General features: G+C 43.9%; 1 protein-coding gene and 1 pseudogene across 3 annotated transcripts; both read left to right on the top strand.

The window, feature by feature from the left end:
- Positions 1-6405: 6405 nt before the first annotated feature.
- LOC107132627 (nuclear transport factor 2-like) lies at positions 6406-6931 on the top strand (annotated as a pseudogene).
- Positions 6932-18480: 11549 nt separating this feature from the next.
- ZNF496 (zinc finger protein 496) lies at positions 18481-64485 on the top strand. Of its 3 annotated transcripts, none has more exons than XM_015472165.3 (9): positions 18481-18570; positions 19951-20067; positions 20416-20842; positions 21254-21437; positions 27596-27672; positions 53180-53291; positions 53792-53899; positions 54983-55096; positions 61033-64485. In XM_015472165.3, the coding sequence occupies exons 3-9, from the start codon at positions 20453-20455 to the stop codon at positions 61788-61790; spliced, it is 1743 nt and encodes a 580-aa protein (XP_015327651.1). In that variant the 5' UTR covers positions 18481-18570; positions 19951-20067; positions 20416-20452; the 3' UTR covers positions 61791-64485. The 3 variants fall into 3 exon arrangements, with proteins under 3 accessions (XP_015327651.1, XP_024850063.1, NP_001192858.1); XM_024994295.2 differs by having other exon boundaries at positions 53159-53291; NM_001205929.1 differs by lacking the exons at positions 18481-18570; positions 19951-20067 and having other exon boundaries at positions 20453-20842; positions 53159-53291; positions 61033-61790.
- Positions 64486-71733: the final 7248 nt, after the last annotated feature.

Genomic DNA, 71733 nt, shown 5'->3' with positions numbered 1-71733 from the left:
TTGAAACCGCCCAGCATGGCCAGGCACCATAGTAACCATTTGCATGAGTTGTTTTATGACAGGAGATCCTGATAAGGAATACTGAACTAATAAGCCACCACAAACTGGAAGAGTTCAGGAAAGGTCTAAAGGAGACACCACGTGTCCATCCACTGCCCAGAATCCCTCTCGCTAGCATCCATCTTGGCTGAGCTATGCGTGTGCCACCAGGAAAGACTCTGAATTAGAATGATTGGCCAAAGACCACCTGGAAACTAATTCCATCACCATAAAACCTGAGACTGCGAGCCATGCAGCAGAGCAGTTCTCCTGGGTTCCCTTCCCCTACTGCAGTCCACCCAGGTGCCATTTCCCAATAAAATCTCTTGCTTTGTCTGCACCTGTGTCTCCTCGGACAATTCATTTCCGAGTGTTAGACAAGAGCCCAGTTTTGGGCCCTGGGAGGGGTCCCCCTTCCTGCAACACAAGGGGATCAAACCAGTAGAGCCTAAAAGAATTCAGTCCTGAATATTCATTGGATGGACTGATGCTGAAGCTGAAACTCCAATACTTTGGCCACCTGATGCGAAGAACTGACTCACTGAAAAGACCCTGATGCTGGGAAAGATTGAAGGTGGGAGGAAGGTGACAACAGAGGATGAGATGGTTGGATGGCATCACTGACTCGATGGACGTGAGTTTGAGTAAACTCCGGGAGTTGGTGATGGACAGGGAGGCCTGGTGTGCTGCAGTCCAAGGGGTCGCAAAGAGTCAGACATGACTGAGCAACTGAACTGAACTGAGGTTGGTCATAGCTTTCCTTCCAAGGAGCAAGCATCTTTTAATTTCATGGCTGCAGTCACCATCTTCAGTGATCTTGGAGCCCAAGAAAATAAAGTCTGTCACTGTTTCCATTGTTTGCCCATCTCTTGCCATGAAATGTAGGGATGCCATCATCTTCATTTTTTGAATGTTGAATTTTAAGTCAAATTTTCCACTCTCTCACTTTCATGAAGAGGCTCTTTAGTTCTTCTTCACTTTCTGCCATAAGGGTGGTGTCATCTGCATATTGATATTGATATTTCTCCCTGCAATCTTGATTCCAACTTGTGCTTCATCCAGTCCCACATTTTGCATGATACACTCTGCATATAAGTTAAATAAGCAGGGTGACAATATACAGCCTTGATGTACTCTTCTCCCAATCCAGAACCAGTCAGTAGTTCCATGTGCGGTTCTAACTGCTGCTAATTTAAAAAAAAAAAAAAAGAGGGAATTCCTTGGTGGTCCTCAGGGACCACAGGAGGGCCACACTGTCACTGCCAAGGGTGAAGCAAACAAAAACAAATGAAAACAACAAAAAAATGAGTCTATGGGGTAATGACTGAAAAACTTTTAGAGTGTACCCAAATCATCTAACGCAGTTCAAACTTTACAGTGTTTCAGAAACTCACCTCAACTTAGGAAAAACGAAGATTTCTTGGGTCCACCTTCCAGCAGTTCTATGACTAAGGAAGCCTTGCTTTCAGAGAAAATTCCAGGTAGTTTTGATGCGGACAGGATTCCACTGCTCTTTGAGAATAAATGATGGTCAGATGGTGCTAAATGCAGGTTGAAAAGACTCCCACTTAGTGCTTGCCATTTGCAAGGTTTTGGAAGGAGCCAGGAATCAGGGTTTTCATTATACACACAATTGGAATTCAACACAGGTATTCCGAAGACTGCCCTTTGAGAACTCATGATAAGGACTTCCCTGGTGGTCCAGTGGTTAAGTATCTGCATTCCAGTGCAGGGGATGCGGGTTTGATCCCTAGTAAGATCCCATGTGCCCCGGGGCAACTAAGCCACAATACCTGACCTCTCCTGCCACAACTAAGACCAAACGCAGCCAAATAAATATTGAAAAAAATAAAGAACTAATGATATAATGATATGGTTACTGTCTCTCACACTTCTAAAATTGCAAGCCAAAGAAATACATTTAACCTTTTATTGAGTACATATTTATGTATGTATATGTAAATATGCATGTATGTTCAAAATGGGTACAAAATTCTGGGAACACACTTACCCTGACATAGCCTAAAATTCTAAAGGTTAATGTAACAAAAAAATTTCATTTTCCTCCCTCTAGGTCCAGTTTCTCTTTTTTGTTCCCCATAAAGGGGAGAGTCCTCCACTTCTCTTTTAAATGTATATTTGGGTCCCTTTCCAAATGCAAATTCTACCTTATCTATAGTTATTTAGGGTAGATTTCAAAGCTTGTGATTTCAAAGGTAGATTGTGTTTACTTTTCAGGACTTCCCAGACTGCAGTGTAGATATTCAAACCAACGGTATTTGGAAGGTGAGGGTGTCTCCTTTTGTTCTCTAAAAGCACCCATAAAATTGTGGAAATGGGAACTGTAATGAAGTTAACTAGTGGTTTCTTGATGATGGATACTCCCCTCAGTCTTCCTTCTTGCAGATATTGAGAAAACAAAAGCCCTATTTCAGAAATACCTGAGTCTATGGACTCATTTCCAAACTAGAGCAATGTGCTCTGATATTTCATCTCCACTAGTCTCTTCTTTTAAAAAAAAAAAAAGTGAGTGTTGCCCCACTACATTGATTAACCCATGTGCAACTCACAGGGTGAAATGCACCAGTCTAAGACCTGTTGGGAAAGGAGGATTTGCTGCAAGGTCCCAGGTTTAAAGGGTTCCCAGGTTGTGCTAGTGATAATCTGCCTGCCGATGTAGAAGACACAAGAGATGCTGGTTCCATCCTTTGTGTCCGGAAGCTCCCCTGGAGAAGAAAATGGCAACCCACTTCAGCATTCTTGCCTCAGAAATCCCATGGATGGAGGAGCCTTGCCAGCTACAGTCCGTGGGGTCGCAAAAAGTCATACCGGACAGAACAATCCAGGTTAAAAGAGCTCCCTGTTCTCATTCTGAATGGCATTCAATAGGTAACTTGCAGATTTTTTTTTTTCTTAAGCCCCCAATAGGAAAGACCCTGATAAAGGGAAAGATCAGAGGCAGGAGAAGGGGACGACAGAGGATGAGATGGTTGGATGGCATCATCGACTCAAAGGGCATGCATGAGTTTGAGCAAGCTTGGGGAGATGGTGGAGGACAGGGAAGCCTGGTGTGCTGCAGTCCATGGAGTCACAAAGACTCAGAACAACAACAGGAAATGTGCTGCTGCTGCTGCTAAGTCGCTTCAGTCATGTCCAACTCTGTGCGACCCCATAGACGGCAGCCCACCAGGCTCCCCCGTCCCTGGGATTCTCCAGGCAAGAACACTGGAGTGGGTTGCCATTTCCTTCTCCAATGCATGAAAGTGAAAAGTGAAAGTGAAGTCGCTCAGTCTTGTCCGACTCTAGCGACCCCAAGGACTGCAGCCTACCAGGCTCCTCCGTCCATGGGATTTTCCAGGCAAAAGTACTGGAGTGGGGTGCCATTGCCTTCTCCAAGGAAATGTGCAAAAGGTGCTATCAGAGAAGTCACTGGAAGTGGCAAGAAAGGGAAGGCAAATTCACAAAACCTGGAGAGTAGTTGTAGTTTGAGAAATGGAAACTCAGAATCGGGCGAGATTTTCCCTGTGGCGATGGTTCTCAAATGTAAGACCAGTTTTTTATTTGCAGATGTGAGGAATCCCCGCAGGCACAGACCAGCAGGGGGCGCAAGAAAGCCCAGGGAGTGCCATGCCTTTTGTTCCTGCTCATTCCTTCTATTTCTGTCATCAAATCCGAACAATAGAGAGGCATGAACCTGCTAGCTTCTCCTTCTTCCTCTTCTTTTTTTCATAAATCTCCCTAAGAAAACTACTTGTATTTAAAATTTCTTTAAACAACCTTTCACCCTAGAAATGGGAGAACTGAAATTCTGGTTAATTCTGATTTCAAACATCTGCCCGGCATTTTTGGAATAGATATTGATCCCCGAGACCTCCCGCAATTTCACCCTTACAATGGTGTTAGGGCCAACACGAGATTTTCTTACAACAGAGTTGGTGTCACAGAACCAAAGTTGGTAACGGGTCATTACCTACTGTGATGGGCAGCTCCTGGGTCTGGTCATTTGCAGGAGTCCAGCGCCAGGGGGTAGGCTATTTGAAATATATTGCCCACCCTCAGAAATTCCTGAGCCAGGGCAAAATGTACTTGGCTAGATGTGCACACATCTGGACCCTCCCCTTCCCAGTCCAAGTGACTGATTAGGAGGCCACAGTTCTAGACTCTCCCTTATGGCCAGCCCATCCCTCCCTCAGTTCGTGGCCTTTGTAAGGCTCAACCACCCCTGCGTCAGAGAAATTGGCTCTGGCAGGGCAGGCCCCCAGAAACTCCTGGAGGCTGGTGTGTGTGTGTGTGTGTTGGTGGGGGGTGGGGGGTGCCCACAGGTTGAAATGGTCTAGGAGAGACATCACTTTGAGGACAAAGGTCCATATAGTCAAAGTTACTATTTTTCAATAGATGGATGTGAGAGTTGGACCATAAAGAAGAAGGCTGAGCATAGAAGAATTGATGCTTTAAAATTGTGGTGTTGGAGAAGACACTAGAGAGTCCCTTGGACAGCAAGATCATACCAGTCAATCCTAAAGGAAATCAACCTTGAATATTCACTGGAAGAACTGATGCTAAAGCTGAAGCTCCAATACTTTGGCCACCTGATTCGAAGAGCCAACTCATTGGTAAAAACCCTGATGCTGGGAAAGATTGAAGGCAGGAAGAGAAGGGGTCGATAGAGGATGAAATGATTGGATGGCATCACTAACTCAATGGACATGAGTTTGAGCAAATTCTGGGAGACAATGAAGGACAGGGAAGCCTGGTATGCTGCAGTCCATGTGTTAGGGGAAGCACACTGACTGAAACTGCCCACCCTGGCCAGGCACCACAGTAACCATTTGCATGAATTATATTTTAAGACAGGAGGTCCCAGTAAGGAACACAGAACTAACAAGCCATCACCAATGGATGAATTTGAAAGAGGTCAAAAGGAGACGCCCCGTGTCCTCAGTTCAGTTCAGTTCAATTGCATCTTTGTGACCCCATGGACTGCAGCATGACAGGCTTCCCTGTCCATCACCAACTCCCAGAGCTTGCTCAAAGTCATGTCCATTGAGTCAGTGATGCCATCCAACCATCTCATCCTCTGTTGTCACCTTCTCCTTCTGCCTTCAATCTTTCCCAGCATCTGGGTCTTTTCCAATGAGTCAGTTCTTCCCATCAGGTGGCCAAAGGATTGGAGTTTCAGCTTAAGCATCAGTCCTTCCAATGAATATTCAGGATTGATTTCCTTTAGGATTCACTGGTTTGACCTCCTTGCAGTCCAGTGGACTTTCAAGAGTCTTCTCCAACACCACAGTTCAAAAGCATCAATTCTTCAGCACTCAGCTTTCTTTATAGTCCAACTTGCACATCCATACATGACTACTGCAAAAACCATAGCTTTGACTAGGTGGACCTTTGCAGCAAAGTAATATCTCTGCTTTTTAATATGCTGTCTAGGTTGGTCATAGCTCTTCTTCCAAGGAGCAGGTGTCTTTCAATTTCATGGCTGTAGTCACCATCTGCAGTGATTTTGGAACCCAAAAAAATAAAGTCTGTCATTGTTTCCCCATCTATTTGCCATGAAGTGATGGGATTGGATGCCATGATCTTCATTTTCTGAATGTTGAGTTTTAAGCCAGCTTTTTCACTCTCCTCTTTTACTTTCATCAAGAGGCTCTTTAGTTCTTCACTTTCTGCCATAAGGTGGTGTCATCTGCATATCTGAGGTTATTGATGTTTCTCCCCATGTCCTACTACCTCCCAGAATCCTCACTGGCATCCATTTTGGTTGAGCAATGCTTGACCCACCAGGAAGGACCCTGAGTCAGAGTGATTCGCCAGAGAAAATCTGGAAACTAATCCCATTACCATATAACCCAAGACTGTGAGCCATGTGGCACAGCAGTTCTCCTGGGTTCTCTTACCCTACTCTTCTTTGCATAGGCACCTCTTCTTAATAAAGTCTTTTGCTTTGTCAGCTTATGTGACAATTCATTTCTTAAACAATACATTTCTGAGTGTCAGACAAGAGCCCACTCTTGGGCCTTGGAAAAGGGGTTCCCTTCCTTCAACACATGGGGTCTCAAAGAGTCAGACATGACTTAGCAATTGAACAACAACAAGGAGGAATTATGAAAGGTGAGAGGGTCCAGTGGAGAACAGAAGAGAAGGCCAAGGGCATGGATTGTCCAGCCTCCAGCAACCAGAAGGCTCTGTTATAACAGACCAGGCAGCAGTCCCTGTAAAGAGTCCCAGAAATCAGAGGTCAGATGAACTTGTTGAGTCCCTGGAAATTCCTTAAATACCCTGTTAACTTTTCCAGGCTTTGTTTTCAACTCAGTTAAGAAGTTTGATGCTGGATAACTTCTGAGGATTTTTCAGGGTATTAACTCTGCACTAGTAGAATAAGTAAATTTTAAAACAAAACAGGAAGACCAAGTTGGGTCTCTGCCACCATTGTGCCAGCTCTTTGGATCTCAGTGAGGCTGGGTGATGCTTCAGAATGGGAGACAAGCCAGTTTGGGAGCAAATTGGCTCCAGCTTCATTCAACATTACTACCAGTTATTTGATAATGATAGAATCCAACTAGGAGCAGTTTATTTCGACGCCTCAGGATTCACATGGGAAGGACAGCAATTCCAAGGGAAAGCTGCCATTGTGAAGAAATTGCCTAGCTTCCATTCCAGAAAACCCAGCACAGCATCATGGCTCAGGACCATCAGCCCATGCCAGATAGTTGCATCATCAGCACAGTTTTGGCCAGCTCAAGGCCAATGAAGACCTCATCATGTGGTTCCACCAGATGTTCCAATTAAAGAGCATCAAGGTTGCTTGGATTTGTACCAATGACATGTTCAGGCTTGCCCTGCACAACTTGGACTGAACCCCTCCCAGCCAGGCATTCATGCTATTTCTTCTTCCTCTTCCACTTACTATTCAACTATTCACATTCCTTCAGATGCTCCTAATATCAACAAATAAGCAGGGCCTTGGTGGGAATGGATGCAGTGTGCTGCTCTACTGAGCTGTTTTGCATGATATTTGGATTCTAGACTAGCTGCATCTGATAGAAGCTTGTGTTGTACCAGCGTATACCTTGGAATGACTTAAGTAATGCAAAAGGTTGTCTTTTTTTCTTTTTTTGAAAATCTACTGACAAATTGCTTTAGTAACCCATAAAAGTGAAGGAGAAAGCCTCATTACCCAGACACTGATTTGTTCAGATGTTTCAATGCCTCATCATGCAATAAAACCATAAATATTTTCCTAACAACAACAACAAAAAGAACAAGCATTATATCAAGTAATTGTGAGGATAAAGGCAGATTTTTTTTTTTTTTTTTTAAAGTGAGGCTAGGGCTTCCCTGGTAGCTCAGAGGTTAAAGCGTCTGCCTGTGATGCGGGAGACCAGAGTTCGATCCCTGGGTTGGGAAGATCCCCTGGAGAAGGAAATGGCAACCCACTCTAGTGCTCTTGCCTGGAAAATCCCATGGATGGAGGAGCCTGGTAGGCTACAGTCCATGGGGCCGCAAAGAGTCGGACACGACAGAGAGACTTCACTTTCACTTTCAAGGATACAAGTAGATGATAACCTTTCATCTAGCCTAAATAATGTAAAGAAAGAAAATAAGAATACAAAGGAACATTTAAACTATCTGTTTCTAGTTTGGGAGGCCTGGATCATTCAGGCCACAGAGGAAGACAGCTGTGTTCGCATTGAGTTGGTTATAGACAGTACATCTGTCTCATTTGTTAAGTCCCAGTAGCCTGCCTCCCTTCTGACACAGCTGGGGAGTCTCCAGGAAGGCTACCAGCATGAGTCAGACCCAGGGCCCACCCTACAATTCAGAATTCTGGGTATTACTATTTGTGATGAGGTTTAGGAGCCAGACCTTTATTCCCAAAGCCCACAACACAGGCTTTAGAATGTTATTTCTCAGCAAGTTACTACAAGATGAGTTTTTAGTTCCCAGACTTTCTACAGTTCTGGGAGAGAATTTTTACCTGACAATGCCTTTCCACAACCTAATGGTGACTGAGACATACAAGACCCCTCATCAGTGATTGGACTCAATTACAGTTACGGGGCAGCTGACTTTCTGGCCTTCAACTCCCATACTCACTAACAACTGTCTGTTTTCTTGTCAAGTCAGTAAGCCAGCAGCCCACCTCTCTCCTGGGTTTTCCCAAAATACTTAACTGAACTCTGGTACACATCACAGTTCCCTTAGCCTAAGGAGAATGCTTCATTAACACTCCACTGTGTTAAAAGACCCATAAGAGCCCATAATAGTATTAAAGAAAAATTATTCATGACACTATTTAAAGCACAATAAGACAGTCTTTATTCAGGGGACTACTGGGATAGGTGTACAGACCACCGAAGTGGGATTCTGTAATGGAAAGAATGATTGGGCTCAACTCCAAAGGCAAAAAGGAAAGGTTGAAATTCATAGCCAAGGAGCAAGGTCAGTGGATAGAATATTACCAAGGGAAAACCTTAGGAGTAAAGGGGCATTCAGGATAAAGCAACCTGACCTAAGGGGATTCTTGTTTAAGGTAGGCCAGGGTAATCAGATATCACCTGAGGGATGGTGGGGAGGATGAGCAACCTGATCAGAGATTTCAAGGGTAATCAGAAATCTTGAGGGTGGGGGCTTCTGGTTAAACTGACTGAGCAGGATTCCTCCTAAAGTTGGACAATGTAAAGCAAGAATGGAGGCCTGAAAGTCAGATCTAGTTGGAAAAATGCTCAGGGAAACCTGGGTAGAGTTTGGCTGAATAGAGCATCTGCCAACACTCCAGCCTTTTTTCTGCATAATAGAATAGAGCAGAAATTATTGGCGTGAATCATGATTTGTATGTCTTTGGGCTGCAGGCAAAAAAAATCATGAGAAGTACTAGCTTACCAGTGAAATCCAAATTCTTTAGCCTCTAACCTCATCTGCAGGTTGGTCACACAATTCCCTCCAAATAACAAGTATTTTGCATAATGGTCATTCACTCACTTATTTCATCTTCGTGTTGTGCCAATGAGGTTTTCCCATCTTCCAGAAGAAGCTCCATTTGCTCACCCTTGAGCCAGGCTGCTCTGAGTTGACACCCAGTAAATGCTAAATTGAATTAACTCAGAGAGGAGAGTGATTAGGACAGCATATGTGCTGGCAATTATCTCTGTGTTCCGAGGAGATGACCTCAACAAAAACAACCAGAATGCAAAAGAGATGAATGGGGGCTCTGTCAGTTTTAACCAGTTAGGTAGGTCGGGGAGGTAAAAAGCAGAGAAAAGCTGATAACTTTCACATTTCAATGCGGGGTCTCAAATTTATCTACAAGAGACTATGAGCAAGGCTGGAAATAATCACAAACAGGCAGAAGTAAGACTGTGACAAGTATTCTAATATTGTAAGCCAAATTAGTGGGTGTGTGAGGGTGGGTGGGTCAAGGCCTGTGTTTGTTTGTTTGTTTTTAATATTTACTTATTTGGCTGCACAAGGTCTTAGTTGTGGCATGCAGGATCTAATTCCCTAACCAGGGCTCAAACCCAGGCCCCTTGCACTGGGAACACGGAGTCTTAGCCACTGGGCCACCAGGGAAGCACCCAGGCCTGTGTTAGTTCCTTAGGGCTGCCGTAACAAATCGTACAGACTGGGTAACCTGAAACAACAGGAATTTCTTCTCTCAAGTTCTGGAGGCCAGAGTGTGAAATCAGGGCGTGGCAGGACCATACTCTAGGGGGAGAATCCTTCCTTGCTTTCTCTTAGCGTCTGGTGATTACCAGCAATCCCTGGCATTCCTGGCCTTGTAGACACACCACTCCCATCTCTGGCTTCATGGTCACATGGCCTTCATCCTGGTATTTATCTTCATATGACCTACGAACCCATCATTGGACTTCAAGGTCACTCTAATTCAGTATGACCTTGTCATAACTTGTTCACAACTACAAAGATCCTATTTCCAAATAAGGCTACTTCCACAGTAATAAGAGATCAGGATTTAAGTATATCATGTTGTGGGATACATTTTGACCCATTACAGGACTCTCACTGCCATCCCTATCTGCACGTGAAATAAACTGAGCTTGAGAGAATGGGGCTGAAGGGAGACTGGAAAAATTAGAAGGGTCAGTAGTGTCAGGAAATTCCTGAAATAGATCATGCTATGTTTAAAAGATTTAGTGAAAGCACTCAGAGTATCTGAGGAATAAGGACTCAGAATTCAGAATTCTCTATGTCTGGAGCAAATATACATAGTGACTACCATCCAGGTGTTCAGTAGCAGAAACTCAAACTGAGATGCACTATAATTACAGGTGTTGAACACTAAGAAGTTTAAAAGTTCATGTACAGCTAACTGAGGAGGAAAGGGGGACTATGACATGTAAGTACCTCCTAAGTATCCCTGACTCTGTGCTGGGGTGCGTGTGCACGTGCTAAGTCACTCAGTCATGTCTGACTCTTTGCAAACCTATAAACTGTAGCCTGCCAGGCTCCTCTGTCCATGGGATTCTCCAGGCAAGAGTACTGGAGTGGGTTACCATGCCCTCCTCCAGGGGATCTTCCCCACCCAAGGATCCAACCCATATCTCCTGCAAATCCTGCACTGCAGGTGGATTCTTTATCATTGAGCCACCGGAGAAGCCCCTGTCACTGGAGTACTTATGCAAAAAATTTTGTTTGATTCATGTGACCCAGGTATTGTATCATCATATATGAGTAGAGAAACTTATCCACTGCCTCCCAACATCTAAGCAACCAGCAGAGCAAGGGAACAGAAATAAGATTTCCCTGTTCCTGAGACTGACTGAGAAAAAATACCTAAGATAAAGGTACTCCATGGTTATATGACTTAAACCACACTTGAATAGGAAGGCTAGATAGAGATGAAGGGGCTAGCATAGGTTCTGTGCTCTGAGAAGGGATCAGGACACACCTTAGAGTGTGGGATCCAGCATGTAGTGAACACTTCTGTCCTACAGGACAGACTCCAAGCTCTTCATGTGGCCCTGAGGGCTCCAGCTTCCTGGGATTCCAGTGTGCATTAAGTGATAAAATGCAGATGGTAAGCCTAACATATGCTGAACATATTGTGCATGACATTTGCCTTCCCTACCCCGATCCCCATACATCTGGGATCCTTGACCAGTTTTCTCTCCCTGAGCTCCAGCTTCCTGAAATTCCAGGATCCTGGGATTCACCTCACTTAAGGAACAGACAGAATGAAAGGGAACATTCAAAGAACTGCAATAGCCAGGGTTGATTCCCTCCAGAAAGAGTCAAAGACTATGCAGGAGCAAAACTGAAAATTAGAGTGGACAGAGAAAACAGGCAGGAGGATTTCCCTCATGATACAGTGGTTCAGAATCCGCTTGCCAGTGCAGAAGACACAAGTTCCATCCCTGCTCTGGGATTTTCCACCTGCCTTAAGAGAACCAAGCCCGAGGGTGAGCTCTAGAGACTGTGAGCCACAACTTCTGAAGCTTGCTTGCCCAGAACCCGTGCTCTGCAAGGCACAAAGCCATTACAATGAGAAGGCTGAGCACAGCAACTAAAGAGTAGCCCTCGCTCGCTGCAACTAGAGAAAGCCTGTGCACAGCAATGAAGACCAAGCACAGCCAAAATAAATAAAAATTTTTTAAAAAAACAGGCAGGAAAGACAGACACAGTAAAGCATCTATGTGTTCACAGGAAACATGGTTTTCCTAAGGTTTTAATAAATAAAATTTTTTTAAAAAAGAACAGGCAGGAAAGACAGACACAAGAAAGTATCTATGTGTTTACAGGAAACATGGCTTTCCTAAGGTTTTGCCACAACTGTGAAATGCCACAGTGCACCCATCTTGGAGTGACTCTTATTTTCTTACCACCCACACCCCAGATCTGCTTGCTACACTCATTTGTGACTATTCCATTATGTCACCCTCACCTCCTGACAACTCATGATCCTTAGTTAATCCCACCTGTCCTGAGTCCACCTCTAAAGAGCATCCAAAGTGCAAATGACCCCTACTTCCCTAACACCCTCCCCCTTCTCCTCCATCCTTGGCACCTTTTTCCAGTGAACAACTGGGTTATTTTAGGTGCTTTCATTGGAGCCCTTGAATAGTTGGTTATGTTCGTCTTTGTGTAGTTCTCAAAGTCTTTTTGACTTTGGCAAAAGGAACAAAACAAAACAAAATATAAAAATAGATGAGCAGCCTTCATGTGACAGCTGGGAGGCCTGTATTGCAAGAAAATTAATCAAGCCAAATTTCTTCACTCAGTGGGTTCTCAGAGCCCTTTTTATCAGCCATAACCTCTGCTGGATATTGGGGTACCAGGTCAGAACCCTACTGTCCTTGCTTCCTAGAAGTCTATGAATAAGTCATAGTAATACTCAGCACTGTTATTCCTAGGACTGCTAGTCCAGCTATAGTTTGTTGAGCATCTACTCTGCCCAGAATCATGCTGACTCCTTTACAACAGAGCTTCCCAAACTGCAAAGAGCTGGACTTCCCTGGTGGAAGTGGAAGTGGAGCTTCCACTGCAAGGGGCATGGGTTCAAACACCGGTCAGGGAACTAAGATCCCACATGCCATTCAACTCACCCAAAAAACAAAACAAAACAAATTGCAAGTAACTAGAAAGTCTAGTCCTAGTATTTGGTTAACGATTCAGACTGTGTTTGGGACCCAAGGGTTCTATTTCTAATGAGCTCTCAGGTAAGCCAGATGTGGCTGTCCAGGAATCAGACAACAAGGTGGCACATTTTATACACCTGTATTTGTCATTCATCTACAAGTACATCCTGTGGAATGATGACCTTCTCCCCAGGGGAAGATGTAATTGCTGCCCTTCTGTTTGTAGATACGGCATTTTTAGGAAAGCTATACATGGTACTTTATGGTGCAAAGTTCACTTTCCATGTTTGGCATAATCTATGGTTTCCTTTGCTACAGTCCATTCACCTTTCTACTCTGCAAGGTGAGTGTGTCATGCCTTCCTCCTGCTCTCACATCTCTACTATCTCTCGTTCCTTCCTGTCAGTCAGGGTTCTCCAGAGAAACAAAACCAATAGGGTGTGTGTGTGTGTGTGTGTGTGTATGAAGAGGGGAGGGGACTGATTGATTTATTTCACAAGACTGGTTCACATAATTGTGGAGGCTTGCAAGCCCAAAATGTGCAGGGTAGGCCAGCAGATCAGAGACCAAGGGAAGAGATGATGTTGCAGTTCAAGATAGAAGGCAGTTTGCAGGCAGAATTCCTTAAGAGTGGGATGGGGGGAGGACAGTGTGTGTAAACCTCAGTCTTTACTCTTGTTTTAATCTTTTGGCGGTGCCGCAGGGCATGTGTGATCTTGGTTCCTCAACCAGGGATCAAACTCATGCCCCCTACATTGTTAAAACTCTGTGCCGTCTTAACCACTGGACCACCAGGGAATTCCCTTGGTCTTTACTCTTAGAGACTAACTGATTGAAGCCCATTTATTTATGGAGGATAATCTGTTTTATGCAAAGTCTACCAATTTAAATGTTAATCTCATTCAAAAAGTATCTTCACAGCAAATTTGAGACTTCTGTGTGATCAAATAACTGGGTACCAAGACCTTGCCAAATTGATGCATAAAATAAACCATCACATCCTGCTTCTTCTTTTGCTGAAGTGTCTGTGTATTCAGAAGTCCACCATGGACTTCCACTCACTTGCTCCCTGTTAGGCTCAGGGTCCAAAGACCACCTTGCCTCCTCTTCTCCCTTCTCTGCTCCTCCTGGCTCCTGCCCAGCCCCTCCTTCCTTTAAGCCACACACTGTAATTCTCCCATCTTTAAGATGGGACCCATTCTCCCTCAGCCACTGCCACTTTTTTCTACCCAACTGTCTCCACTCCCTCACCTCCTTTCTCTCTCCAAACTACCCTATCCCAGCAGCTCTACCTCTGTTCTGCTCAGGGAGCCTCTATACCAAATACTCTGGGTCAATGCTCTTATCAGTGGTTTTTCCTCATTTCATTGGATCTTGCAGCAGCACTTATCCTCATTGACTATCCCTCTTTCTTGAAAACACCTTTGCCTGTATGGGATTCCAAGGCTCAGCACCGCCCAGACTTCTCTCCACCTCATAGTGGCTGCTCCTTCTCCTCCCCCTACCCCCTTCCCCCTTTCCTCTTTTTCCCCTCTGGATCTCTCTCCTCTCTTTCCAGTCTCCAAAGCTAGTGTGGACCATTCAACTCCTCCAAGACAGCTCCTCTACCCATGCTAGTCTATTCTAGGATCTCAACTCCTATTGCGTGCTGTGACAACAGATTTCCACCTCTAGCCTTGGCTTTCTCCCAGAACCATCATAGCTATTTGTCTTGAGCATTTCAGACCTAGCAAGTCCAAAACTCATCTTTGTCTCCCAACCCCTTCCCAGAAACTGTTTTGCAGTTTCCTGGGAAGACTCTCCAGTCACCCAACTGGGGCCAAAACTACACATGTTTCTCACTCCTTTCACACCCAGAAGCACACCATGGAGGAAACCACTACTGCTCACCAGCCTCACCTCCACCAGCTGACTCTGGAATGGCCCATGTCCTGCTTGCATTTCTGTGGCTGCTTCAAAAATAGCCTCTGCCTCCCTCTATCCAGATCCAATCTGCTCTGCACAGTGATAATGATAAAATTAAAACCCCATCAAGCCATGCCCTCACTTGAAAATTTCTAAGTGTAAAATCCATGGTCACTCCATTCCAGTCTCCCCTTTCTCTAACCAGGGGACAAACCTCCTTCTTTATGGCCTTTGCATATGCTGTTCCTCTGCTGCACACTTCTGTTCAATTTGCCCTCCACCTGCTCTCTGCTCAAATGTTATCTTATGAAGGTCCTACCCAACCACCCTAGCAGGCTCCTTCTTACTTTGTTTTATTTTTTCATGCCATCTATCATTTGATTCCTCTTCTAGCTTCTAAAAGCCAGGACTGTCTATCTACTATGATCTCCCCAAGGTTGACAAAATTGGTGGCACACAGCACTTTATAAAAATACATTCAATCAGCAACATAATAGAAACCAAATGAAACATTACTTGTGAGATGGCTCAATGGTCCTTAAGTAGGATTTACATTCAGGGTTTTCTGTTGCTTTACTCGTGGTATCTGTCATAATCCCATTTGATGTCAAAGAAAGTACCTTCCCATGGTCTCCAGTTGCCACCCCACCTCCAGCCCAAGCTGACACACCATGGCCCTCACTAACTGCCTCCCTGTGCTTCTACATGTTTAGGGCCTTTGCTGTCATGGTGGCCTCCACTTGGGACCCTGTTTTCACCCATGCTTGGGCTTGATCAACTCCCTCACCTCAGATGTCACTATCACAATGGAACCTGCCCTGACCTCTTTCTTAATACTGTGACCATCCCCAGCTCATCCCCAGTATCCATTACCTGATATTGCTCAACGTTCTTCTTCCTCTCCAGTGCGAATCAAACATAGCAGATCATGTTATTGATTTTGTCCTGCCCTTCTCACCGATCCCCTCAGCCAATCACAGACACACCCTGAGAACCTGGAATAGAACCTAGCACCATGAATGCCTAGTGAGTACTCAGTACACATTTGTCAAATAACTGAATGGCCCCACACATTCAGTAAGGTAGACAGCATTATCCATTTTTTGGGTGAAGAAACTGAGCACAGAAAGGTTAAGTATAGCCAAGATCATCTGGTTAGGAATTGACAAGGCAGGTTTTAACCTGGGTGCTCTGACTCATAACCACTGTACTGAGCAAAATGCAGTAAATAAACACAAAGCTTCAAAGAGAGAGTTCACAGGGAGGTGTCAGTTCAGGGGAAGAAACCAGACAGGGCAGTGAGGACTGATCTGATGCTGTGAGTTAGGGATTTCTGGGCTATGAATGTACCTGCTTTAGAACTGCAGTGGACAGAACTATGAGCTCAGATTACCAACACTTAACAGGTAGTTCCCTCACCCAAGCGATCACAGGGCTGGAAACTCAGGCATATAGGATCTGGACTTTTAGAGCCGGCTGTACTATTTGCCAAAGCACCTTAGTCTGACCTGCCTTGGCTAATCCTTGGTTCCTCCCCTGCTCTCCTCCAAGCCATGGTACCTGGCTGGTGCTCCTGAGAAAGGGGTACACATGAGTTCTGTTGAATCCAGTTAAATCTGAAGGGGGTAGTTCCCACTGGTATCTGCAGGTTCCAGGGAGATGGCTGACCCTGCCTGCACCTGGCTGTCATTTGGGGGACCAATCACTGTTCACAAAAATGAATTTTACTCCTTTGCTTTATCTCCTGCAAAAGTCACAGAATCCAAGCATATCCCAAACGGCGGCTCCCTGTTAACTCCCTTACTCAGGAATGATTATTTGTTATTTAGAGGAAGAAACAAAAGGCTCCCAAGTCCTTGAAATGAGGAAAGCAATGCCAAGAAATCCAGTTCCAGACCCCCCTTGGTGGTCCAGTGGTTTAGATTCTGTGCTTCCAATTCAGAGGGTGCATGTTCCACCCCTGGTTGGGGAACTAAGACGCCACATGCCATGCAGCACCACCAAAAAATATATAAATAAATAAATAAAGTTTCAGGGTCCATCCACCTCTTTCACATCTGTTCAACCAGCCCACTTCCTTTCTTTAGGGGAACTGGTATTGTTCTGCTTGATCTGACCGGACATTAGTTATCTGCAGTAGTGTATCCTCTCTAGTCTGTCTGCATGCTCAGTCACGGCAAGAATACTGGAGTGGGTTGCCATTTATTTCCTCCTTCAGGGGATCTTCCAGACCCAGGAATCCAATCCGCATATGCAGTGGCTCCTGCATTGGCAGGAGGATTCTTTACCAATTCTTTACCACTGAGCCACCTGGGAAGCCCATCCTCTTCAGCAGATAGAGACATCTCTGCCTTCTTCTATGGGAAAGTTCAACTTCAGTGCTCAGCAGATGAAAAAAGAGAACTGTCGGTGTCAATCAGCTCTGCTCAGGACCCCCAGACATGCTTTCTCCCAAGCTCCAGAACTGGAAGATTAAGGATGGTCCCAGGAAGACCTGTCTTCGAGCTACATGTTCAGCATAGTGTAGTGGCAAGGAGCCCTGTCTAGAAGTCCAGAGGCCCTAATTCTTCCTGGCCTTCGCCACGACTCGACTTCAAGTCAAAGTCCATTAGCCCGTTCCCCTGACCCAGTGTGAACAGCTAGCTACACCCTACACTTAAGGGAGCAATAAGCACCCCGACCACCCACTGGGGGCCAAGACGGACCGAAGTCCCTCTGGGCCCTCCCTGGGTTGTCCTGATGCCCAGAAGGGACGTGTAACGAGTAGCTGTGAAACTCCGCAAACCCTCTGAAAGCCAGGGCTGACACCTTGGGCATCAGATAGAGGACAGAGGCGGGAGGTGAGTCTTCCTTTCCCGAGCCTTCCTTGCCTCTCCAGCGGCCGCGGGTCGAGGGTAGAGGAGGGGTTTAGGCTGGAAGGAGGTTGGGCCTGCAGGCGTGGGGGGGGGGGGGGGGCGGGTGCCACACCGGGATTCTGAAATGTAACGGCCCGCGGTGCGCCGCAGCCTTCTTCCTCCGCTCCCCCTCCCAACTCCAGCATTCAGCCTCGGCTCCCGGATCGGCCCTTCTGGGAGTAAATAAGCCCCTCGTACGAGTCCCAAGGCGGAGAACAGAGAAGAGAGGAGCCCCGAGACCAACCTTCCCACAGGCGGCCGCCCACAGAAGGGCGCACCCGCGCGACCCTCCCGCTGGCCCGGTTCTCTGCCCCGCCACTTCGCCACTCGCCTCCAGGCGCGGTCCCCGTCGCGCCTTCGAGGCCCCTGCCTCCAGCCCCGCCTCGACGCGCGCCCCCGGCGCAAGCCCGCGGGGAGGCCCGGCAGAGGCGGCTTGACGGACCCACAAAGCCCCCGGCCAGGCGCCGAGGCCTGGGCGCGCGCGAAGCGGGGCGTGGCAGGGCGGGGCGCGCCGGCCGGGCCGGGCCGGGGGTGTCGAATGTCACCCCTAGCGCACACCTCGGCCGGGGGGCGGAGGAGAGAACCACTGAGATGCGGAGACCTCCCCGGTCCTAGAGCGGAGCAGGAAGTGTCCCAGGGGAGGGAGCCGGAGGGCTTCGGCCTTTCCTTTCCTCAGCGTCCGGCGGGCTCCGGAGGCGGTCAGGCCTGTACGGCCCGCCAACTGGGACTCGGCGAGGAGGTGAGTGCGGCCCGGGCGGCCCGGGCGGCCCCGGCTTCTGCGGCCAGCGCACGCGACTGCGCGCTCCTCGGTCCCCTGGCTCCCAGCCCCGCGCGCTCCGGCCTCCCTTCCCAGGGCTGAGCTCTGAATCTCTGGGCAGGGGGATGAGACGACACAAATGTTTTTCAGGCGCCTGCATTTGATCCCACTTCTTCCCTCTTAAGCGGAGCCGTGGTTTTCTGGATGAGCAGGAAACAGGATCTTGGCTAGCCAGGGACAGAGTGGCCCTCGCAGAGAACCCGCCTCAGGAAGGACACCCGGGAGACCGGGCTGGAAGGATGAGGAGCTGCCGCTGTAGACTTCCGCCGCAGGAGGGCTTTGAGGTAGACGCTGAGAAGGAGTTCCATGCTGTGAGGTGAGGAGCCGGGAGCTGGCTAGAGTGGAGGTGGGTGCGGGTGTATAGGGAGGGGAAAAGGAGAGAAATCTGGATCAAAGGAAAGCTTGCCCCTTTCCTTGGCATACGGTATGCTCATCCCCTTCCCTTTCAGCTCATCCAGCTCCGTTCCTTCTCGTAGAGCGGCTTATAAGTACGCCCCGCCCCCTGTTGGATCCTCTTGAATTAATCAACGTTAATTCATTCATCACTCATCATTTCTGAGCTTCCTACGTGCCGGTGCCAGGGTGACAGGCTGTCTGGTTAGGGATGATGGGCTAAGCCCAGAGCCAGATGCCCTAGAGTACTAAGGGTGGGTGCAGACCTGAGGAACCTCAAGGCCCTGGAGGTGTGTGATGGCCGAGTTCAGGGAAGGTGGAGTTGAGTAGGACTGAGATTGGGTGTCAGATGCATGAGCAGACACTGGGGGAAATCCGGTGGTGGGGCAAACTGTAATGTGTGCTGGCATGCTGGGGAGCCTCCTAAACCGGGTGTTGAGAGCAAGGGACCACGTCCAATGATCTCAGAGGCCTGATGGTGGGGGAGGGGACCGTATTTGCCATTCGTTTTCCCTGGGTCCCGTACTCTGGTTTAGTGGCTGCTACTCTGATGTTGCCCTGCATATGTTCACTGAGGAGATGCAGGGGCTCTTGAGCCCCTCATATGTGGAGGCTGTGCCATTAGTGCCCCACCTCTGTCCTGCCTGGGGAAGGTCTGTGAGGTGTGTGTGGTTTTCTTCATTGTGGTTTGAAGATGACAAGAGAAGAGAAGGCAAGATGGGTGGAGGCCAGGTCAAAAGTCCAGACATCTTTAAATATATACTGAAGTTTACTATTCAGACTTTAGTGAAATGGGTGGAGGCTCCTTTTAAAACCCCGATGCTTTTAAATACTTACTGTTATTTTTCTGTAGTTAACTCAGGGTGTGCCTCTTTTGACTCTCCCCATTTCTTGTTTGGGGGCTTCCCTGGTGGCTCAGCAGTAAAGAATCTGCCTGTAATTCAGGAGATGCAGGTTAGATCACTGGGTCGGAAAGATCCTCTGGAGGAGGGCATGACAACCCAGTCCAGTATTGTTGCCTGGAGAATCCCCATGGACAGAGGAGCCTGGCAGGCTACAGTCCATCGCATCACAAAGAGTCAGACACAACTGAGCAACTGACATGCACACATGCTTCTTTTGTCTGGGTGTCTTCTGGGCTGTCTGCTTTCTTCCCTGCTTCCTGGTGCATACTCCACTGAGCAAGGCTTACTCGCTCTGTGTTGGTCTAACTCTGATAGCACTCACTACCAGCAGGGTGAATTTCCTGTCCTGGATCAGCTTTGAAGGCTTTTCCTGTGCATGTCTGTCTTTGTCTTTTCAGCTCATTTTGTAAAGGTCTCAAGGGCAAGGACGGTGACTTTGGCTCTGAAGCCTCAAGATAGCGGCCTTCTCAGCTCGTCCATTTCAGGTCCCTTCCAGGAGGACCTGGCCATCGAAGGTACCACAGAGTGTTAATTACCATCTCTCTCCTGCATGCGGCCCCATTGGTCTCCTGGGATGCTTGGAACACCAGTGCCACGTTGAAATGTCACTGCTTTTCTCCTGGACTGCCTGCCTTGTTCATCCAATCCTCAGTTAGGGAAATCATATAATGATGCTTTTGGGAATGGGGTTGTTCCTTCTCTGCCTTTATGTAAGGATCATCCACACTGACAAATGTCACATATCCTGGTGCTTCTCCCAAAGGCTGATCTCTGTGGGCTTTTTCACTTTTCCCATCACCACCCCCAAAAAACTACTACAGGAGACCAGAACATTGAAGCCAGTGATTTCTGTTTGGAAATAGGGTCGTCTTCTGCTGCTGACCCCCATCAAATCCCATCATGCCCACAGCCCTGTGCCCCCGAGTCTTGGCTCCAAAGGAAAGTGAGGAGCCCAGGAAAATGAGGAGCCCACCGGGAGAGAACCCTTCCTCCCAGGGTGAGCTTCCCAATCCCGAGTCCTCCCGCCGCCTCTTCCGACGTTTCTGCTACCAGGAGGCTGCAGGCCCCCGGGAGGCCCTACACCGCCTCTGGGACCTATGCCGGGGCTGGCTGCGACCTGAAAGGCACACCAAGGAGCAAATCCTGGAGCTGCTGGTGCTGGAGCAGTTCTTGGCCATCCTGCCCCGGGAGGTCCAGGGCTGGGTGCGGGCCCAGGAACCTGAGAGTGGTGATCAGGCTGTGTCTGCTGTGGAGGCCCTGGAACGAGAGCCAGGGAGACCCTGGCAATGGGTGAGCAGAGGGGGCTGGGCTAAGCTGGCTGGGAGGATGGGAAGGGAAAGGGAGAGAGTGGGGCTGGGCAGCAGATGTGGAGAGGGTGGCCACGCGCTTTGATGCTTTGGTGGGGTCACGTATTCCCTGGCCAGGGATGAGGAATTCCATCTAGAGCCATGTGCTTTCGTTATGTCCACATTGAAGTTTGATACCCCCAAAAGGCAGAATCCATTACCTAAAGGCTCTAATTTGTGACACGGTTATGTCATCTCTCTTTATAGCCTGAACAAGGTGGGTCTGTGCTTCTAGTGGTTGTGTTAATGAGGCCCAGGGAGGGGGAAGTTTGCCCAGTCCCTGGCACAATTGCTGGTCCTCATCTGGCCAGGGACCTCTCCACCGAGCTCTAAAGAGCCCTCTCTGGGATTGCAGCTCAAGCACTGTGAAGACCCTGTGGTGATTGACGATGGGGACAGCCCTCCAGACCAAGAGCAAGAGCAGCTGCCAGCAGAGCCCCACAGTGACCTTGCAAAGAGCCAGGATGCCCAGCCCATAGCTCTGGCTCAGAGCCCTGGGCTTCCAAGCAGGCTCTCAGGCCAGCTCAGCGGGGACCCAGGTAGGGTGCCCATGGGAGTGGGGGAGGGGCGTTTGTTCCTGGCCCTGTGCGCTTGGAAGTAGCTCTTGACATTTTTGGTTCTCTCCTGCCCCCTGAGTGGCTCTGAACCTTTTTCAGGGTCTGGTCCTTCCCTAGAACAATTGAATGAGAATCTCATGAGAGTGTCCTCTTCGTGGTGCCAGGTCTGCCCAGAGGGACCTCTTCTGTGAGTAGGTGTTTTTTGAGGCTGCATCATCTCACTGCTTTGAGGGCGCATCTCTGAGTTTGTTTTGTTGGTTTGGAGACAGCTGGGCACCATCACTGTCCAAATAGGGCCTGCGTGGGGAGCTGAGTGTAGCCATGTCCTCTTATCTCTCTGAACATCTCTTTTCTCACTTAAGTAGCTTCTGCTCTCAAGATTTTATAATGTTGAAAGAAAATATAAAAATGCCCCCTAGGGAACAGGGTGATATGTGTGTCTCAAAATTGTACTTATCTTAATTGAAAATATTTTATTGTTAACCATTGTGTGAGCCTTCAGCAAGTTGAAATCTTTGCTGATGAAAGGTCTTGCCTCCGTGTTGGTGGCTGCTGACTCATCAAAATGGCAGTTGCTGAAGGTTGGCGTAACTGGCAGTGTCTTAAAATGAGACAGTAATTAACTTTTGCCTCATCGATTGAATCATTCCTTTCAGGAACAATTTTTCTATAGTATATAATGCTGTTTCATAGCATTTTACCCACAGAACTTCTTTCTTTTTAAAATAGAATCAGTCCTCTCACTGTCATTGCTGTATCAATTGAGTTCATGTAATATTCTAAAGCTTTTGTTGCCATTTCACCAGCAGTCTTCACAGCACCTTCACCAGGAGTAGATGTCATCTCAAGAAACTGCTTTCTCTACTCATCCATAAGAAGCAACTCTTCAAGTTTTATCATAAGATTTTCACAAGTCAGTCACATCTTCAAGCTCCACTTCTAATTCTGTTTCTTTGCTGTTTCTACCACATATGTCATCTCTTTCTCCGCTCAAGCCTTGAACCACTCAGAGTCATCCATGAGGATTGGTGTCAACTTCTTTTAAACTCCTGTTGTGTTGATGTTGATATTTTGGTATCTTCCCATGAGTGGTTTTTTTTTTCCTGGCCATGCCGATTTGTGGGATTTTTGTTCCCCGACCAGCTATTGAACCTGAGCCCTGGCAGTGAAAGTGCTGAGTCCTAACCACTGGTGGTGGTGGTTTAGTCGCTAAGTTGTGTCCAACTCTTACGAGCCCATGGACTGTAGCCTGCCAGACTCCTCTGTGCATGGGATTCTCCAAGCAAGAATACTGGGGTGGGTTGCCATTTCCTTCTCCAGGGGATCTTCCTGATCCAGGGATCAAACCTGGGTCTCCTGCATTGCAGACAGATTCTTTACCTACTGAGCTATGTGGGAAGCCCCTAACTACTAGACCACCGGGAATGTTCTCATGAATAGTCTAATGGCATCTAGAACAGTGAACCCCTTCCAGGAGATTTTCAGTTTACTTTGTCCAGATCCATCAGAAGAAGCACTGTGTATGGCAGCTATAGCTTTGTGAAATGTATTTCTTACCTTAAATAATAAGACTTGAAAGTTGAAACTACTCTTTGATCTATGAGCTTCAGAATGGATGTTGTTAGTAGGCATGAAAACAACATTAATCTTGTATATCTCCAACAGACATCTCTTGGGAGACTATTCAAAAAGCAGTACTATTTTGAAAGGAATCTTTATTTCTGAGCAGTAAGTCTCTTCAGTGGGGATTAAAATATTCAGTAAACCATGTTGTAACCAGATGTGCTGTCATCTAGGCTTTGCTCCATTTATAGAGCACAGGCGGAGTGGCTTTAGCATAATTCTTCAGGGTCCTAGGAGTTTTGGAATGGTAAATGAGCATTGGTTTCAACTTACAGTCACCAGCTGTATTAGTGCCTAACAAAAGAGTCAGCCTGTTCTTTAAAGCTTTGAAGCCAGGCATTGCCCTTTCTGTAGCTATGAAAGTCCTATGTGGCATCTTCTTCCAATATAAGGCTGCTTTATCCACACTGAAAGTCTGTTGTGCAGTGTAGGCGCCATCATTAATGATGTTAACTTGATCTTCTGGATAACTTGTTGTTTCACCTTTCACTTTTATATTATGGAGAAGAGCTTTTTTCCTTGAATCTTGTGAACCAGCATTTGCTAGTTTCAAACGTTTTATTTATGGCTTTTTTACCTCTCTCAGCCTTTGTCGAATAAAAAGAAGTACGGCCTTGTTCTGGATTAGGTTTTGGCTTAAGGGAATGTTGAGGCTTGTTTGATCTATCCAGACCACTAAAACTTCCACTGTACCAGCAATAAGGCTATTGTACCTTCTTGTGTGTTCATTGGAGTAGCACTTTTAATTTCTTGCAATAATTTTTTGTTTGCATTCGCAACTTGGCTGTTGGATGCAAGAGGCCTAGCTTTTAGCCTGCCTCAGCTTTTTTTATTTTTAATATTTATTTATTTGGCTGATGGCATGCAGAATCTTTAATTGCTGCATGCAAACTCTTAGTTGCTATTTGTGGGATCTAGTTCCCTGGCCAGGGATTGAACCCAGGCCGCCTGCATTGGGAGTGCAGTCTTAGCCACTGGGCCGCACAAGGGAAGAGTCTCAGTCTGTTTCAGCTTTTGATATGCCTTCCTCACTGTTTTAAATCTTCTAATGTGAGAGGTATGTGGCCCTTCCTTTCATTTGAAAAGTTAGAGGCCCTTGTAGGATTGTTCATTGGCCTTATTTCAGTATTGTTGTGTCTCACAGAATAGAGGTCCAAAAAGAGGGAGAGAAATCAGGGAGCCAGCACCACACACAACATTTATCTGTTAAATTTGCTTATGTGGGCAGAGTTTATGGCACCCCAAAACAATTACAATAGTAACCAAAGTTACTGTATAGTAATAGTAATCAAAGATCACTGATCACAGGTCACTGTGACAGATAGGATAATAATGAAAAAGTTTGAAATATTACGAGAACTCTCAAAATGTGACACAGAAACATGAGGTAAGCAAATGCTGTTGGGAAATTGGCACCAGTAGGATTGCTTTGAGGCAGAGTTGCCAAAAATCTTTACTTTTTAAAACACATAATATCTGCAAAGTGCAATAAAATGAGGTATGTCTGGCTACCCATAAAATACTGACTGGGGGGTGAGTTGCCCATGATTTTTTATTTTTTCTTGGCTGCACTGTGGCGTTCACACTCTTAGTTGTGGCATGCAAACTCCTAGGGTTTTTGTTTTTTAATTTTACTTATTTCTTTTTGTCTGTGCCAGCTCTTCGTTGCTGTGAGGGTTTTTCTCCAGTTGGGGTACATGGGCTTTTCATGCAGAGCCCAGACCCTAAGGTGTGCTTCAGTAGTTGCGGCGCATGAGCTCAGTAGTTGTAGTTCCCAGACTCTAGAGCACAGGCTCAATAGTTGTAGCGTACACACTTAGCTGCTCCAAGACTTGTGGAATCTTCCTAGACCAGGGATTGAACCTCCTGCATTGGCAGGTGGATTCTTTGCCACTGAGCCACCATGAAAGTCCAGGGAGTTTTTTTAAGATTTTTTTTTTTTTTTTGCTGCACCTTGTAGCATGTGGGATCTAGTTCCCTAATCAGGGATTGAATCTGAGCCCCTACATTGGGAGCATGGAGTCTTAAACGCTGGACCACCAGGGAAGTCCCCTGCCCATGATTTTTAGTTGTAATCACCATGGAAAAAATTGGTGCTCTCAGGTGGAAGAGAGTGACCTGTATGGTGTGAGGGTTAGCTCAGGTGGACTTATCACCTTGTACTACAGTTATAGATGGCAGAAGAAAGCATAAGGAGACCAGAAATCCATTCTTGGTGATTCACAGAAATTGTCTTTACTGTAATAAGCTTTGGAGTATAGAAAAGTTACATAGTACGTTTCTTTATGTGTGAAACTATACTAATTTTTGTACAAATCAAATAAACTCCAACCTTTCCTTGGTTAAAAGTCAAGACAGATGTGCTAGTTTTTTGGAGCTGCTGTAATACAGTCCCACAGACTGGGCAGCTGAAACAACAGAAATTTCTGTGTCCTAACATGGTCTTCATTATGTATGTCTGTGTCTTAATCTCCTCTTCTTATGAGAGCATCAGGCATATTGGAAATCCCCCTCCCATTACCTCATTTTAACTTAATTACTGCTTGAAAAATCCTATGTCCAAATATATTCCCGTTCTGAGGTATTGGGGGTTGGGTCTTTAATATGAATTCAGTGGAGATGAAGCAATTCAGCCCACAACCACAGGCATGAGAAACAACCATTTGCCCAGATAAACAATGTTTCCCAGGTGGTACTAGTGGTAAAGAACCCACCTGCCATTGCAGGAGACCCAGGAGATGCAGGTTGAATCCCTGGGTTGGGAAGATCCCCTGGAGGAGAACCACCATGGCAACCCACTCCAATATTCTTGCCTAGAGAATCCCATGGACAGAGGAACTTGGTGGCCTATAGCCCATAAGGTTGCAAAGAGTCAGACACGACTGAAGTGACATAGCATGCATGCCCATGCCAGCAGCCTGGGTTCTACAGGTTCTACAGGTGGCTATGAGAGGGTCTTAAGGAACTGTGTCAGCCTACTCACTTCCTGGTAGAGTTCTGAGATAAGCCAGCTGCTGCGTGTCAAAAGGGTCAGTGCTGCCATTTCCCTGAGCAATAATAAATGGACAAAGAAAGCATGATGAGAGTTAGCTATTAGCAATACCTTAAACGTTCAGGTGATTGATCACTGGGAAGAATTTCCAGTAAAAACCATATAGTTACTAGTCTTGAAGATTTTCCCCAAAATATAGTTTTTATTTAGAGGCTGAAAGCTTTTCAAAGTAATCCTCAAAGTATTGATATGCTCATTTATCATGCTGAAAGGTAGGGTAGGGCTGTGTTTTATCCCTCAGAAGGTGGTAGATATGAGAGCAAAATTAAAACATCCCTTCTTCAAGGGACTTCCTGGGTGGTCCAGTGACTGATACTCACTCTATGCTCACGATGCAGGTGGCTCAAGTTTGATTCCTGGTCAGGGAGCTAGATCCTACATGCTGCAACTAAGAGTTTGCATGCTACAACTAAAGATCCAGCATGCCACAATGAAGATAAAAGATCCAGAGTGCCACAGCTAAGACCTGGCACAGCCAAATAAATTAAAAAAATAATTATTAAAAAAAAATCCCTTCCCCAAATCCATACCCACCAACCCTGAGCTTCTGGCAGCAGAGTGATGAGGCTGCATCCCATAGGGAACTGCTCCCCAAATGTCACTGCTGGCTGAGCTGGCTCCTGTCTTGGGCTCTTGTTCCAAGTAGTCACACCTGCCCCTGTTTGCAGAAAGCTTTGCATCCCAGGTGTGAAAGGTGAGGAGCATTGGCTTCTATTTGGCACTGATTTTGCATTATGAACTGGGGTTAATCTGAATTTTCTCTAAACTGAGAGATGATAGTACATCCTTCCAAGTTAATTCTATGAAAGGAGCACTTTTTGAAACACAGCTCATTTGACATGACTGCACTGCATATACATGAGCCAGGTATATGGCTCACTTCTTGCAGAAGTGCAGGCAGGAGCTTGTCAGGGGAGAGAAATCACATGAGAATATAGCAGAGGCTCTTGATAGCCCAGGATAAGGGAGAGTGAGATGATCCCAATGCTACACTCTACATGTTTTGTGTACATTTTTGTGTGATTAGTGGTTAGGGTATTGTGCCAAGTACTCTTCCAGGAGCATCTAATAGAGATAAGAAAGATAGGCTTCCTTAAGGAGCTTTGCAATTTATAAACTTATAAATGTATAAATTTACATGACACTAGAGTCCCACAAAATCTTTGTTGCCAACAGCTCTTACTGACCTTTTACTCCGTGGAGTTTTAACCTTTATTTCCCTCATATTATGGATGATAGAGCTGAGGTCCCTGGACCTGCAGGGAGTCACATAGCTGGTTGGTGGCAGAGCCAACTGGAACCCAAACATTTCGTTTTAAAGCCCACATTGACATGTCTTAAAGCAAAGCAATAGAAACCCTTATGATTTGCAAATGCTTTTTACGTACATCATCTGGTAATCCTTTTTCTACAGGTAAGAAAAGAGACTCAGATTTTTATGGGATTCTTTTCTGATCTCTTTCAGTCCTGCAAGACACTTCCATTCTTCAGGAAGCGAGTTTGAGGGATGCACAGCAGGTGACTACCTTCCAGCTACCCCCGGTGAGTGATTTCTGGGGCAGTCACTCATGAGCCTTAGTGCTTGGCACATGTGTTTCAGTATCTATCAGGTACTGTGATGATTGTTGAACATACACGACCCAAAGGAGATGAAACTCATATTTCTTATTAAAAATTGATATATCTTTGATTAGTGTGACACACAGGGAGATATTGTAAATTTAATATCTAATGAGCCTTGATATGCATCTTGTGGGAAAAAAGATGTATATTTTGATATTCAGTGTTGTTTTATCACTCTGTTGAAGATAGTTGCTGCCTAATGAACTAGAAATCACCATCATGAAAATCTTTTTTTCTTTTTGGTTTTAAAATATTTATGGTAGTATAGGCATAACAAAATATACTATCTTAACCATTTTTCACATAGTGTTTTTAAGTGTTCAGTAATATTAAACATATTGATATTGTTGTGGAGCCAACCTCTAGTGTTTTTTCATCTGGTGGTGGTGGTGGTTTAGTCTCTAAGTCATGTCTGACTCTTGTGATCCCGTGGACTATAGCCTGCCAGGCTCCTCTGTCCATGGGATTCTCCAGGCAAGAATACTGGAGTGGGTTGCCATTTCCTTCTCCATCTGCCCAAGTTGAAATTCCTCACAAATTAAGTAACTCCCTCCATTCCTCATACCTCCCAGCCCCTTGAAGCCACCATTCTACTTCTATGATTTGACTACTCCAGATATCTCCTATAAGTGGAATCATACAGCATTTTTCTTTTCATGACTGGCTTATTTCATTAAGCATAATGACCTCAAGGTTCATCCTTGAAGTAACATGTGCAGAATCTCCTTCCTTTTTAAGGCTGAATAGTATTCCCTGTTATGTATATAATGCATTTTGTCTGTCTGTTCATTCATTGATGGACACTTAGGTTGCTTCGGCCTTTTGGCTATTGTTAGTAATGCTGTTCTGAGATCATGGTGCACATGAAATTTATATATTTTTAATTTTTTTACATAACTAAAATCACATATAGTTCAATTTACATGAAGTTGAATCTCTTATACTCATAAGAGATCCCTTACACTTTTATACTAAGTATAAGATTGCTTATACTTTTATACTAAGTAATATTTGTTATTGTTCAGTCACTAAGTGATGTCTGACTTTTTCTGACGCCATGGACTGTAGCATGCCAGGCTTTCCTGCCTTCACCATTTCCTGGAGTTTGCTCAAACTCTTGTCCATTGAGTCAATGATGCCATCCAACCATTTCATCCTCTTGTCACTCCCCTTCTCCTCCTGCCCTCAGTCTTTCCCAGCATCAGGGTCTTTTCCATTGTGTCCGCTCTTCGCATCAGGTGACCAGAGTTTTGGAGCCTCAGCTTCAGCATCAGTCCTTCCAATGAATATTCAGAACTTATTTCCTTTAGGATTGACTGGTTTGATCTCCTTGCAGTCTAAGAGACTCTCAAGAGTCTTCTCTCACACCACAGTTTGAAAGCATCGGTTCTTCAGCACTCAGCTTTCTTTATGGTCCAACTCACATCCATCCATACATGACTGCTGGAGAAGCCATAACTTTGACTATACAGAACTTTGTTGCCAAAGTGATGTCTCTGCTATTTAATATGCTGTCTGTGTTTGTCATAGCTTTCCTTTCAAGGATCAAGTGTCTTTTCATTTCATGGCTGCAGTCACCATCCACAGTGATTTTGGAGCCCAGGAAAATAAAGTCTGTCATTGTTTCCATTGTTTCCGTATTTGCCATGAAGTGATGGGATTGGATGCCATGATCTTAGTTTTTTGAATGTTGAGTTTTAAGCCAACTTTTTCACTCTCCTCTTAGAGCCTCTTTAGTTCCTTTGTGCTTTCTGCCATTAGGGTGGTATCATCTGCATATCTGGGTTATTGATATTTCTCTCATATTTCACATGTTAGTAAGGTAGTCCTCAAAATCCTTAAAGCTAAGCTTCAACAGTACGTGAACCAAGAATTTCCAGATGTACAAGCTGGATTTAGAAAAGGCAGAGGAACTAGTGACGAAATTGCCAGCATCCATTGGATCATAGAACAAGCAAGGGAATTCCAGAAAAATGTCTATTTCTGTTTCATTGACTACGCTACAGCCTTTGACTGTGTGGATCATAACAAACTGTGTAAAGTTCTTAAATGGCAACATCTTGTGAAAATATACAGTGTCACAACTAGCGAGTTGACATGGATACATAAAGGATACAGGTCATTTGCTTCATTGGAGAATCCTTCATTTTGCCTTTTATAACCAAACCCACTTCTCTTTTACACCATGCTCTCATCTTTCTCTGACAACTATTAACTTGTTTTACATCTCTGTAATGCTTACTCCTTAGAAGAAAAGTTATGACCAACCTAGATAGCATATTGAAAAGCAGAGACATTACTTTGCCAGCAAAGGTCCGTTTAGTCAAGGCTATAGTTTTTCCAGTGGTCATGTATGGATGCGAGAGTTGGACTGTGAAGAGAGCTGAGCGCCGAAGAATTGATGATTTTGAACTGTGGTGTTGGAGAAGACTCTTGAGAGTCCCTTGGACTGCAAGGAGATCCAACCAGTCCATTCTAAAGGAGATCAGCCCTGGGTGTTCTTTGGAAGGAATGATGCTAAAGCTGAAACTCCAGTACTTTGGCCACCTCATGCAAAGAGTTGACTCATTGGAAAAGACTCTGATGCTGGGAGGGATTGGGGGCAGGAGGAAAAGGGGACGACAGAGGATGAGATGGCTGGATGGCATCACCGACTCGCTGGACATGAGTTTGAGTGAACTCTGGGAGATGGTGATGGACAGGGAGGCCTGGCGTGCTGCGATTCATGGGGCCGCAAAGAGTCGAACGTGACCGAGTGACTGGACTGAACTGAACTGAACTGAATGTTGCCGTTTCAAGAAAATTATATGAATGGATTCATACAGTATGTAACATTTGGGAATTTACAGCATAATTCTGTGGAGCTTCAGCCAGGGTTTTGCATGTATCAGTAGTCTGTTCCTTTTTTAGTACTGAGTAGAATGTCTTGGTACGGCTATACTACAGTTTGTTTAACCAGTCACCCATTGAAGGACATTTTGGTTGTTTCTAGTTGGGGCTGTCTTGCTGATCCTGTTCACAGTGCCAATTGTCTCTCTTTTCACACTGTCCACACTGTTCGCTGAACCCAGGGTAGGCAAGGCACAAGCTAAGAGGCTGGAAGAAGACTTGAGGAGCCATAGGAACTGCAGACATGTTTATTCTTTCCTGGCTGGCATGGCAGCCATAATACAGCCTCTCTCCTGGCTGTTGTGGGAGCCATAGCAGCGGCCACAATGTAATCATAATGTAGCCATAACAGAGCCATAATATAATCTCATATACCATAATCATGATGTTCCTCCAGCATGGCCCCAATGTAGCAGCAGCCAGAGTTTTTCATGGTGAAGCTCATACAGGGATACCCCACAAAGTAGCCAAGGGAGTACCTCATGAGTGCATGTGCAGTGCTATAAAAATGATTTCAACTGTTAATAGTCATTATTTACAAAATGTGGGGTGAGAGAGCCTGAACACAGCCATCTTGGCTAATTTGCTCTCTCCCCACAGAGGCCATTTTGCATAAAGCTGCTGTAAACATTTGTGTACAGGTTTTGTGTGAATGTCAGTCTTTGTTTCTTTGGGATAAATGCTCAGGCATGCAGTTGTTAGGTTTAATGGGAAGTGTATATTTAGTTTTGTAGGGAAACTTTTATTTTCCAGAGTAACTTCCTTTTCAAGAGTAACGGTTCCATTTTGCATTCCTGTGAGCTATGTATGAATAACGACATTGTCTACATCCTCTCACTGTTCATTATTGTCACTTTTTTTTTAGCCATTCTGATAAGTGATATTGTGGTTTAAATTTGCATTTCCCTCAAGGCTAATAAAGTTGGGTATCTTTTCCTATGCTTCTCCACTATCTGAATATCCTCTAATGTGAAATGTTTCTTTATGACTTTTGCCCATGGTTCTAATTGGACCATTTACTTTTTTACTATTGTTTTAAGAACTCAATATATATTTGTCCTTTGTTGGATATGTGTTTTGCAGATTTTTCCTCTTACTCTGAAACTTGTCTTTCCATCCCTTTAACAGAGTTTTTAACAGAGCAAAAGTGTTAAATCTGGATTAAGTCCAGGTTGTTAGTTTTTCCTTTTAAGTATCAGGCTTTTGGTATAAAGTCTAAGAACTCTTGGCTTAGTATTAGATCCCAAAGATTTTCTCCTATTTTTTCCTAAAAGTGAGATAGTTTCACATTTTACATTTGAGTCCTTTTTACCTTTAATCCATGATCTGTGATCCATTTACATTTAAGTCCATGACCTCTAATTTTGTATAAATGTGAGATTGAGGTCAAGGTTCATATTTTTTACCAGTGGATGTCCAGTTGCTCCAATACCATTTGTTGAAAAGGCTGTCTCTCCCCCACTGAATTGCTTTTGTCCCTTTGTCAAAAATCTGTTGAGCATATTTGTGTGAGTCTTTTCCTAGGTTCTCTATTCTGTTCCATTGATTTATTTGTCTCTTTCTCTGCTAGTACTGTACAAGTTTGATTACTGTAGCTATATGCTAAGTCTTAAAGTTGGGTAGATTGATTCTTTTATTTTATTCTTTCTTTTTCAAAATTATTTCAGCTATTTTAATCCCTTTGATTTTAGCTATTTTAATTCTTTTCTCTGTAAATTTTAGAATAATCTTGTCCATGACTACAAAGGATCTTACTGATATTTTGATAGGGATTTTGTTAAACCAACCTATATTTCAGTTTGGGGAACATGGGCATTTTTATCATCTGAGTCTTCCAATCTGTGAATGCAATATTGTTCTTCATTTACTTTTTTAAACATTTATTTCATCACTGTTATATAAATTCTTAGATTATACATTTTCTATGTGTTTTGTTAGATTTAGACCTAGGTACTTCACTTTATCAGCAGTTGTAAATTATAATATATTTAAAATTGTGGTGACAACACATTTATTTATAGGATAAGAAACATACTTGATTCTTGTAAGTTTATTTTGTATTCTGAGACCATGCTAGAATCATTGGTGAGTTTAAGAAGGGTTTTGGTGGGGTTTTGGTTTTTGTTTTTAATTTTAAGCAGTTCTGGATTTTCTGTACAATTATGTCATCTGCAAATTAGGGCAGTTTTATTTCTTTCTTTTCAGTTTTTATTCTTTTATTTCCTTCTCTCGCCCTATTCCACTGGATAGAACTTCCAGCATACTGTTGAATAGCAGAGGCGGGAACAAATCTCCATCCTTGCCCTATTCCCCATCTTGAGGGGAAAGCATTTAGTCTTTCACAGTTAAACATGTTAGCTGTAAAATTTAAATAAATTCTCTTTATCAAGTTGTTCAAGTTTCTTAATTCCTGTTTTTCTGGAGTTTTTATTATGTGTGATTGTTGAATTTGTCAAAACCTTTCCTTTATCAGTTGATATGATTATTTGAATTTTCTTTAGACTGTTAATATTGTGGATTGTATTGATTGACTTTTGAATTTGAACCAGCTTTTCATCCCTGGAATAAATGCTTTCTTGTCATTCATGACTTCTTGATGTGAAATTCTCTTTATATATTGCTGAATTTTATTTGCTATTATGTCATTAAGGATTTTTTATTCTTTATTCATGAGAGATGTCTGTCAGTGGTTTTTGTTTGTTTTCTTTACTGTCTTTGCCTAAATTGGCCAGGGTAATACTAGCTTCTGAAGATTAACTGTAAAGTGTTTCCTCTTCTTGTTTTCTAAAAGAGATGGTGTAGAATTAGTGTTCATTCTTTGAATGTTTGGTAGGATTCTTCAGGGAAACTACATGAACTATAAAGATTTGAGGGTGGAGTGGGGTGTGTGTGGTATTTTAATTATAGATTCAACTTCCTTAATGGTATAGGACTGGTCATGCTATCTATTTCACAATGGATGAGTTGTGGTAATCTGTGTTTTTCTTTTCCTTTTTAAAAAATATTTATCTATTTATTTGGCTGCATCAGATTTTAGCTCCAGCATGCAGGATCTACATTGCAATGCAAAAGCTTTAGTTATGGCACATGTGCTCTAGTGTTTGTGGGCTCAGTTGGCCCCAAGGCATGTGAAATTTTAGTTCCCTGACCAGGGATCAAACCTGTGTCTCCTTCATTGGAAGACAATATTCTTAACAGGTAAACCACCAGCTGCTGCTACTGCTGCTGCTAAGTCGCTTCAGTTATGTCCGACTCTGTGCAACCATAGACAGAAGCCCACCAGGCTTCCCCATCCCTGGGATTCTCCAGGCAAGAACACTGGAGTGGGTTGCCATTTCCTTCTCCAATGCATGAAAGTGAAAAGTGAAAGGGAAGTCACTTAGTCGTGTCTGACTCTTAGCGACCCCATGGACTGCAGCCAACCAGGCTCCACCGTCCATGGGATTTTCCAGGCAAGAGTACTGGAGTGGGGTGCCATTGCCTTCTCTGGTAAACCACCAGGGAAGTCCCCAAATGTAAGCTTTTCTTATGTAAGCATTTTCATGCTATCCTGCTTTAACAACATCCCACAAATTGTAGTACAGTGTGTTTTTGTTTTATTATCAATCACTTTAGTGTATTTTTAAATTCTCTTGAGCCTTATTCTTCACCATACTTTAGAAGTGTGGTGTTCAATTTCCAAAGATTTGAAAATTTTCCTTTTATGTTTCTATTATTGATTTCTAGTTCAATTTCATTGTTTTCAGAGAACATATTGTATGATTTCAAATTTGTTGGGAGTTTCTCCTCTTCTTCCAGGATTTTGATGATCCAGTATAGGGTTGTCTAGTTTATATTCTGTGAGCATTTAAATTAAAAAAATGTTGCAGTTGTTGAGTGAAGTAGTGTATAAATGTTGCTTAGATCTTATTTTTGATGGTGCTATTGAGTTCTATATTCACGCTTCTTTTCTTTTTTAAAAAAGTTGCTTTTTTTTTTTGACTTTACTGGATCTTTGTTGCTCAGTTTGATTCAGTAGCTTGGTTCTGTCTGACTCTTTGCAACCCCATGGACTAGAGTATGGTCCATTACCAACTCTGAGAGCTTGCTCAAACTCATGTCCATCAAGTCGGTGATGCCATCCAACCATCTCATCCTCTGTCGTCCCCTTCTCCTCCTGCCTTCTATCTTTCCCAGCATCGGGGTCTTTTCAAATGAGTCAGTTCTTCCCATCAGGTGGCCAAAGTATTGGAGCTTCAGCTTCAGCATCAGTCATTCCATTGAATATTCAGTGTTGAATTTCTTTAGGATTGACTGCTTTGATCTCCTTATAGAACGAGGAACTCTCAAGAGTCTTCTCCAACACCACAGTTCAAAAGCATCAATTCTTTGGCATTCAGCTTCTTTACAGTCCAACTCTCACATCCATACATGACTACTGGAAAAACCATAGCATTCACTAGGTGGACCTTTGTCGGCAAATTAATACCTCTGCTTTTTAATATGCTATCTAAGTTGAACATAGTTTTCTTCCAAGGAGCAAGTGTCTTTTAATTTCATGGCCACAGTCACCATCTGCAGTGATTTTGGAGCCCAAGAAAATAAAGTCTCTCACTATTTCCATTGTTTCCCCATCTATTTGCCATGAAGTGATAGGACTGGATGCCATGATCTTAGTTTTCTGAACGTTGAGCTTTAAACCAACTTTATCACTCTCCTCTTTCACTTTCATCCAGAGGTTCTTTATTTCTTCTTCACTTTCTGCCATAAGGGTGGTGTCATCTGCATATCTGTGGTTATTGATTTCTCCCAGCAATCTTGATTCCAGCTTGTGCTTCATCCAGCCTGGCATTTCACATGATGTACTCTTCAGAGAAGTTAAATAAGCAGGGTGACATTATACAGCATTGACTTACTCCTTTCCCAATTTGGAACCAGTCTGTTGTTCTATGTCCAGTTCTAACTGTTGTTTCTTGACCTGCAAACAGATTTCTCAGGAGGCAGGTAAGGTGGTCTGGTATTTCCACAGTTTCTTGTGATCCACACAGTCAAAGGCTTTGGCCTAATCAATAAAGCAGAAGTAGATGTTTTTCTGCAACTGTCTTGCTTTTTCTATGATCCAGAGAATGTTGGCAATTTGGTCTCTGGTTCCTCTACCTTTTCTAAATCCAGCTTGAACATCTGGAAGTTCATGGTTCTTGTATCGTTGAAGCTTGGCTTGGAGAATTTTGAGCATTACTTTGCTAGTGTGTGAGATGACTGCAGTTTTGAGGTACCTTGAACATTCTTTAGCATTGCCTTTCTTTGGGATTGGAATGAAATTTTTCAAGTCCAATGGTCACTGTTGAGTTTTTCAAATTTCTGCCATATGGAGTGCAGCACTTTCACAGCGTCATCTTTTAGGGTTTGAAATAGCTCAACTGAAATTCCATCACCTCCATTAGCTTTGTTTGTAGAGAAGGCCTGCTTGATTTTGCATTCCAGGATGTCTGGGTCTAGGTGAGTGATCACAGCATCATGTTTATCTGGGTCATTAAGATCTTTTTTGTATAGTTTTGTGTATTCTTGCCACCTCTTCATAATATCTTCTGCTTTTGTTATGTCCATACCATTTCTGTCCTTTATAGAGCCCATCTTTGCATGAAGTGTTACCTTGGTATCTCTAATTTTCTTGAAGAGATCTCTAGTCTATCCCATTCTATGTTTTCCTCTATTTCTTTGCATTTATCACTGAGGAAGGCTTTCTTACCTCTCTTTGCTATTCTTTGGAACTCTGCATTCAGATGGATATATCTTTCCTTTTCTCCTTTGCCTTTAGCTTCTCTTTTTTTCTCAGCTGTTTGTAAGGCCTTTGCAGACAGCCATTTTGCTTTTTTGCATTTCTTTTTCTTGGGGATGGTCTTGATCCCTGTCTTCTGTACAATGTCACAAACCTCCGTCCATAGTTCATCAGGCAGTCTGTCTGTCAGATCTAATCCCTTGAATCTATTTCTCACTTCCACTGTATAATCGTAAGAGATTTGATTTAGGTCATACCTGAATGGTCTAGTGGTTTTCCCTACTTTATTCAATTTAAGTCTGAATTTGTCAATAAGGAGTTCATGATCTGAGCTCCCGGTCTTGTTTTTGCTGACTGTATAGAGCTTCTCAATCTTTGGCTGCAAAGAATATAATCAGTCTGATTTTGGTATTGACCATCTGGTGATTTCCATATGTAGAGTCTTCTCTATTAGTCTTTGCCCTGCTTCATTCCTTATTCCAAGGCCAAATTTGCCTGTTATTCCAAATGTTTCTTGACTTCCTACTTTTGCATTCCAGTCCCCTATAATGAAAAGGACATCTTTTTTTGGTGTTAGTTCAGAAGTTCTTGTAAGTCTTCATTAGAACCATTCAACTTCAGCTTTTTCAGCGTTACTGGTTGGGGCATAGGCTTGGATTACAGTGATATTGAATGGCTTGCCTTGGAAATGAACAGAGATCATTCTGTTGTTTTTGAGATTGCATCCAAGTACTGCATTTCAGACTCCTTTGTTGACCATGATGACTATTCCATCTCTTCTACGGGATTCTTGCCCACAGTAATAGATATAATGGTCATCTGAGTTAAATTCACCCATCCAGTCCATTTTATTATTATTATTTTTTTTTTTGCATCCAGTCCATTTTAGTTTGCTGATTCCTAAAATGTCGACGTTCAGTCTTGCCATCTCCTGTTTGACCACCTCCAATTTGCCTTGATTCATGGACCTGACATTCCAGGTTCCTATGCAATATTGCTCTTTACAGCATCGAACTTTGCTTCTGTCACCTGTCACATCCACAGCTGGGTGTGCTTTTTGCTTTGGCTCCATCTCTTCATTCTTTCTGGAGTTACTTCTTCTACTGATCTCCTGTAGCATATTGGGCACCTACTGGCCTGGAGAGTTCATCTTTCAGTGTCCTATCTTTTTGCCTTTTCATGCTGTTCATGGGGTTCTCAAGGCAAGAATACTGAAGTGGTTTGCCATTCCCTTCTTCAGTGGACCACATTTTGTCAGAACTCTCCACCATGACCCATCCGTCTTGGGTGGCCCTACACAGCATGGCTCATAGTTTCATTGAGTTAGACAAGGCTGTGGTCCATGTGATCAGACTGGTTAGTTTCCTGTGATTGTGGTTTTCAGTCTGTCTGCTCTCTGATGGAGAAGGATAAGAGGCTTATGGAAGCTTCCTGATGGGAGAGACTGACTGAGGGGGAACCTGGGTCTTGTTCTGATGGGTGGGGCCATGTTCAGTAAATCTTTAATCCAATTTTCTGTTGATGGGTGAAGCTGTGTTCCCTCCCTGCTATTTACCTGGGGCTAAACTATGGTGGAGGTAGTGAAGATAATGAGGACCTCCTTCAAAATATCCCATGCCAAGCACTGCTACACTAACTGCCCCAAACCCCGCAACAGGCCACTACCAACCCACACCTCCGCTGGAGACTCCTGGTGCACAGAAGGTTCTGTTTGTGCCCTGCAAGAGTCTATTTCCCAGTCCTGTATAAGTTCTGGCAGTTCTATGGTAGGGTTAATGGCAACCTCCTCCAAGAGGACTTACGCCATACCCAAGTCTGCTGCACCCAGAGCCCCTGTCCCTGTGGCAGTCCACTGCTGACCCATACCTCCACAGTCAGTCAGCTCAGTCATGTCCAACTCTGCAACCCCATGAACCTCAGCACGCCAGGCCTCCCTGTCCATCACCAACTCCCAGAGTCTACCCAAACCCATGTCCATCAAGTCAGTGATGCCATCCAACCAGAGAGTCAGCTCTTTGCATCAGGTGGCCAAAGTATTGGAGTTTTAGCTTCAACATCAGTCCTTCCAATGAACACCCAGGACTGATTTCCTTTAGGATGGACTGGTTGGATTTCCTTGCAGTCCAAGGAACTCTCAAGAGTCTTCTCCAACACCACAGTTCAAAAGCATCAATTAATTCTTCTGTGCTCAGCTTTATTTATAGTCCAACTCTCACATCCATGCATGACTACTGGAAAAACCAAAGCCTTGACTAGACGGACCTTTGTTGACAAAGTAATGTCTCTGCCCTTTAATATGCTGTCTAGGTTGGTCAACTTTCGCTTACTTTCCTTCCAAGGAGTAAGCATCTTTTAATTTCATGGCTGCAATCACCAGGAGACGCTCAAAACAGTTCTGTCTCAGTCTCTATGGGGTCCCTGGGTCCTGGTGTGCACAAGGTTTGTTTGAGCCCTCTGAGCGTCTCTGACAGGAATGGGGTTTGATTCTAAATGCGAATTCGCCCCTCCTACCCTCTTGCTGGGGCATCTCCTTTGCCCTTGGATTTGGGGTATCTTCTCACAGCTGCTCGAGCACCACACAGCCGCCATTCCAGCGCCTTCTGTCTTGCTGAGGTTTCTCTGACCTTGGATGTGGGGTACCCAGTCACGGCCACTCCAGCAAAGTTTAGCCGCAGCTCCTGACCTTGGATGTGGGGTATCTCCTCAGTTCAGTGTAGGCTTCAAACTCCTATGAGAATCTAATGTTGCCACTGATCTGATGGGAGGCAGAGCTCAGGCAGTAATGCAGTGATGGGGAGCATCTGTAAATACTGATGAAGCTTTGCTCACTTGTCCACCACTCACCTCTTAACTGTGTGGCCTGGTATCTAACAAGCCACAGACCGGTACCAGTACATGGCCCGGGCACTGGGGACCCCTGGACCAGGGTGATCAGACATGACCTAGGGGGTGGTAAGGGATGAGGAACACAATCAGTTGTGAAGACAGAAGATTCTGGTTAAACCACTCTGCTGTGCTAAGCTTAGTTGCTGGTTAAACTGACTTAATGCTGAAATTGGGTTTTATGAGGAAGTGCACAGAGGGCATAGGGGAAGGTTCAGGAGCCTGACTAAAGTTTGATCAAGCAAAGAATTTTTGTCATATAACTTTTTAGTGATAGTGTTGCAGAAAAAATATGGCACACAGGAGAGGATGGTCATGTCCTAGGCCTTGAATGATTCCCTGGGACAGTCCACCAAGTGAGGGTCCTTGGCTTTGTGCAGGAGGGAATACACTAGCAGACCATAGTAAAGTGGAAGCGAGTTTAGAGAAATACACACTCTGTAGATGGGCTTCCTTGGTAGCTCAGGCGGTAAAGAATCCTCCTGCAGTGTGCAAGACCCAGGTTTCATCCCTGGATTGAGAAGATCCCCTGGAGAAGGGAATGGCTACTCACTCCAGTATTCTTGCCTCGAGAATGCCATGGGGTCACAAAGAGTCAGACATGACTGACCAACTAACACTTTAACTTTCACACTCTGTGGACAATGTGGGTCATTTCAAAAGTTGAGAGCAGCAGCCCCAGAGCATGAGGTCAGGGTCTGGGGAAGTACGAGGCACTGGGAGAAAATACTCCACAGTGTATATGGTCTGGGAAGGCAAGAGTGGCCCTGAGGTGTGGTGGTGGTTATTTTTATTAGCTGAGTAACTTCATAGGCTAATGAATGGGAAGATTATTCTAATTTGGGGAAGGAGCAGAGATTTCCAGGAATTGGGCCACCACTCACTTTTTGGCCTTTTATGGTTGTCCTCTGAACTGCCGTGGCCTCTGTGGATATGTCATTTAGATACTAATGTGTTTCAAGAGTGTATAATGAGGCTCAAGTCCACTAGAAGGGAAATCTTCCACCCTCCTGGGCTTAGTTGGTTCTAACCCATTTATATCCTATTCTGTTGTTAATGGTTGTGTCATAATGGTTGTGCCCTGCCCTCTTCGTTCCTGTCTCACTTTCTCTAGGTATTATACGGAACTTATCCCAATGCTTTACATCCCTTCACCCTTCCCATTTTATAATACGATTGATTTAAATATTTTTTCTGCATACATTAAGAACCATGTCTGATACTTAGAACTATGTTAGACAGTGTTACAACCTTTGCTTCAACTGTCAAACATTATTTAATAAACCTAAAAAGAAGAAAAGCCTATTGTCTTTGCTCATATTTTGGCTTAACATTTTCTTCCTTTCTTATGTTCCACAATTCCTTTTATTGTTTCCTTGTTTCCCTTCTGTTTAGGGAACTTTCTTTAGCCATTCTTTTAAGATAAATCTGCTGGTGGCAAGTGTAACTATTTTTTATTCCTCTGGGAATGTCTAGATTTTCCCTTCACTCCTGAAGTATATTTTCATCAATATAAAATCTACAGTTGACAGTTATCTTTCAGCACTTGATAAGTACGTTTCGTGCACAGTTTCTGACCAGAAATCTGCTATCACATGAATTTCCTTTCTTCCTATAGGAAAGATCCCATTTTTTAAAATTTTGTCTTTAGGTTTCAGAAGTCTCTTATGATGTATCTTCTGGGTCCTTCACTATCTCCTGGAGTTTGCTCAAATTCATGTCCATTGAGTTGGTGATGCTATCTAACCATCTTATCCTCTGCTGCCCTCTTCTTTTGCCTTCAATTTTCCCCAGCATCAGGGTCTTTTCCAGTGAGTTGGCTCTTCACATCAGGTGGCCAAAGTATTGGAGCTTCAACACCAGTCCTTCCAATCAATATTCAGGACTGATTTCCTCTAAGATCTACTGGTTTGATCTCCTTGCAGTCCAAGGGACTCTCAAGAGTCTTCTCCAACACCACAATTCAAAAGCATCAATTCTTTGGCTCTCAGCTTTCTTTATGGGTCCCACTCTCACATCCCTAAGTGACTACTGGAAAAACCATAACTTTGATTGTGGACCTTTGTTGGCAAAGTGATGTCTCTGCTTTTTAATAAGCTGTCAAGGTTTGTTATAGCTTTTCTTCCAAGGAACAAGCGTCTTTTAATTTCATGGCTGCAGTCACTTTCTGCAGTGATTTTGGAGCCCAAGAAAATAAAATCTGCCACTGTTTCTACTTTTTACCCATCTATTTGCCATGAAGTTATGGGACTGTACGCCAGGATCTTACTTTTTGGAATGTTGAGTTTTAAGCCAGATTTTTCACTCTCCTCTTTCATCCTCATCAAGAGGCTCATTAGTTCTTTGCCTTCTGCCTTCAGAGTGGTATCATCTGCATATCTGAGCTTATTGATATTTCTCCTGGCAATCTTGATTACAGCTTGTGATTCATCCAGCCCAGCATTTAGTCTGATGCACTCTGCATGTAAGACATACTCCCTTCCCAATTTTGAACCAGTCTCTTGTTCCATGTCCAGTTCTAACTGTTGCTTCTTGACCTGCATACAGGTTTGACAGGTAAGGTGGTGTGGTATTCCCATCTCTTTAATTGCGCTCATTAAGTACAACTAAAATCCCAGGAAATTATACATTTTTTAAAAACACAGCAAAATCTTAAAGGTGGAGAGAGGAAAACGAGCAGGTAGGCTACCATATTACTGACAGGTGAGGGAACAAATCAAGCTTCCTCCTTAACTTGTCTCCATTGGCTCCAAAGTCAGAGGGCTCCTGAGGGGGGTTGGTAGTTCCTGATACTGGTTGGTAGTTCCTGATATGGTCTCCACTGATGCAGTGGTGGTAGTGGGGAGGACTGTTAGCAGCAGCAGGGACGGAAGTTCCAGATCCCTGCTTGGCATTCTCTGAGACCACCCCAGTGGGGGTGTTTAGACACTTCATTGCAGCCTAATGAGGGTGGAAGTTTAGACTCTCACTCACTCCTATTATGAACAAGGTTGGAGAGTTTTTTTCTGTGGTGCTTGGCTGGAGTAGAGCAGGTATTGTCTGTCTAGCTACTTTCTCAGTCCTGTGCCTGAGAGAACAGGCTTTTGTTAGGGTTTTATTTTTATCTGTGCCTATTGGGGTTTTCATGCCTGGAAAATCCCATGGACCGAGGAGCCTGGTGGGCTACAATCCATGGGGTCGCAGAGAGTCAGACACGACTGAGCAACTTCTGTGTATTGGGGTTTTGGAGTCACTGGCTCCTTCAGCTTCAAGTTTTGATTTAATATATGAGGCCGAAAGAAAAATGAGGGTACTCACCACTGTTGTTCCTCCTGATCCAAGGTTTCTAGCTGGTGTCCCTCTCTTTCTCCACTTTTCATAGTCTGCTGTGTTTGCTTGTTTTTTAATATATCATTTCCTAGGATTTTAGTTTTACTTAGTGGGAGCACTTAAAGAAAGGTATGTCTCCTCCATCTTCAAGAAGGAAACAGAGGTTCTCCTCTGCAAATCTGATTTTAAGTGGACCTGTATATTTCCCCCACCCATTCCTCTTATAAAAATTGGCATGATTTTAGAAAAGCAAAACAATATTACATGTTTCCAGTTTTCTGAGATTTCTGAGTGTTTTCATTAATTTCTTTCTTTTCTATTTTTTCTGATTTCTTTCATATTTCATCAATAGTGTCAGTTACTATCTTTTCCTTATCAATTTCTCATATGGAGAGACTTCCCAAGGAGGGGGAAAATAAAACTTTTTCCTCTACTTTCTAAGGTTTAGTGGCCAGGAAACTGCAAATTGAACTAATAGAAGACAGATTAACAGGTGAAAATTTTTTATTTTGTATGCCTATGGGATGCCTTACCAGATCCAGAGATTTGTATACCACTTTAACCACGTGTGTGTGTGCTCAGTCATGTTAGACTCTTTGTGATCCCAAGGACTGTAACCCACCAGGTTCCTCTGTCTATGGAATTTTTCAGGCAAGAATACTGGGAGTGGGTGGCCATTTCCTCTTCCAGGGGATCTTCCTGTCGCAGGGATCAAACCGGAGTCTCTTGTGTCTACTGCTGCTGCTAAGTCACTTCAATCATGTCCGACTCTGTGCGACCCCATAGACGGCAGCCCACCAGGCTCCCCCTTCCCTGGGGTTCTCCAGGCAAGAACACTGGAGTGGGTTGCCATTTCCTTCTCCAATGCATGAAAGTGAAAAGTGTAAGTGAAGTCACTCAGTCATGTCCGACCCTCAGCGACCCCATGGACTGCAGCCTGCCAGGCTCCTCCGTCCATGGGATTTTCCAGGCAAGAATACTGGAGTGGGGTGCCATTGCGTTCACCAGCAGGCAAATTCTTTACCACTGCACCACCTGGGAAACCCATTTTAACCACAGGCAGTTCATTTATGGAGAAATGACAAGAGGATTTTGAGCTTCAAGGGCTAATAAATTGTGGGAAGGTAGATATGTAAACTAATGGAAGATAAAGATGATTTAGTTAAGTTCACTATGCTGTCTCTGGGCTGATAAGAGTCTAGAATTCTGTCTGGTGATTAAGTCACCTTACCTCCCTGGTAGGAGGGGAGGCATACTTTCACAGAGGAACATTTATGACCTGCCTTTAGGCAAATGGGGGGAGGGTACTTTTTTTTGCAGTCTTTCTGTTTATCCATTCCCTACAACTCAAAGATCTTTGGGCCAAAGCAGTGTATTTCAGGGCGGCGTATTTCCTTTAAGACCAATAATAATTTCTCTCCTGCAGGCCCTTGAGAGGAGAGCCTGTGACTTCCTGAGCCTTGTCTTCCATTCTGTGGAACTTATCTTGAAGGACAGATTTCTCTCCCCCACTGGCCTCTGGCTAGCAATAAAACCCCTTGAGAAATGTGAGCTCTCAGGTTCCACCCTAGACCTGCAGAGGCAGAATGTGCATTTTTACCAAGGTGCTTGAGTGATATGTATCCAAGTTTGAGAAGTCCAGTTCCAAACTGATTCAGCCTTAGAAAGTTTTGATTTTTTTTTTTTTTTTTTCTTGCTGCACTGCACACCATGCAGGATCTTAGTTCCCTGACCAGGGATTGAACCCATTCCCCCTGCAATGAAATCAAGGAGCCTTAACCACTGGACTGGCAGGGAAGTCCCTGAAATATTGTGTTTATTTTTATTTTTAACTTTTTCTTTGGCATTGATATCAATTTGGGGGAAGATTGCCAGGATAGTAGACTTGCAAAGAGCCTTACTTTATTTATTTGTAATTTATTATATTTTTATTTTTGGCTGTGCTGAGTCTTCATTGCTGCCAGGTTTTCATCTAGTTGTGGTGCACAGACTTCCCATTGCAGTGGCTTCTCTTGTTGCGGAGCATGGGCTATAGGGCATACAGGCTTCATGTGGGCTTAGCAGTTGCAGCTCCTGGGCTCTAGAGCACAGGTTCAATAGTTGTGACACATGGACTTAGTTACTGTGTGGATCAGGGATGGGACCCATGTCACCTGCATAGGCAGGCGGACTCTCTACCACTGAGCCACCAGGGGAGCCCTGGTCTTTGCTTTAATTCCCCCATCCTCGGTCACTTTCTCTCGCTTGTCCCTCCCTCTCTCCCACTGTCTTTCTGTCTCTGCCTCACCTCTACCCACCCCCTCCCCCATTTTTTTTTCCCCAGAATTTTTAGGGAGTTATATGTAGAAATTCTACCCCTTTTATCGCTTTGTTCATGCCAAGGGGGCATATTTCCTAAAAGCCAGGGCAGTTCCTTGCATAACCATAATGCAGTTACTACATTCTGGAAATTCAGCATTGAAATAGTAATCTTAGACCGTCATGCTTCCCAATTAGTTGTCCTGTGTCTGACATTCTCTCCTTGGAATTTCAGTGTTTGCACAGTGTCAACAGTTCTGAAGGGTGAAGACTAGTCATACTGCAGACTCTGCTCGGATAGGTTTTAACTCACATTGAGATTCAGGTTGCATGTTTTGGTGGAAGTGCCAAGCTGGGTAGTGTCTTTCCCCGTGTGGCATGTTTTGGCCATTGAAGTGGTTTTCCCTATATGGGTGATGCCAACTCTGACCTCAGGGGTAAGGATCTCAGGTGATTTTTAATGTGACCCACATATGTAGAATTTATGTATAATTGTTACATAGGTATTTTTTAATATTAATGTTGTTTTTAAATCTTTGTTGAAATGATGGCTGAAGATGGTCTCTATATTTTCACTTTTTTTAATCTAGTTTTTGTGCTATAATTTGCATACAACACACCTATTTTTGGACATGAATCTGAGTAAACTTTGGGAGATAGTGGAGGAGAGGAGCCTGGCATGCTATAGTCCATGAGGTTGCAGAGTCAAGACATGACTTAGCGACTGAACAACAACAACACCTGTTTTAAATGTAAAGTTTAGAGAGTTTTTGACAACTGTCTACCCATGTAACCATTAACCAATCAAGATATAAAACATCTCCATCATCCTAGGAGTTCCCTGTGTCCTTTTGCATGCTCTTTTTCCCAGACCAGCATTGATTTCCTTTTTGTCACAATAAGGTTTGTTCTTGTTTTAAATTTTTATATAAATGGAATCATATAGTATGTATCTTTGGAGCCAGGCTTCTCTTTCTCAGCCCAGTGATTTAAGCATCATTCATCCTGTGTGTATTAGTAGTTTGTCCCTTCTTATTGCCGAGTAGTATTCTGTTGTATAACTGTGTCACAGTTAGTTTATCCAGGGTAATTCTCTGGCAGTCCAGTGGTTAAAACTCCCCTCTCACTGTAGAGGGCCCACACTGGTCAGGTAACTAAAACCCCACAAGCCATATAGTGTGGCCAAAAACAAACACACATAGTTGCTTTATCCACTGACCTGTTGGTGAATATTTGGGTCACTTCAGCTTTTGAATGTTATGAATGAAGCTTTTATGAACCTTCATATGCAAGTCTTTTTGTGAATATATGTTTTCCTTTCTCTTGGGCAATTACCTAGGAATGAATATGGTATATACACTTGCCATAGGGGAAGTGTATATAATGAATTATAGAACTGGCTGTTTTCTATAGTGATCTAACCACTTATACTCCTACCTGCAATGAATATGAGTTCCAGTTTTTACATTTCTTCACCATAACCTGGCACTGTCATTTTTAAAAACATGTATTTTGGTTATTGAAATGGATATCTTAATGTGGTTTTGATTTGTACTTCTCTGTTGACTAATGAAGTTGGGTATCTTTTCATGTGCTTGTGCATCATTTCTGCATCTTTTTGGAAGTGTCCAAATGTTTTCCTGCTCATCGGGTTGCTTGTCTTTCTGTATTTTAGGAACTTTTTAAAGCATATATGTTCTAGATTAAGTCCTTTGTCAGATACATGTATTGAAAGTATGTTTTACCAGTCTTCAGCTTGCCTTTACATTGTTTTAATGATCTTGAAGATCGTAGCTTCCCTGGTGGCTCAGATAGTAAAGCGTCTGCCTGCAATGCGGGAGACCTGGGTTTGATCCCTGGGTCGGGAAGATCCCCTGGAGAAGGAAATGGCAACCCACTCCAGTACTCGTGCCTGGAAAATTCCATGGACAGAGGAGCTGGTAGGCTACAGTCCATAGGGCTGCAAAGAGTCAGACATGACTGAGCAATTTCACTTTCACTTTTGAAGATCGTATATCTTCAATCTTAGTGAGACTGAATTTATCAGTTTTTTCTTTTATCATTTAATACTTTTTGTGTCCTATCTAACAAATCTTTGTCTAGCCTATGGCCACAAATATTTTCCTACTGTGTTTTATAGTTCTGGGTTTTGCATTTAGGTCTTTGCTTCCTTTTTTTTTTTTTTTCTCTTTTTTCCCCTCCAGCTGCAATGAGCAGCATGTGGGAATCTTAGCTCCCTGACCATGGATTGAGCCCCCCTGCCATGGAAGCATGGAGTTTTAACCACTAGACAGCAAGGGAAGTCCCTTTGGTTCCTTTTAAAATATTTTGTGTATGGTACGAGGCGTAGGGTTTGGTTTTTATTTTGGTTTGGTTTGGTTTTTTTATGTTGATATTTAGTTATCCCGATTTACTGAAAGATTTCCCTTTCTTCCATTGAATTGCCTTGGGACCTTTGTCATAAATTGATTGTCCACATATGTCTGGACATCTGGGCTCTATACAGTGCACTGATTTATGTTTTGATCCTTTATGTCAAGAACACTATAACATTATACTTTGTCCTTGCAGTTGGTAGTGAGTCCTCCAGGTTGATTTTTGTTTTACAGAGTTCTTTTGGCTACTCTTAAGTTCTTCAGTTCAGTTCAGTTCAGTTCAGTCGCTCAGTCGTGTCTGACTCTTTGCGACCCCATGAATCGCAGCACGCCAGGCTTTCCTGTCCATCACCAACTCCCAGAGTTCACTCAGACTCACGTCCATCCAGTCGGTGATGCCATCCAGCCGTCTCATCCTCTGTCGTCCCCTTCTCCTCCTGCCCCCAGTCCCTCCCAGCATCACAGTCTTTTCCAATGAGTCAACTCTTCGCATGAGGTGGCCAAAGTACTGGAGTTTCAGCTTTAGTATCATTCCTTCCAAAGAACACCCAGGGCTGATCTCCTTCAGAATGAACTGGTTGGATCTCCTTGCAGTCCAAGGGACTCTCAAGAGTCTTCCCCAACACCACAGTTCAAAAGCATCAATTCTTTGGCGCTCAGCCTTCTTCACAGTCCAACTCTCACATCCATACTTAAGTTCTTAGTATGTCATAAATTTTTGAATCAACACATCAACTTAAATAAATAAAGCCTCCTAGAATTTTTATATGAAATTTCACTGAATTTATAGATCATTGTGGGGCAATTGACATCTTAATAGCTTGAAGTCTTCCCATCTAGAAACATTTAAATCCTTCCATTTACTTAGTTCTTCAGTGTTTGGATAGGGTACATATTTAGTAAACATTTTCCTTAAGAATTTCATGATTTTTGATGCTATTGTAAGTGGTATGGTTTTTTAATATTTCGTCTTCCACTTGTTCATATATAGAAATAAAATTGATTTTTGAATATTGACTCTCTATCCAGCAACCTTGTTAATTTTACGTATTGGTATAGAAGGTCTTATGAAGATTCCAGGGGATTTCTGTGATTGGATTGTAGGACTTTTGACCTCTGGGGTCAGATGAAATTTATCACCTTTCTTTTTGAAACTTCATCAAAGAGAACATTGGTACTGGTATTTTATATACATTTTTTTCATGTACTAGTACAGGTGAATTTTTTTTTATATGTTTTAAAATATTTACTTGGTTCCCTCACCTTTTTTTACTATATTAGAAAGCTATACCAGTTGTGTTGTAAGGGCTCCATATACTTTAAGTACTCTTTGCCTTTCATTAATGGTATATCTTTGTTCCCAGTTTGTCATTTGTCTTTTAATTTCATTCATGATGTTTCATTACTATGAATATTTATAATTTATGTGGAATATCTGCCAATTACTTTTTCATATGGCCTCTCTATTTTTAGTGCTTGAAAGCTTTTTAGTTGGGGGATGGGCCTCAAGGCTTTTTTTTGTTTGTTTTTGTTTTTTGTAGTAATTATGATAAAAGACCAGAATCTAGTTTTATTTCTAAGTAGTTAGCCAACTGTATCAGGCACATCAGATGAAAATCATATCCCCCCCCCCCCCCCCCCCACTGATTAGGGTCCTGTTTTTACTTATAGATTTTTTTCCATAAGTAAAATTTATTAATTAAATTTTTACATATTACCAAATTTTGTTTCTGAACTTTTTCTTCTCTTCTGTGTTGCCCTGTTTTTGTTCCAAAGCCACATTTCTGATATTGAAGCTCTTTTCTAAAATGACCACCCTACTAACTTGTTAAACATTTTCTTGCAATTCTTTCTGTGTCACTAATATTACTGATTAATTACTCATACCACCATAAAGTGATTGAAGTATACTTAGAATTTTTCTAATTGAAATCGTATTATTATTTTTTATTTTATGATAGTTAAGTATAGCCACAGTTAATAACAAGCTGATTTTTCTTAAAAAAAGGAAGAGCAACTCATTAGATAAACAAGCATCTTCTCAACATTGCTAATTATTATTGTTGTTGTTTAGTCTCTAAGTTGTGTCTGACTCAATCCCACCAGGCTCCTCTGTCCAGGGATTTCCCAGGACAGAGGGCAAGAATACTGGAGTGGTTACCATTTCCTTCTCTAGGCATTCTCAACCCAGGGATCAAACTCATGTCTCCTGCATTGGCACATGGATTCTTTACCACTAAGCCACCAGGGAAGCCCTAAGCTAATTATTAGGGAACTGCAAATCAAAACTGCAGTGAGGTTACCACGTCACACTCGTCAGAAAGGTCATCATTAAAAAACCTACGAATAATACATGCTGGAGAGCGTGTGGAGAAAATGGAACCCTTGTACCCTGTTGGTGGGAATGCAAGCTTGTGCAGCCACTGTAAAAAGTAAGTGGGAAAAAATGTATGGAAACATATGGAGGGTCCTCAGAAAACTAAAAATAGAACTGCCATATGGTTCAGCAATTCCACTCCTGGAAATAAACCCATATAAAACTATAGTTCAAAAAGATAAATGCACCCCAATGTTCATAGCAGGACTATTCCCAATAGCCAAAACATGGAAACAGCCTAAATGTCCTTGGACAGATAAATGGATAAAGAAGATGTGGTGCATATATACAATGAAATACTACTCAGCCATAAAAAATAATGGAATATTGCCATTTGCAGCAACATAGATGCAACTAGAGATTACCATACTAAGTGAGTCAGAAAGAGAAAGACAGATACCATATGGTATTACATGTGGACTCTAAAACCATGGCACAAGTGAACCTATCTACAAAATATAGACTCACAGACAGAGAACAGACTTGTGGTTGGGGAAGCGTGGAAGGGTTGAACTGAGGTTTGGGATTGGTAGATTCAAACTCTTACATTTAGAATGGATAAACAAGGTCCCACTGTATTGCACTGGGAACTGTATTCAGTATCCTGTAATAAACCTTTATGGAAAAGTATGTGAAAAAAAGGAATGCACATTTGTGTATAACTGAGTCCGTATAGCAGGGACTGGCACAACATTGTAAATCAACTATACTTCAGTGAAAACTAGCATAAATGAATAAATGAGCCTCTTAAGACAAAACCCAATTGACCAGTAAATCCACAACAAGATGTTCATCGAGGTAAGGGGAGTTGCACTGCCATGACTGCCTCATACCCACAGTGTTGCTAGAACCTTAGATTTTTCACAATACCCAATGTATTGGCAAAGGTGTATGGAAACAGGCATGCCACTGGGTTGCCAGTGGAAATGCCCTTTAGGTACTCTGCCTGAAAACCAATGTGGAAATACTTAATATCAGTCAAAATGTGTGTTCCCATTGCTCCCTCTACACATGTACTCTGGAGACACTCTTACACATGGATGAGGTGACAGATGAAAACTTACAGAGCAATGCTGTCATTTCATGCTGTATTCGTATGTAGTGGGAGTTCGAAAGACATGCACAGAATATTAAACACCAATTCCATAGCTAAGCCTCCTTCTGGGAAGGTTTAGTGGTGGGACCTTCAGTTTTACTTACATCTCTAATGATTTACTAGAAATAGAATTAGTAGATCACAGGGTATCCTTCTGCTACACTCTCTCAAATGTTGTTCAAGTGTTCATTTTTCCTAATTGTGTATAAAGGCCTACTTTTCTACATCCTGAAGTACCTAGGGGAGAATCACACTTTTAATTTTTTCTAATCAATGGATTTTGGCAAAAAAAAAAACACACCAAAATTATAAATAAGTAATTGTAAGCATACACCTATGGTTATATGAGCATAAGACTGTTGAATCTTATTTATATTCAGATGATTGACATTTTAAGGCAATGCATGTTTAGAAAGACTTCTAGGGGCCAATTAGAAAGCTTTAAACCAGCAAATTCCTATCTTGACTTCTTGTCATAGTTACCTATGTAATTCTTCATGATTTTTTTCCTTGAAAGTATAATGCTGTTTCATAATTCAGAAGATGCTTATTGAACCAGTGTTGTTTCTTGGGTGTTGTAGAACAGTTTCTTGCCCTTGGCTCTGTTGACATTTTGGCTAGATAATTCTTTGTCGCGTTGGGCTGTCTTGGGCACCACCACCCAGGGATGTGTTAGGCAGCATCCTTGGCCTCCACCCCCTCGATACCAGTAGCACCCACCCCTCAGTGGTGATAAAAATGTCTCCAGACATTGCCAGATATCCTCTGAGCACAGAATCAGTCCTCCTTGGTTGAGAACCACTGTGCTAAAAACAAAAAAAAAAATTGTACTGATGTCGGAAGATAACTTTTTAGTAGTAGGAGATTCACATTGATGCATGTTGGGAGAAACGTACTGTGGACAAAATGTTAATTTATTGACTCTAGTTGCAGAATTGTATATCCTTCATGTTTATTGTATTACTCTGTTTTCTCTATGCTTAATTTGAAAAAATTAAAAAGTATGTATGTGGCTGGGAGGAAGGGTCCCAAGATACTGGAGGAGATTCACTGAAAACTCTCCTGGGACTCCCCTGGTGGTCCAGTTTTTAAAACTCCATGCTTCTAATGCCGGATACATGGGTTCAACCCCTGTTCAGGCAATTAAAATCCCACATACCACATGGTCAGTAACAGAAAATTAACAAAAATTCTCCTTACCCAGCCATTCCCATGTCCCTTCCTCCTGGCACCTGGCCCCAGGGCAACCGTATGGCAATAACTGGTAATATTTTGAAGTCTTTTCCAATTAAGTGTATAAAGGGCTCTTTTTAAAAACCCCAAATAGAATTTTATTTTAAATGCTTTGTGATTAAAACCCTTTGCAGAAAATATGTGCACGTTAAGCCAATGTATAGTGACATGCTTAGTAGAAATGTACTTATGTATTTCTGTTCTGGAATTAGAAGTTGCAAACAGAAATCTCAACTAGACCAGTAATTGTCCATCTTTCACATTTTACATCTCCCAACTATTCTGTCAAATGATCGAGGTTCCAGATTACTACAAACTGAGTAATTTTTCAGTGACATTTACATTTGCCATTAATCTATTGTTATATCAGTATTTACAGGTAATTTGAGAACCTAACATCATGCTCTAACTGGCAAAGTATTGTAATTCCATATTGTAAAAGACTTATTTTTATGGTCTCTTGATATTATGTGGATGTGCCATCATGTCACAAATCAAAGTTAATTTTTGATACATTCCCATGGTTCATGACACAAAGTATAAGAAAAGTCTCAATATTACACTTATCTGGGAAGTCCTAGCTCACTCTGCAGAAGCAGCCAATGGTCAAGACTTCTAGGTGGGATCTAGACCATCTTTGCACGATGCTTTTTTCATGTAACAATACACCTTGGAGGGCTTCCTACTCAGGACAAATAAGCTCTTATTTTTTTCTAATACTGGTGATTATGCTTTATAGGATATTCTGCAGCATACATAAACAGTCTTCTGTTGAGAATAAATTTAACAATCATCACCAGTGCTGCAGCAGAGGAGCTCATATAGACCTCATGCTGCACATGTGTAGAATAAATTCTAGAACTGGGATCTCTGCATTACATTGATCATTTGAGCACATTCTGCATTTGCCTGCTTAGGGTTGTAGATATGCAGCCTCTCCAGCACTGTGTACGAAGACCTGTCCTACACATCCTTGGCCACTAGTTTGGATTCTGCCAAACCATATACATCTGAGGGTGGATCTCAGGCTAGAACTGGGGAGACTGTGAGCTCTGGAGCAGCCTCTCTGCTTTGTCTTTATCCCAGCTGTATGTGTTGCTAGGGGCTTTGCCTCAGACTCATCTTCCTTCCCACATCCCTCCCCTAGCTTGTGCCTGGATTGAGGTGTACTTGTTCTGTGGTTTCAGAACCGGGTTTCTCCTTTCAAGGATATGATCTTCTGCTTCTCAGAAGAGGACTGGTCCCTTCTAGACCCTGCCCAGACTGGCTTCTACGGAGAGTTCATCATTGGAGAAGACTGTGGGGTCTCACTGCCTCCAAGTAAGACTTAACTCAGCTCTCTCCTGAGACCAGGGACCTGGGGGTCCACATCTTACCTCACTGTCCACCCTAATGGGAGGCACCTGTGCACAGCGGTGCCAAGGCCACTCTGCAGATTAACCATTGCTTGGTGCTATCACATGAAAGTTAGGCTTGTTACCTGTTTTACGTACACAATCAAATATAACTTGTATCCCTTGCATTACTCTTCTTCTATCGTTCTTATTCTGACTCTTTTCATTGCTGGTTTTCTGATAGGCCTGAAAGAGTTATCCCAAGCCCACAACTTCCCCTTTAGTGTCCCCCTCCCCTGCCCTCTCCCTGCTTGCCCTGGTCCTTCCACGTTCCCTGCATGGCCCCTGTTGGTGTTCTTGGTGTGTTGTGTGTCCCTCCAACTTCTCTCTCCTCTACCTGTCTCAGAGTCACAACTGTCCTCCCACCCTGGTTTCCTGTGGGAGCAGAGGCCTGATAAATGCATATCCTTCCCTTTCTGTGAATAGATGATGCAGCTGCTCAGCTGGATCTCTCCCAGGGAGAAGAGAATGAGCCACGTGTTCCAGAGTTGCAGGACTTCCAGGGGAAGGACGTGTCCCAGGTCTCCTACTTGGGTGAGGAATGATACCAGAACTCAGTGGAATGGAAGGCTGCTGCTGGCCAGAGGCAGGCCTGCTCCTTCTGCCACTCCCTGAGCCCTCTATCACCCCTGGACCATGTCTTGGTAGAATGAATCCTGCCCCATCCCTCATTCCTTATGGAAAGGATGTGGTATTTCAGTTTTCCCAGGTGTGGGGATTGCCCTCTTTCAACCAGGACCTAGGATATAATAGGAATATCTTTCTCCTCTGCTGTAAGTAACACCTGGCTTGTGGTAACAACGCAATGACCCCTTTAAAAGTGAGGTCAGATACTCTCCAAAAGTCAGGTAGGAGAAGAGGAGGGCATGCCACCTCTTAGCTGGGCACTGGACACAGTGCCTCTGGGTGCCTCACCTGTCTTCTTCCAGCCACATACTTCAGGAAGTGTAAGGAAACTGAGGCTTGGGGAGGTGCTGGGGTTTGGTTGACATGCCACAGCTCAGAAGCAGCATTTCCCACCCCTCTGCCCCTACCCCCAGCTTTCCATGTCAGCAGAGCTTGTGTTTGTAGCCACTGTGCTTTAATGCCTTAAGATGCCTGCTTCTTCAGGGGAAAAGCTTTGTACCGTGCCAGCAGTACCACCAGGCCTCCTTTCTCTTGGGACTTTGAGCTGGCACAGAGCAGACCAGTATTCCACTCGCCACCCCCACCTGGAACAAGCAGCCAGGGCCTCTGGTGTGCTCAGTTTCCCATCCTGTCTCTGCCCCAGCAGACTGTCCAGACCGTGTTTATGCAGGGTCTGCGTGGAGTACTGGAAATCCCACCACGGAAAGTGAAAATGACAGCGTGGGTGGCAGTTCCTTGTCCGCAGTCAAGTGGACGGGGCAGGACCCAGATCCACGTTCATGCTCTCTAGCTTCAAAACCCACGTTTATGGTGTTGGCCCATTTTGCTGGCAGATTCATTTGCTCATCAGACATTAATTTACTGAGAGACTGTCCTGAGAGAGAGCCCAGGCCTGCTCTTGGATCATAGCCTGACATCTCTTAAGATGCCTTTTCCAGGTAGTGCTGCAGCAGTAGGAAAAATGAATTTTTCATTTTCTTCTCTGGAAAGACTTTCCAAGTCTCCAGCCATTCCAGGTAGAAGAAAGAAGAAAGCGGGATGAGCTGCAGGTGCCAGAGTTCCAGACAAGCCAGCAGACAGTGCTCCCTCAAAGCACCTGCCCAGGTAAAGGAATTCTTAGGAGGGTGTGGGGGTGGGTGCACCTGTGTGTGATGTGTGGCTTGAGTGTGTATATATGTGTGTAGTATGTGGGTGCATGTAGCATGGGGGTATGATGTGTACATGTGCATCCGTGTATGTGTGTGCATGAATGTGGTAATGGCATGTATGCTGTGTGTGTATGTAGTATGTTTGGTGTATTGTGTGTGAGTGTGTACACGTGCAGGGTATGTGGCATGTGTTGTATACATGTGAGCATGCCTGTGGGCATTTATGTATGTGGTACATGTATGTTTATATAATGTCTGCTGTGTTGTGTGTGTGAAATTGTGCATATGTGATATATGTGCATGCATGTGTGTTGTATATGTATATACATCTGTGCTGGTGGTGGTGGGGGTGATGTAGGTTCAGGAATTGAACTTTCTGAAATTTCTGCTGACAGTTACTGAGAGTTCCTGAGGCTGCTTGCCCTAGCTTTGTTTTTCTAGGATCTTTTCCAGCTGACTCCCAATCTGAGGCCTTCCCCTCCATGCCTTTCTCTTGTGGGTTGGTTGAGGCAGGGTGCTGACATAGTGCTTTTGGACACATGGTCTGTGTATTTCTTCTCTGAGCATAAAGACCAGAGTCCCTGGGCAATGTTGCAATTAAAGAACAGGTTAGCAGAATGCTAAAAGGAGGACCACTGGAGAGTGTGCCCAGCAACATTTAGACTCCTGAGTCTCCAGTCCTTACTTAAATCCACTACAGTGACTCATGCACAATTTGATACCTTTTGGAGGCAAGATTTGCGTGATATTCTGGTATTTCCACCTAGTATCATGCAGAGTTCACAGTCATTTGCATTCACCCCCTATCCTGTGTAGACTAAAGGGATTTTCTGTTTTTGTAAATCTACAGCAGATCTAGGTTGACAGTACTCCCTCCCCACAAACTTTGATGCCCTGGTTTTCTGAGGAGCCTGCTTCTGCGTGCCGAGGGTGATCGTCCCTGTGTGGCTTATTCCCAGTTCAGCTTGATTCTCAGGATGAAGTTTGAATCCTCTCTGCTTCTGCCTGCTCACAGGAAGTCTCAGCCCTGGCAGCATACTTACAGAATGTGGATTTTCATTACCACAGGGGAGTTTTTACTCTCCCATTGCTGAGCTCTGATACCAAATCTATTTTGAAATGGCAAGAAGCTAAGGGTTGCTATCTATCTAAGATCAGTGAGATGATAGATTGCAGAGAATAGGCATCGTTTTTATTTTGGTAGTTCTTCCCACACTTCCTCACAGCAGGTGAAGGGTCTGCATAGCCACATCCACGCTCAACAAAGGATCCTTCCAACCAGTTCCATTTGTGTCAGTCCAACCACACATTATAATGCTACCACTGAGACTGAATATCTTGTTTATTGTGTTTTTTCTGTGAATTGCCTAGTGAATACTCTTTGGTCCTTTTCTTTTTTCTTCATTTTTGCCCTTCCCCCTTCACATTTGGTAAGCTCTGTGTCTTTATGTCCCAAGCACTGCACCAGTATAAGGTCTTTATGTGATTATATTCATGTATCTTTATGCACCTTCTGAGATAAATACCATCTTAGTCAGCACAGGCTACTAGATCAGAATACCAAAGAGATATGTTCTGTTAAACAGTATAAATATATTTCTCACAGTTCTGGAGATTGAGAAATCGGAGATCAGGTCAGCAGCAGATTCAGTGTGTGGTGAGGACTCTCTTCCTGGCTTTTAGTTGGCTTCCTTCTCCCTAATGTGCTCACATGACCTTTCCTTGGTACACAGAACTCTTGTCTCCTCTTCTTATAAAAGTACTAATCCTATCACAAAAGTCCCACCTTCAAAATCTCATATAAACCTAATTACCTTCCAAAGACCCCACTTTACATACCATCACATTGGGAATTAGTGCTTCAGCATAGAAATTTTGGAAAGACACAAATCCTTGGCCCATAGTATCAGACTGAGGATCTGAACCCATGTGATTAGGCTCCAGACCCCATGCTCTTTATTCCATATCTGCTTGCCTTTTCCGTGAATTGCCTCCTAAGTGCATGCGTGCGTTCTCAGTCACTTCAGTTATGTCCGACTCTTTGCGACACCATGGACTGTAGCTTGCCAGGCTCCTCTGCCCGTGGGATTCTCCAGGCAAGAATACTGGTGTGGGTTGTCATGCCCTCCTTTAGGGGATCATCCCAACCCAGGATGCATCTCCTGTGTCTCCTGCATTGCAGGTAGATTCTTTACTGCAGAGCCACTGGGGAAACCCTGTTCTAATTATTTGTACATAATTCTTACTACTTTTTAACTTTATGTGTCTTTTAGCACATAATTTTTAAATTTTATTTATTTATTTATTTTTGACTGTACTGAGTCTTTATTGCTGCTTGCCAGTTTTCTCTCGTTACAGTGAGCAGGGGCTACTCATCATTGTGGTACATGGGCTTCTCATTGCGGTAGCCTTTCTTGTTGTGGAGCATGGGCTCTAGGCACTCAGGCTTCAGTAGCTGTGGCGCATGGGATTAGCTACCCTGTGACAACATGGCTCTTTCTAAAGAAGGGGTCAAACCTGTGTCCCCCACATTAGCAGGCGGATTCTTAGCCACTGGACTACCAGGGAAGTCTGCACAGAAATGTTCTTTTAAAAAACATTTTAAATATGTAAATACAATTATTCATCTCTTTTTTTGTGTATCTTGCTTAAGAAAGCCTCCCCATCCTAACGTTATAAGGATATATTTGTTACGGTGTCTTTATTTACTTATTTTTTTACATATAGCTTCCTATCCTCCTGCTTCTCTCCTTAGCACCTCCAGCTGACAGGGAATGATTTATTCCCAAGCCACAGCTTACCCTTCTTGAGGAGTTAGCCATCAACCTGGTCATGAGCTTTTTGTTCTTGAAAATACAAAGCAGCCTTTGTTCCTTGGCCTTGGAAGAGCATAGTCATAATCTTAGTACATACCCCTACCCCCATCCCCAGTTAAGCACAGTTCCCCTGAACCTTGGGCTATTTTACCTCTGTTTTAAATTTTTCTCCTGTAAGATAGAGATAATAGTCAAGTCTACCTTATGGGGTTATTGTTGAAGATTGATACAATACAAGTAAAAGCACTTATAACCAGTAACTTTTCCCTGTTTTCTCTACTGTTATCCTAACAGTTTAGCTTCTCTCTTGCCCTGCACCTTCCCCCAATCACCCATAATATTATCTCAGTGCTGAGCTGAGACATCCCTAATGTTACTTTTTCTCTGCAGTGTTATGGACACACCTCTGTAAGTCTCATCTCATCTACTAGAAATTCTTTACACTGTTGTGTCAATGGCACACAGCAACATTATTGTTGAATTATTTTCCCCTTTTTAGAAACTTTGCATCCATTTTTAGTCACTTCATCTGGTTTCAGGGGGCTGTCATCCCATATGTGGGCTTCCCAGGTGGCACTGGTGATAAGGAAACCATCTGCCAATGCAGGAGACCTAAGGCACACAGGTTCGATCCCTGGGTTTAGGAGATCCCCTGAAGGAGGACATGGCAACCCACTGCAGTATTCTTGCCTGAAAAATCACGTGGACAGAGGAGCCTGGTGGGCTACAGTCCACAGTGTTGCAAAGAGTCAGACACTACTGAAATGACTTAGCACATATGCATGAATCCCATATGTACTACATTAGTCTCCTAGGAATGATATAATGAAGTACTGCAGACTGGGAGGCTCAAACAACAGAAACTGATTTTCTCAACATTGTGGAGGTTTAGAAGATTGAGATCAAGTTTTCAGTAGAGAGGTTTCTCCTACGGCCTCTCTTCTTGGCTTGCAGACAGCTGTCCTCTCCCTGCGTCTTCGCATGGTCATCTCTCTGCATGTCTATGTCCTAATCTCTTCTTCCAAGAGGTCTCTTGCATATCATCTCTTGAAAGATCTTATCTCCAACTATAGTCACATTCTTGATTACTGGGGGTTAAGACTTCATCATGTATTTTTAGGAGGGTGCAATTCAGCCTGTAATACTTCACCCTCTGTTCCCCCATAATCCATACTTGTTCCCGTTCACTCTCTGTTCTCCCATAATTCATACTTCTCATATATAAAATACATCCATTCTATCCCAACATCCCTTAATCTCTTCCAGCATCAGCTCTAAATCCATAACTTAATCTAAATATCATCTAAGAAGAAAGACTGATGGTTCCCAGGAAAGTCTGAATCCTAACAGGGCAAATTCCATTAGATGTTAGGGTTTGAGATTCATCTTTGGCTCAGTGCTTTGTCCATCCCATGTGCCTGTGGATGCAGTGGCAGCTCTGTCAACCTCTGAACTGCCTTTGGGGCTGTCTTCCTTTTCTTTCAAGGATAATCCATGTTTGCATCCAGATAGCTCTATTAGTTTATTTTAGAAGTTTGATAGAGGTAGTAGTGTTAGTTGCTCAGTCTTGTCCAACTCTTTGACATCATGGACTGCCTTTGACATCTGAAAGCCTTCCTTTAGTTCATCCTCTTTCCTTTTTATTCCAAGATGGATATTCTCAGAAACACTGTTGGTCGCCCATGAAATTGACAAGGATCCAGGCCATCGGACAAGAGGGTCCTCTACAGACCATTCCTGGATTATCTCATCTCCACTCTTGGCTTCTTAGATGGTCGATAGGATCCGTGGTTGTCCTGCCACATGCTTGGTATTCTCTCCAGAACGTACTTTCTCATTTTTTGCAGAATAGATAGACTGAAAATTTTCTAAATCTTCAAGTCTTTCCTTCCTACTCCCCCATTTCACATTGTACCCAGTCCCCTCACACTTGTGCTCTGATGTATGGGTAAATACCCGCATAGACTCTTCCACTGCCCAGTGTCTCTCCTGCTTGCTATGGTATTGGGTGTTCCTGCTAGGTTCTGTCCAGTTTCACCTGCCCTCACTTCCCTAAGCTGCCACAACTCTCCTTCTTCTAGCAGTTAAGTCCAGAATAACCATATGCCTATTATTGTCTCAAAGGACCTGGCACCACTATCCCCCACCCCTGTTTTAGACCTGAGCCCCTCATTTCACAAAAATGAGGAAACAACTGTAAGGAAAGCTGTGTAATGGTCTCTGGGCTGCAGGCAAGGACCTCATATCAGGGTCCCCACTGCCCACCCAGCTCCTCCCCACAGTACATCTTTCCAACATCACAGACTCAAGATCCATTGAGCCAGCTTTAGTTAGTTTATAAAGTCCAGTGCATCTTTATGCATTACCGCTAGTGGCTGTTGGTTGGCCTCTGATATGATACAGAGAGGGAGAGATGACCTTGAGTAATCTGGAGCCTTTGAAAAGCCCTACCATCACAGCAGGGCTCAATATCACTAGCCCTGAGCCCTTAAGCATGTGACCTGAGTTTGCCTATGTTTATAATGGCAAGTAGTACATTATTGGCTTGTGTCCAGGATCAAATGGCCTTGTGCATGTCAGAAGTCTTGAACAGCCCCTAGGGAATTTAAGTGCCTAAAATATGGTAGCTGGCAGCCTCCTGTCACTGTTTATAGAATACAGGACCCTTCTCTGTCTTAAGGCTTTTAATGCACCCTGACAATTTTTCCCTTGTCTGATTAAGAAAGGTAGAGTTAAATAATGTGTAAATGGTCAAGGCTTACACAGATAGATACAGTCTTAAAGCTTGGAGGGATCTCAGTGGCTAGAAAAGAAACGAATAAAAGGACTGGATCTGGGGATTTAGGAGAAAAAGGTAGGGAAGTGAGAGAAGAAAGAGGTATGCAGAATGGGTTAGCAGTGTGGCCCATGCTAAGGGATTCCTTCTCACAAGGCATACCACAGAGATAGCTGCAGGGGAAGATTCCTTACAAAAATGTGGGTTTCTGGACCAACGCAGAACCTTCTTGGGTAGGGTTTGCAGGGGCTCGGATGTGGCCTGGGCAGCATCACTGATCACCTTGTTGCTTTCTGGTAGTGGGAGGTGATGCACCATTCCCCGAGAATAGCCTGGATGAGGAGGTGACAATCGAGATTGTGCTGTCCAGCTCTGGAGATGAGGACTCCCAGCTTGGCCCCTACTGCACAGACGAGCCGCGGAGCCCCACAGAGAAGCAGCACAGCCTCCCCATCTCCCACCGGAGCGGCATTGAGGCAGCGGGTGAGGTGCAGACCTCCTCTAAAAAGTCCTACGTGTGCCCTAACTGTGGCAAAATCTTCCGCTGGAGGGTCAACTTCATCCGACACCTGCGGAGCCGCAGAGAGCAGGAGAAGCCACACGAGTGCTCGGTGTGCGGGGAGCTGTTCAGTGACAGCGAGGACCTAGATGGGCACCTGGAGACCCACGAGGTCCAGAAACCTTTTAGGTGCGGTGCTTGTGGGAAGAGCTTCCGCCTCAACTCCCACCTGCTCTCACACAGGCGGATACACTTGCAGCCAGACGGACTAGAGTTAGTGAAGAAGAAAGAACAGGAGGCGTCAGGGACCACGGGTGGGGATTCCGACGACCTGCTGACAAAGGGCAAGGCCAAGCTGCGCTGCCAGTGCTGTGATTGCGGGAAGGTGTTCCAGCGGCCTGAGCACCTGGCCCGGCACCGCAGTAACATTCACATGGACAAGTCCCAGCCCTTTCAGTGCAGGTACTGCGTCAAAAGCTTTTCCCAGAACTCTGACCTCCTCCGCCACCAGCGCCTGCACATGAAGCGCCGGTCCAAGCAGGCTCTGAACTCCTACTGAGTCGGGGGCTTAGCACACATTTTTGCGTGCAGCTCCAGCGTGGGTAGAGTGTATCCCACTTGTGCTTGGTACTGACTGGTTTCAGACTCCCCCAGGACAGAGACCACGTCCTCCTGACCTTTAACTCTCAGGTAGAAACGAGATAGTGGCCAGTTAAGTATTTGCTCTGTCTCTGCTGTGCCGAAAACCAGGAGAGTGTGTCAGCACCAGCTTTGACTTGCCCGGTGTTTCGGGTCTAAGAGAACCCTGTTCAGTGCTTCCCACCTGGTGAAGGGACTGGGGTACCCCCTACCACAGGAAACCTTTGAGGGGTCTGTCCCTTGCCAGCTTGCAGTGTACTCCCTTCCTGCCCTGTCTGAATTCCTACCCCATCCTGACGTCTGGAGGTAATTTCTTCCTACCTGACAGCAGGAAGCTGCAGGTGGGGTGATAGGTTAGGAGGAAGACAGTAAGGTGGGGCTGGACCTGTTGGCACAAGGGCAGCAGGGCCAAGCACACCAAGCCATGTCACGTCATCAGAAGTCTGTGTCCCAGGCACCATCTGGTCCATAAGAACACCTCAGAATGATCAGATGGCCCTTCCAGGCTCAGAAGCCTTTGTGGGGGACTTTATAGCTTGCCAAAGGGAAGTCTTTCTTTTATGGTGGTGACTGGTTATTGGGAATTGTGAGCTCATTCATGGCAAAGCCCACGTTAAAGCCCACATTTTAATTTGTTTGTTGGCACACACTACAAAGAAAGTGTCCTTTCTTTGTACCTTGAAGGTCCTTGGTATACTCGGTTGTGGGATAGAAGTGACTGCACCATCATTTGAAAGGCGCTTAACTTTCCCTTCCCCATTGTGTCATGTCTAGGAAAGGAGAGCTCACTCAGGTCCCGTAAAGGAGAGCTCAGGTCCCATGAATGAGAAGTTCTTGTGTCTGGATGAGCTGAGCAGGAGAAACATAACTTTTGGTGAAGTCATTCTATATATATATTAACTTCGTGTGCCAGTTGTATTAATTCCTTAAGGCTGCTGTAACAAAGTTAAAAGCTGGGTGGCTCAGAACAACAGAAATTCATCATTTCAGTTCTGGAGGCCTGGAGTCCAAGATCAAGGTGTCAGCAAGGTTGGATTCTTGTAAAGGAAGGATCTGTTCCTTGCCTCTCCTTTAGCTTCAGTGATTGCTGACAATTGTTGATGTTCTTTGTCTTGTTGAAGCATCACCCCATCTTCTCTGTCTTTACATGGTGTTCCTGTGTATGTGTCTGTCTCCAAATTTCCCCTTTTTGTAAAGATACCAGTCATATGGAGTAGGGCCTGCCCTACTGATTCCAGACTGTTCCCATCTTAATTATATCTGCAATGACCCTATTTCCAAATAAGTTCACATTCTGAGGTACTGGGGTTAGGACTTCAATATGAATTTGGGGGATGGGAAGACAATTTAACCCACAATACTAGATAATCCTGAGGTTCTGCTGATATTTCTCATTCTCAAATGAATTAGTACAAAGTTGATTTAGCTTACTCTGAGTTCCATTGGAAGCAGAACTCAGATTCAAGATTCTGTTCCCAGAGTTGGGGATCCTCTGCAGGATAGCCTTTAAAGTTCGTAGCCTGGGGTTCTGGACTGGGAGTGACACTGGTAGTGAAGCCTCAAGCAATGAAAACCATCGTCTTGATCCTGAAAGACTGGCCAGGTTGGCTCAGCTCAGTGATGAAAAAGCATGGAAGCTGTGGTGTATCGATGACTGACTCAGAAAGCCGGCCACCAGGCCTGTGTTTTATATTTATATGTCAGGTCCCATTAGCAGGCAGTAAGGCCGGGCAAATGAATGCAAGACCCTTTGCTCTTTGTCACTTCATTACCACATCAAGAGATAACAAAGCCAATGGAATAGTAACAGTTTTACAGTTATGAGTTCTGTGCCTGTGTAGATGCATCTATATACCCAGGAACAGTAAATACAATAAAATAATTTGGTTATACCCTGAACAAGAAATAAACTATTGGGGCTCTTTGTTTTCTAAATAGTTTCCCTCTTGGGTTGACCTTGCCAGAAAAGGGGAAAATATGTATCTTGAAGGACAAGGGAAGAGAAAATTTCAAATAGAGGCCAGATTCTGTGTACATTTGCCCTACCCACGTATGCACTCTTGCCCAACAGTCCCATTAAGGGAGGAAGTTATGAACTCACCCACTTTAGATATTTGTATAAAAGAAGAAAACTGGTCTATTTAGTATATTTTATCTGTAAAATCAGATCATAAGTAAGAAAGACAAAAGGGGGTGTAACAGAATTGAAACCCATGGGGAGGCTATATATCTTATCAGTACCCACCAGATATTGTGAGGGAGTATCAAATTCACTGACTCAGACCTGACCAGGGTACCTAGCTAATCAGAAGTTCACCTTCCCCCTGGATTCAGAAGCCCCTCTGGATGGTGCAGCTCAAATCCTAGGTTCTTCCCATGCAGAGGAACCATTGGGTTCTGGAAAAAGCTTCTCCAGAAGATAGAACCGACTCACTTCATCCTTCCTCCCCTCCCTTCCTGGGTGGCTGGGCAGACAGATGAACTGTGTGTGTACCTTCCCGTGGATGTGCAGACCCCACATCCAAAAAGTATCTGTCCTCCCCCTTCCTCTGATCCCTTGGCATTGTTCCCATAAATTCACAGGTGCAAAATAAAAATTTGACTTGCTGAATTAATATTCGTGTTTGACTTTTCAATTAAAACAGTATGAGTAGCACAGCTGAGAGAGCTCATCAGTTGGCCTGACAAAGAGAACTTGAGGGCTCCCTGGTGTCTCAGTGGTAGAGTCCGCCTGCCAATGCAGGAGTCTCGGGTTCAGTCTCTGATCTGGATGATCCCACATGCCACAGCGCAACTAAGCCTGTGCACCACAACCACTGAGCCTGTGCTCTGGAGCCCGTGCTCCACAGTAAGAGAAGCCACCGTAATGAGAACCCTGAGCGCCACAACTAGAGAGCAGTCCCTGCTCGCCACAGCTAGAGAAGGCCTATACAAAGCAAGGAAAACCAGCACAGTGAAATAAATATAAGTTTTAGAAAAGAACTTGAAGTGGGAGGATGCTGAAAATAGCCCTTCTGGATGTCAGACATCACCTTATAAAACTTTTAGGCCTCAGATAGGTAGTTCTGGTCACCTGATCTGATTACCTCTCTTTTTAGAAGAGAGAGGAAGTAATGACTTACTTTTTTTTTAATGTTTTGTTTATATATATATATTTGACTGTACCAGGTCTTAGTTGTGGTATGTGGGGTTTTTCTGGCATGCAGGATCTTTAGTTGCTACATGTAAACTCTTAGTTGTGGCATGTGGGATCAAACCTGGGCCATGGAATCTTAGCCATTGGACCACTAGGGAAATCCCAGTAACCAGGAGCAGGATTAGGATACACTCCTGATCGCACCATAGCTGTTAGCTGTTTCACCCAACTTCAGCCATTTTCATACAACCTCTCCTAACCTCTTGCCCCAGCTGGGAAAAACCAAGATTAAGCCAATGGTGGAAAGGTCCCTTGCTAATAAGTTGTCAACTACAAATTGGCACTTGCCAAGAGCATTGCCAGTGACTGAACAAGAGGATCTGCCTCTGCGGACATTGAACCCTGTGCCGCTGCAGCTGTTGACCTTCAACACCCCGAGGGAGTTCAGGATGGAATGGAGGCACTTTGTGCTCCAGGGAATCTCGTGGAACCAGGTCTTCAGATAGTTTTTCAGGAACTGATTTCATGATCCCAACCCTTGCATCTATTCATATCTTGAAAAGCACTAAATCACTAAATGATGCCATCAGCTCCTCATGACTGGCAGAAAGACTTTCATAAAGTGAACATTTCATTGTATTGAACTCCCCTTTCACCAAAATCTTATGTATTGCCGTTCCCCCACCGCCTCTTTGGAGCAGTCTCAGAGCTGTCTGAGGTGCTGTCCTCCAGGTTGCAGTCCTCATTTTGCCCTGAAATAAAACTTATCTCAAAACTCTCAAGTTGTGCGTCTTTTTTAATCAACAAAATCATGATACAAGTGGAAGAGAAGGCACAAGTCTGTGCCAACCTTAGACTTAAGAGATTGGTCCTGGTTGCTTTTCTGCCATGGGATAGTTTCCATCCTCTACCAAAAGCAGAATTTTGATCAGGCACAAACACTTCTGCTTGCAGTGTAATACAGGGAATTTGATGACATTTATGTCACCTCCCCCTCCCACACACACCCCGTTCCACCAAACAAGCCCAGGTGTTTTTCTGTTAGCAACAGAAGTTAATGCTGTTTTATCTTATAAGTAATAGTCAATGCCCACCAGTGCTCCAATGCAAACAAGTCTACAGATTAGGTAACATGTGAACCTGTGCTTGACCAGGAAATGAACATCAGGATGAAGTTTGGATGACAGGCTCTCCTGCTGCCTCATCCCACATCTAAGGCATCCAGCATCTGCTGGCTAGTTATTAAGGGCCATAAGTTCATCAAGTACAAAGCCCTGGGTTCCATCCAAACCTGCTTTGACCATCCCATACAGACTGGGAATTTTATCCTCTCTCTAAATCATAGTCAACAACCAAGGTACCATGATTAATGTGCATATCATCACCAAGGTACATTGCAGTGTTATCAATTCCCCATTTAAAAAAAAAAAAAAATGCAGACGAAATGGAAGACCAGATTCATATATAAGTGGGAAGGGCCAGGCTTCCCTTTTGTATCTAGGCTATAGCCAAGGATACTGAAACGGGAATCTGAGTTCTTGTTCTCAGAGTTAAAGAAAGAACTTCACAAACACGCAAACACTCAGGGTAGCAAGCAGACAGAATTTATTTCAGAGAGAAGACAAGTACAAAACTCTCAGCGTAGACATTGATAGGGGATGAAGTGTCCCCTGAAAGCGTTGTCTGTAGTAGTTTATATTCTTACTAGTATTGATCTATACGTTTCTGGTTGGCTCTACCCTTAGCATGTGTCATTTTTAACCAATCAACTTAAAGGTCACAATTTTTATTGTAGCATTCCTGAGTTATCTTTTGATCCTCAAGTTTTAAGTTGTCTTAGACATTTAGTTGCCAACCATGACCCTTTTATATGACCTCCAGCCATTTTACAATGGACCGGATGTATGTGCTAAAAATTAATGATCACCAGTTGTTTTTCCCTCAGGCATATGGAACAGAAGTTAATTACCTTTCCTGGATCTGAGTGCTGATAATTTATCAGACCCAGAACACATTTCTCTGAGAGCCAGGAATTTGGGACAAAGGATATAATTTTAGGTTAATGGAGTGGGATGTTTATTGAAATAGGCTGAGGTCTCAGAGTTCCTACACTAACTGCCTAACAATTTCTACCTCAGTGTTACAGCCAGGTTGGTAACCTTCACAAGTCAAAGGACTGTACTCTTAGCATGTAAGTAAATGGCATCACCTTTTCCATCACTCATTAAAAAAAAAAAAAAAATTTGATACAGTTGTGTCTATACTAGCCTATTATATACAGGTCTTGCTACATCTTGTCAAAATATAAAGGGGCCAGGATACCTGCCCTGAAAATGAAAAAGTGCAGATTTAATAGCTGGGGTAAATTGATCCTATCCAAATCAAGCTGCATCCCCTTTGAAGGTGTCTGGGTGCTCAGAAGAGATGGGAGCCTGCTTCTAGTCCATCAAAGGTAAATTCAAAATGAGATTTCTACACATTTTTAAGTGTTTTCCCTGAGTATTTTTGAGGAAGAAGATCTGGGTGGAAAAGTATGTAAACTCATATGGGAATCACACCAACAGTTTTCATCTTCAGCAAACTTTAAGCTGTCAGGTTGCAGATAGGGGGAGTGGGGTGTGGGGTGTGGGTTTGCTGAGTGGCTGGACCAAATTTATCTTGAACTCCCTTTTTTGCCACGCATGTTTTTCTAGAATGGCTTGCCTAATCTCAAGATGATATGGGAGTCATGATCTGAAAACGTAACTAGCAACTTCCTTTAACCATCTGCTCGAGAAGCCAAAAATCTAACCAGATGTGAACTCACCAAATTTATAGATGCAGAACCAGGTGTTCCAGCAAAGATGGCTACTGAAACAGGGGCCCCAGCATCCTTAAAGCTACTGAAACGGGCCCCAGCATCCTTAAAGCTACTGAAACAGGGGCCCCAGCATCCTTAAAGCTACTGAAACGGGCCCCAGCATCCTTAAAGCTACTGAAACAGGGGCCCCAGCATCCTTAAAGCTACTGAAACAGGGGCCCCAGCATCCTTAAAGCTACTGAAACAGGGGCCCCAGCATCCTTAAAGCTACTGAAACAGGGGCCCCAGCATCCTTAAAGCTACTGAAACAGGGGCCCCAGCATCCTTAAAGCTACTGAAACGGGGCCCCAGCATCCTTAAAGCTACTGAAACAGGGGCCCCAGCATCCTTAAAGCTACTGAAACAGGGGCCCAGCATCCTTAAAGCTACTGAAACAGGGGCCCCAGCATCCTTAAAGCTACTGAAACAGGGGCCCCAGCATCCTTAAAGCTACTGAAACAGGGGCCCAGCATCCGTAAAGCTTTCTCTCATGCCTTTGTAGAGTTTCATGTGGTTACCTTTGATGACAGACAACACATAACTTTGGCTTGGGCACACTCTGTCCTTTGAGAAAGTGCTAGGCAGGTGGGCAGTATTGGAGTTTAGAGAGGGTGGCATAGATCCACACTGTAGTTGGGAAGGAGATTGCTCAATGCTTTCTCCACTGCTAATCACCAAGAGCAGAAATCTCATTGAGTTTATCTGTCTACATTGTCAGCTCAGTATCTGATACAGAGTGGAATATTGATAATGTGCAATGTGCACCTTGTCACTTTTGGCCTCCCAAGAGAGAATGGACTCCTGTTGGACTCCTGAAAACCAGCTTGGGTCCAGATGCTGAGAGGAGCCTGCTGCTACCCTGACACCACTGCTCTAACACCAACTGGGTGGGTGTCCACTGTGGATAGGGAATATTGCCTATCATTCTGTAAACAAGGATCAAGCTATCAGCCACTGTAGCCCTACCATCCCCACCCCCTACTCTCCTGACTGTGTGTCCTGAGGGGAATTCATGAGACAGAAAACCAGGAAGCATTGTGTGCTTTGCATCAGTTAAGTTCAGTTCAGTCACTCAGTTGTGTCTGACTCTTCCCGACCCCATGAATCACAGCATGCCAGGCCTCCCTGTCCATCACCAACTCACTCAGACTCATGTCCATCGAGTCAGTGATGCCATCCAGCCATCTCATCCTCTGTCGTCCCCTTCTCCTGTTGCCCCCAATCCCTCCCAGCATCAGAGTCTTTTCCAATGAGTCAACTCTTTGCATGAGGTGGCCAAAGTACTGGAGTTTCAGCTTTAGCATCATTCCTTCCAAAGAAATCCCAGGGCTGATCTCCTTCAGAATGGACTGGTTGGATCTCCTTGCAGTCCAAGGGACTCTCAAGAGTCTTCTCCAACACCACAGTTCAAAAGCATCAATTCTTTGGCGCTCAGCTTTCTTCACAGTCCAACTCTTACATCCATACATGACCACTGGAAAAACCATAGCCTTGACTAGACGAACCTTTGTTGGCAAAGTAATGTTTCTGCTTTTGAATATGCTATCTACGTTGGTCATAACTTTTCTTCCAAGGAGTAAGCGTCTTTTAATTTCATGGCTGCAGTCACCGTCTGCAGTGATTTTGGATCCCAAAACAATAAAGTCCGACACTGTTTCCACTGTTTCCCCATCTATTTCCCATGAAGTGATGGGACCAGATGCCATGATCTTCGTTTTCTGAATGTTGAGTTTTAAGCCAACTTTTTCACTCTCCTCTTTCACCTTCATCAAGAGGCTTTTTAGTTCCTCTTCACTTTCTGCCATAAGGGTGGTGTCATCTGCATATCTGAGATTATTGATATTTCTCCTGGCAATCTTGATTCCAGCTTGTGCTTCTTCCAGCCCAGCGTTTCTCATGATGTACTCTGCATAGAAGTTAAATAAGCAGGGTGACAATGTACAGCCTTGATGTACTCCTTTTCCTATTTGGAACCAGTCTGTTGTTCCATGTCCAGTTCTAACTGTTGCTTCCTGACCTGCATACAGATTTCTCAAGAGGCAGGTCAGGTGGTCTGGTATTCCCATCTCTTTCAGAATTTTCCACAGTTTATTGTGATCCATACAGTCAAAGGCTTTGGCATAGTCAATAAAGCAGAAATAAACGTTTTTCTGGAACTCTCTTGCTTTTTTGATGATCCAGCAGATGTTGGCAATTTGGTCTCTGGTTCCTCTGCCTTTTCTAAAACCAGCTTGAACATCTGGAAGTTCATGGTTCACGTATTGCTGAAGCCTGGCTTGGAGAATTTTGAGCATTACTTTACTAGCGTGTGAGATGAATGCAATTGTGTGGTATTTTGAGCATTCTTTGGCATTGCCTTTCTTTGGGATTGGAATGAAAACTGCTTTTCTGAAAGGTCACATCCTAAAAGATGATGCTGTGAAAGTGCTTCACTTAATACACTAGCACATTTGGAAAGCTCAGCAGTGGCCACAGGACAGAAAAAGGTCAGTTTTCATTCCAATCTCTAAGAAACGCAATACCAAAGAATGCTCAAACTACCACACAATTGCATTCATCTCACACGCTAGTAAAGTAATGCTCAAAATTCTCCAAGCCAGGCTTCAACAGTATGTGAACCGTGAACTTCCAGATGTTCAAGCTGGATTTAGAAAAGGCAGAGGAACCAGAGGTCAAATTGCAAGTATCTGCTGGATCATCGAAAAAGCAAGAGAGTTCCAGAAAAACATCTACTTCTGCTTTATTGACTATGCCAAAGCCTTTGACTGTATGGATCACAATAAACTGTGGAAAATTCTGAAAGAGATGGGAATACCAGACTACCTGATCTGCCTCTTGAGAAATCTTTATGCAGGTCAGCAAACAATAGTTAGAACTGGACATGGAACGACAGACTGGTTCCAAATAGGAAAAGGAGTACATCAAGGCTGTATATTGTCACCCTGCTTATATAACCTATATGCAGAGTACATCATGAGAAATGCCGGGTTGGAGGAAGCACAAGCTGGAATCAAGTTTGCTGGGAAAAATATTAATAATCTCAGATATGCAGATGACACCACCCTTATGGCAGAAAGTAAAGAAGAACTAAAGAACCTCTTGATGAAGGTGAAAGAGGAGAGTGAAAAAGTTGGCTTAAAACTCAACATTCAGAAAACAAAGATCATGGCATCTGGTCCCATCACTTCATGGGAAATAGATGGAGAAACAGTGGAAACAGTAACATTTTATTTGGGGGGGCTCCAAAATCATTGCAGATGGTGACTGTATCCATGAAATAAAAAGATGCTTACTCCTTGGAAGAAAAGTTATGAGCAAGCTAGACATCAGATTAAAAAGCAGAGACATTACTTTGCCAACAAATGTCCATCTAGTCAAGATTATGGTTTTTCCAGTAGTCATGTATGGATGTGAGAGTTGGACTATAAAGAAAGCTGAGCACTGAAGAACTGATGCTTTTGAACCGTGGTGTTGGAGAAGACTCTTAAGAGTCCTTTGTATTGCAAGGAGGTCCAACCAGTCCATCCTAAAGATCAGTCCTAAATATTCACTGGAAAGACTGATGTTGAAGCTGAAACTCTAATACTTTGGCCACCTGATGCAAAGAACTGACTCATTTGAAAAGACCCTGATGCTGGGAAAGATTGAAGGCGAGAGGACAAGGCCACGACAGAGGATGAGATGGTTGGATGACATCATCGCCTCAACAGACACGAGTTTGAGTAAACTCCGGGTGTTGGTGATGGACAAGGAGGCTTAATGTGCTGCAGTGCATGGGGTTGCAAAGAGTCAGATGCGACTGAGCAACTGAACTGAACTGAACTGAGGCTTCATTCAGCCTCCTTACCTTCCCTGAGTTCAAAAGGGCAGATCCAAGCATTTGCTAAT

Source organism: Bos taurus, chromosome 7 (genome assembly GCF_002263795.3).
Source record: "Bos taurus isolate L1 Dominette 01449 registration number 42190680 breed Hereford chromosome 7, ARS-UCD2.0, whole genome shotgun sequence".
Taxonomy (NCBI): Eukaryota; Metazoa; Chordata; class Mammalia; order Artiodactyla; family Bovidae; genus Bos; species Bos taurus.
The sequence above is the reverse complement of the archived record's forward strand: the minus strand, read 5'-3'. Positions and strand labels throughout refer to the sequence as shown.

Excerpts from the sequence above, each read along its gene's own strand:
- ZNF496 (XM_024994295.2), top strand. The coding sequence starts at position 20,453 with ATGCCCACAGCCCTGTGCCCCCGAGTCTTGGCTCCAAAGGAAAGTGAG. Across the intron at positions 21,438-27,595 it reads CCAGCTCAGCGGGGACCCAG|TCCTGCAAGACACTTCCATT; the intron begins GTAGGGTGCCCA and ends GATCTCTTTCAG. Across the intron at positions 27,673-53,158 it reads CTACCTTCCAGCTACCCCCG|AACCGGGTTTCTCCTTTCAA; the intron begins GTGAGTGATTTC and ends CTGTGGTTTCAG.